The sequence below is a fragment of the Hipposideros armiger genome, unplaced genomic scaffold (assembly GCF_001890085.2).
Source record: "Hipposideros armiger isolate ML-2016 unplaced genomic scaffold, ASM189008v1 scaffold_798, whole genome shotgun sequence".
Classification (NCBI taxonomy): Eukaryota; Metazoa; Chordata; class Mammalia; order Chiroptera; family Hipposideridae; genus Hipposideros; species Hipposideros armiger.
Genome location: NW_017732148.1, coordinates 515,053 through 587,141, shown reverse-complemented (window position 1 = coordinate 587,141; position 72,089 = coordinate 515,053). Strand labels below are relative to the sequence as shown.

General features: G+C 41.7%; 1 protein-coding gene across 2 annotated transcripts; it reads right to left on the bottom strand.

Annotated features, from left to right (window-relative positions):
- Positions 1-13,493: 13,493 nt before the first annotated feature.
- BEND4 (BEN domain containing 4) lies at positions 13,494-53,531 on the bottom strand. Of its 2 annotated transcripts, XM_019628489.1 has the most exons (6): positions 52,827-53,531; positions 44,575-45,141; positions 35,111-35,202; positions 29,477-29,717; positions 25,677-25,862; positions 13,494-13,552 (listed from the first exon to the last, which is right to left on the bottom strand). In XM_019628489.1, the coding sequence occupies exons 1-6, from the start codon at positions 53,311-53,313 to the stop codon at positions 13,512-13,514; spliced, it is 1,614 nt and encodes a 537-aa protein (XP_019484034.1). In that variant the 5' UTR covers positions 53,314-53,531; the 3' UTR covers positions 13,494-13,511. The 2 variants fall into 2 exon arrangements, with proteins under 2 accessions (XP_019484034.1, XP_019484035.1); XM_019628490.1 differs by lacking the exon at positions 13,494-13,552 and having other exon boundaries at positions 25,770-25,862; positions 29,548-29,717.
- Between the last annotated feature and the right edge of the window lie 18,558 nt (positions 53,532-72,089).

Genomic DNA, 72,089 nt, shown 5'->3' with positions numbered 1-72,089 from the left:
CAGGCCTTTTATTCAGTGACCCATATTTTATTTCAATTATACTTCAGATATTGAAAAGCAAAATAATCAACAAAACAATAAGAACACAACCTGCCTTGTAAATATGATTTACATTGACTAGGTGAGGATGCTCTGAAAGTAAGGGGGAGAGAAAGGATTACTGAGTACAGCTGACCCTTGAACAACATGGGTTTGAACTGCATGGGTCCAATTACATGCAGGCTTTTTCAATAAATACATACAGTACTGTAAATATGGTTTCTCTTCCTTATGATTCTCTTTTTTTATTACATTTATTGGGTTGGCATTGGTTAATAACAATATATATGTTTCAAGTGTACATTTATATAATATGCTATTTGTATATTGCATTGTACGTTCACCACCCAAAGTCTCCTTCCATCACCATGTATTTGACCCCCTTACCCTCTGCATCCTTTCCCCACCCCTTTTCCTCTCTGGGAACCACCATATTGTTATCTGTGTCTACAAATTTGTTTGTTTGCTTGTTGCTTTATGTTTTCTATCCCTCACATGAGTGAACTCATATGGTTATTGTCCTTTTCCATCTATTTTCACTTGGCTTGATACTCTCATATCCATCTATGTTGTTGCAAATGGCAGTATTTCACCCTTTCTTATTTCTCAATATTATTCTATTGTATATATGTACCACATCTGCTTTATTAAATCATCCATTGAAGGACATGAGTTGTTTCCATGTCTTGGCTACTGTGAATAATGCTGCAGTGAACATACGGATACATGTATCTTTACGAATACATGTTTTCAAAATTTTCAGGTAGATACCCAGAAGAGGGATTACTGGGTCATGTGAAATTCTATTCTTAATTGTTTGAGGAACCTCCATACTGTTTTCTACAGTGGCTGTACCAATTTACATTCCCACAAGCTGTGTAGTCTGGTTTTTTGTTTTAAATTCCACATATGAGATCATACAGTATTTGTGTTTCTCTGTCTGACTTACTTTTCTTAACATAATGACTTCAAGGTCCATGCATGTTGTCACAAATGGTAAGATTTCCTTCTTTGTTATGGCTGAGTAATACTCCTTTATAAACAGAGGGCGCCAAAAAAATGTATGCACATTTTAAGAAAGGGAAAAACTATTAAAATTGTAATACTCAATATATACCAATAACAAAAATGAATACACGTTGGACTTCTGCAATTACAAGAGGTGCTCAAAGTGGTTACCATCAGCGTCCAGACACTTCTGATTACGGTGAACTACTGCTTGAGCAACACTGACCAAAGTGTTCACTTGTATACCCTTTTTTGGCACCCCCGGTGTGCGTGTGTGTGTGTGTGTATATATATATACACTCACAAACATACATACATATCACATTTTCTTTATTCATCCATCGATGGACACTTAGGTTGTTTCCATGTCTTGGCTATTGAAGATAATACTTCAGTGAACATGAGGTTGCACATATCTTTTCAAGTGAGTGTTTTTGTTTTCTTTGGATAAATACCCAGGAGTGGAATTGCTGGATCATATGATAGTTCTATTTTTAATTTTTTGAGGAACCTCCATACAGTTTTTCATGCACCAGATTACATTCCCACTAACATTGCACAAGGGTTCTCTTTTCTCCACATCCTTGTCAACACTTGTTATTTCTTGTCTTTTTGTTAATAGCCATTCTAACAGGTATGAGGTGATATCTTGTGGTTTTGATTTTTATTTCCCTGTTGATTATTGATGTTGAGTTCCTATTCTTGTACCTATTGTCCATCTGTATGTCTTCTTTGGAAAAATGTCTATTTAGATCCTATGCCCATTTTTTTTTTTAACCCAAGCAATCTGTCTTTTTTTAAAACTGAGATTTAAACTATTGGGTTGTCGGAAAAGTCATGACATATTTTTTCTGTTTTTCATTGCAAAAATGCATCATGACTTTTCTGACAGCCCAATAATATAATGTTAACATACAACATTATATCAGTTTCAGGTGGAAAACATAATGATTCAATATTTGCAGAATTATCACCATAATAAGTCTAGTTAACATCCATCATCATAGTTACAATTTTTTTTGGGGGGGTCTTGTGATGAGGACTTTTAAGATTTATTCTTAGCATCTTTCAAATATGCAATACGGTATTATTAACTATAGTCACGATGCTATACATTACATCTCCATGACTTATTTTTTAATTAGATTGTTTTTGTTGTTTAGTTGCATAGGTTCTTTGTATATTTTGAATATTAACCCTTTATCAATATATGAGATGCAAATATTTTCTCCCATTCAGTAGTTTGCCTTTTCATTTTGTTAATGATTTTCTTTGCTGTGCAGAAGGTTTTTAGTTTGATGTAGTCCCACATGTTCATTTTTTCTTTTGTTGCTCTTGCTTTTGGCATCAAATACAAAAAATCATCACCAAGACCCATGTAAAGAGCTTACCTCCTATATTTTCTTTGGGGACTTTTATGGTTTAGTTACTTAATTTCTTTTTAAAGATTTTTATTGGGGAATTGGGGGGATGGGAACAGCACTGGGGAATTGGGGGAAAGGGAACAGACAAGTTGCTGTACTTTTGTTCTTCAGTCTAGTTGTGGAGGACGTTGCTTCACTGGCCCAAGTTGGCACCATCATTGCCATCATTGCGCTCTTCCCGGGCGAGGCAGATCAGTCACCAGCTTCTGGACAGCCGCTCACTGCGGCTGCTGGCCGCTCATGCTGGCTGCTGGCTACACACGGTAGCCTATGGCAACCCAATGCCACAGGGGCTGCAGCCTATGCCGTCGCTGGTGACTCACAGCAGCCCAGCTTCAGGTTGAGCTGTTGTTCAGCATCTTAGCTGTGGAAGGCAGTGTCACTGGCTCTCATATGTGGGATCCGAACCGGGGCCCTCTGGCATCCCAAGCCAGTTCTTAACCATCGCGCCACTCGGCTGGCCCTAGTTACTTAATTTTTGATACTTATCTTTAGTCCAACACAATTTGGCTAAAGTCCTCTTGAAGATTAATATTCCTAAAACTTAACTGTAGAATAAACTTTCTCCTTATAAAGATGGTCACCACTGACTATTCTATCAGAAAAGAATTTCTTTGTCCTCATTAGTTGTTGCATTGGTATTGTAAATTATATTGTCTCTTCATATGATCAGCTAGAACGTGTTTCTCAAATTTTAACCTGCATACAAATCACGTGGGAATCTTGCTTAAATACAGATTTCCTGATTCAGTAGGTCTGAAGTGGGGCTGAGATTCTGCATTCCTAAGAAGCGCATAGGTAATTCTGCAGGTGCTACCCATGAACCACACTTTGACTATCAAGGATAAGATTATCTTCAGATGTTTGACTATGCAATCTAGTGGCACAGGAATATCTCAGCTTTTACAAGAGATGTATTTCTAAAGATATATAGGTAGTTATTGGGGTTGTAAAATTGAAACGTTTTTTAAGAAAGATCACCATGAATTCTCTTATAAAAAATAATTTTTACCTAACTAATTTTGGGGGGTAAATTTGGAATTGTATCCAAAGTATGACCATAAAATAATGTCAATAGTATTTTAAATAAACATTAAACATCAACTAAGTGTTCCTTTAAAAATAATCCCTTGTGAGTCTATCATCTTATTCTGACAATGCTGCCATCTTCAGGTTATGTTTGGAACACCTGCTTGGGAGTTAAAGAGTATTTGTATGTGATCAATTTGTAAAAATAGGTTTGGTGAAATGATGGCTATCTTCGTCTTCTGAGGATAAATTTGATTTTTTGGAAGCAGTCAAAACTAGTTGGATCCAAGATTGATGAACGGTGGACAGGTAAACTGGGTTATTATTATTTTGGGTTAAAAATAAGGAACACTATTACAAAATCAATTTTGTGTTTGTAGCTCTATAGGAGCAGCCCTAGCCATGCTATGAACACTGTTAAAATAAGTTCTCACCCTTTAAATATAATTACTGCGTTAATTTGAAGAATAATGCCTGAAGATATAAATTCTGGTTTCTTGGTTAAAGAAATAGTCTCATTATTTTATCATCTTGACTCCTTTTAAGCATTCTTTTTTTTTTTTAAGATTTTTATTGGGGAATTGGGGGGATGGGAACAGTGCTGGGGAATTGGGGGAAGGGGAACAGACAAATTACTGTCGTTTTGTTCTTCAGTCTAGTTGTGGAGGACGTTGCTTCACTGGCCCAAGTTGGCACCATCATTATGCTCTTCCTGGGTGAGGCAGATCAGTCGCTGACTTCTGGACGGCCGCTCACTGTGGCTGCTGGCCACTCATGCTGGCTGCTGGCTACATACGGTAGCCCATGGCAACCTACTGCCACAGGGGCTGCAGCCTATGCCACCGCCGCCGCCGCTGCTGGCGACTCACGGCAACCCAGCTCCAGGTTGAGCTGTTGTTCAGCATCTTAGCTGTGGAGGGCAGTGTCACTGGCCCTCATATGTGGGATCCGAANTGTTGTTCAGCATCTTAGCTGTGGAGGGCAGTGTCACTGGCCCTCATATGTGGGATCCGAACCGGGGCTCTCTGGTGTCCCAAGCCAGTTCTTAACCATCGTGCAGCTCGGCCGGCCCATAAGCATTCTTACCTAACAAAAAAGGACGATACTTGAGGTTTTATAGCTAGTGCTTTGGAGGCATACTTGGGTTCAAATTCTGACTCTGCTACTTACTATAAGTATGGCCTTAGGCAAGTTGCTTTACTCACCTTTTCAGTTTTCTTATCTATTAAGTGGAGACATCAGAAGTATGCAACCTCAAATGGATTAAATAAAACATCAAATGTAAAATACTATACTGTTTCATTCCTAGTAAGAGCCTCATTAACTTTAGTTGATATTATTACTATCATTTTTGAAGGTATTTCAAATAGAAGTGGCCTTGACTTATTGCCCCAGCTTACTGCCTCCAGCACAGATAAGAATCACCCAAACAGAGCCTGGAGATGAAACTGAAGTTCAAGGAAGATAGAATTTATTGAGTATATTATAAGAGAGGAGGGAGGTACAGAAGAGAAAGCTCTGCGTATCTTTAAAGAGATTCCCTTGAGTCTTTGGTTAAGTGCTGATCTGTGCATCCATGTGGTGAAATTCCTCAAAACTGGGGAAACAATCATTGGAAATCAGTAGACCTAACAATTCCCAGAGCTCACAGGAAGCTGAGCATAGTTTGTTTTTCCATCAGTCAGAAGGGAGAAACCCTATAATACACAGGACATTTGGTAGAGTCCTTGGAAGGGTCACACATTAGTGAGGTTAAATTAGCCTTCAAGTAAAGCCTTCTTTGGGTCTACCCTAACAAAGCTTAGATGCAAGCCTCAAAAGAATCAAGCTGATCTGCAAGGAACTACATGTTAGAACAAAATCCAACACTTTATAAAAGAATACAACAAAATCCAGCAGTCAACAACATAAAATTCACAATATTTAGCAATAATTCCCAGCAGGAAAAGGCCCACAACTAGGAGGAAAAGCGATCAATAAATAGATACAGACCCAGAAAGGGCAGGGATGAAGAAATTAGTAGACAAGGACATAAAGACAGCTAAATAAACATAGATTTGCTCAATAATGTAAATGAAAACATTCGTCCACAATGTTTCAGATCACAGGGTGATCTGACCCTAAATTTCTAACTGGGCAGGTCATGGTTGGTAGTCATGCCCGAGGCATATAACTTCTTTAGTAAAAGGCTTATCTTTGCCTTAACCTAGCCCTGTCCATTCTTTCTGTGCATCTATTGGGTCTTCGGAAAAGGCATGATGCATGTTTGCAACAGATGGCACTAGTTCAATTTTGGAAGTACTAGAGTTATTTGCATCTATGTTATTGCTATGTCATTTGACAGCTGACAGTTCTAGCTTCATTCTAAAAAAAAAAATGAGCGATTTGGTTGAGTTTTGGAGATTTTACAAGTTGAAGATGGAAGACCAAACTGTGCATTTTTGCCATATTTTACTGTTTGGTTTCCATAAAGGGAAGAATGTGCGTCAAGCTTGTGAAAAGTTGCATAAAGTTTATGGTGACAATGCTCAACAAGAACATCAGTGCCAACGATGGTTCACAAAATTTCGTGCTGGTGATTTTGATCTCAACGATGCTCCTCGGTCAGGGAGGTCCACCAAGGTTGATGATGACAAAATAAAGGCACTGATCAAATCAAACCCACGTTACACAACATGAGAGATTGCAGAAACACTGAACATCCATCATTCAAGTGTTCATGACCACCTGAAGAAGCTGGGATACATAAGCAAGCTCGATATTTGGGTTCCGCATGAACTCAAAGAATTTCATTTGATGGCACGTATAAACATCTGCAATATGCTCATTAAACGTGAGGAAAAGGATTCTTTTTTGAAGTGACTGATAACTGGTGATGAGAAGTGGATTGTTTACAACAATGTGGTGCGCAAACGGTCTTGGTCCCGACGTGATGATTCGCCTCAAACAACATTCAAATCTAACATTCATCAGAGGAAGGTTATGCTCTCAGTGTGGTAGGATTTTAAAGGTGTCGTGTTTTTCGAGCTGCTACCAAGGAACCAAACAATCAATTTGAATGTGTACTGTCAGCAATTGGACAGTTAGAACAAATCCATCATCCAGAAACGTCCAGAGCTTGTTAATCGTAAAGGAGTTGTGTTCCATCACAACAGCGCGAGACCACACACAAGTTTGATCACCCATCAAACATTATCAGAGCTTGGATGGGATGTGTTGCCACACCCACCATACTCACCTGACCTTGCGCTGTCAGACTTCCACTTGTTTCACTCTCTTCAAAACTCCTTGCGTGGTATAACGTTCAATTTAGATGAGGTTGTAAATCAGCACCTTGTTCAGTTTTTTGCAAATAAAGACAGGTCTTTGTATGAACAAGGAATTATGAAGCTCACTGAAAGATGGCAAAAGTTTATCAAGCAAAATGGGCAATATATCATTGATTGATCTTTGTTCTTTATATAAATAAATGACCTTTGGAAAACATAGACAAAATACGTCATGACTTTTCCAAAGACCCAACAGGTTAACACACCTTTGAAATGCCTCTTTTCAGATCCCTCCTTCTAAAGCATGACCACCCTCAAGCGAGCACATAATCTTAAGTAGCCTGTATTCTGATCCCTGCCTTGCTTTCTCCCACCCTCATGTAATCTTTATGCTCCCTCCTTAATTTCAAATGCATTAAAGAAACTGCAAAAGTGTTATTCTCCAGAGCATTTGAGATCCTGCTCCCCAGCATACTGTATGTCATCAGTTTGGCTCAAATAAAGTCTTATAAAAATTCTCTACAGGTTTGGACATTTCTTACATTGACAACATGAACATAATGAGAACAGTGTAAATGAATATATATACACACATACATACATACATGTATGTATGTATGTATGTGTGTGTATATATGCACACACACACCTATATATTTATAACAAACAGAACTTCAAGAAATAAGTAATACTTTGTTCGAAAAGAAAAATACACTAAATGGGGTTAATAGCAGATAAGGCTTTGCAAAAAACAAGGTTAGTGAACTTGAGGCAATATGAACTATCCAAAATAAAGCACAGACAAAACAAAAAGAGCCCATGTGACCTGTGGAACAACATCAAGCCATCTAATATATGTGTGTATTTGTTTGCTATGGCAACTATAACAAAGTTGTTACACTTTGGCTTGAAACAACACAAATTTATTACCTTACAGTTCTGTAGGTTGTAAGTTCAACTAGGGTCTCCCAGTTGTGACAGGACTGCATTTCTTTCTTGAGGCTCTGGAGAGCCTCATTGCTTAGCTGTGGCCTCCTTCATCCATCTTCAAAACCAGCAACAGTGAGTCAAGTGCTCACATTGCATTACTCTTTCTCTCATGCTTCCCTCTTTCACTTCTTTTAAAGGGGGGGGGGTTTGTTTATTTATTTATTTTTTTATGTCTCATTTAAGGCATGTTTCTTTTCTTTTTGTTAATTAAAGTTTATTGGGCTGACAATGGTTAGTAAAGTTACAAAAGTTTCAGGTGTACCATTCTGTAATACATCATCTATATATCACATTGTGTGTTCACCACGCAGAGTCAGTTCTCCTTCCATCATCATATATTTGATCCTGTTTACCCTCATCTACCACCCACACAATGGAATACTCTTCCGCCCTCTTTCACTTTTAAGGAACCTTGTGGTTACACTGGCCCACCCAGAGGATCCAGGTTAAGCTCCCTGTTTTAAGGTCCTCTTTGCCATGTAACCTAACATGTTCACAGATTCTGGAGCTTAGGATGTAGACATCTTTGAGGAGCTAATATTCTGATTTCCACAATATAACTGGAGTGATGGAAGGAGAGAAGAAGGGAGGACAGAAAATATATTTGAAGAAAGGACAGAAAAAAATTTCCAAATATGATGAAAAATAGAAACCTACAGATCCAAGGAGTTCAATACGCCCCAAGCAGAATAGATATAAAGAAAACCACACCAAGGCAATTCACAGTCAAATTGAAAATAACAGTGATAAAGAATCTTAAAAGCAGTCAGAGGAAAAATGTCATATGGTTACAGAGATACTTAGATGGGTAATATGGGAAACTTAACATCAGAAGCGATGCAAGAAAATGAACTGACGTTTTAAAAATGCTAAAAGAGAAAAATTCTCAACCTAGGATTTTATACTCAGTGAAAATATCTTACAAAAATGAAGGTAAAATAAAGACTTTTCAAACATACAGAACGGGAAGAATTACTCACTAGGAGGCCTCTACTACAACAGATGTTAAAGCGAGTCCTTCAGGCAAAAGGAAAATTAAAGCAGATGGAAATTTGGATCTACACAAAGGAGTGAAAAACACTGAAGGAAGTGATTAAATATAAAAATGTTTTCTTATTTTCAAAATTACTTAAATGGATAGTTGACTGTTTAAAGCAAAAATAACATATTATGTGGTATATATCAAGTGTAGAACTGAAATGTACAATAACAATAGCACAAATACTAGTCGAGAAGAAATAGCATACTGTTATGAAGTTCTTATATCTGCAGTGGTATGATGTTACTTGGAGGTAGATTGAGATAAGTTGAAGATATATACTCTAACCTGTAAAGCAACCACTAAAAAAAGAAAGAAAACAAGAAAAGAGTTACAGTTAAGAAGCCTACAAAAGACATAAAATGGATTCATAAAAATACAAAATCCAAAACAGGGCCAAAAAAGAGGAAAAAGGAAATAAGGGATGGGACATATAGAACCAATAGCAATATGGCAGATTTAAAATAAATTATATCAGTCAGCGTCGATGTAAAATGGTCTAAACACTTCAGTTAAAAGGCAGAGATTGTCAGATTAGGTAAAGCAAAACTCAACTCTATGATTCCTATAAGAAAGCCACTGTAATTATAAAAATTCATATAGGCTAAGCATAGTAGGATGGAATGAGCTGTATACCACACCAATAGCTGGAATAGATATATTAATAGACAAAGTAGATTTCAGAATAAAAAATATTACCAGGAATAAAGAAGGCTTTTCATAATGATAAAGGGGCTAATTCTTCAAGCGGTCAAAACAATCCTAAGTATGTATGTATCTAAAAACAGAGCTGGGGCCGGCCGAGTGGCTCAGTTGGTTAAGAGCTCACTCAAGAGTTTGAGCTCTGAGCAACAGCGGTTCGAGTCCCGGCCCGAGCTGAGCTGCTGCTGAGCTGCCAACAGGTGGCAGGATGGCTCAGCTAAAAAAAAAAATAATAAAAAATTAAATAAATAAATAAATAAATAAAAACAGAGCTTTAAAATATATGAAGTGAAACTGATAGAACTGAAAGGACAAATAGATAAATCCACACAATAGCCTTCTCTCAATAATCAGCCAAAGTAGACTGAAAAATCAGTAAGTATATAGAATATGTGAAGAACATAGCAACTAACTTGAACTATTTGACATGTATAGTACATTCTACCCCCCCCCCCCCCCGGGCAAAATGTACATTCTTTTGAAGGGCACTCAGAATATTTACCAATAAAGATGCTTGGCCATAAAACATGTGTCAATAAAGTTAAAAGGATTTAAATCATACAAAGTATGTTCTTTGACCAAAATGGAGTTAAATTTAAAAAGCCCATGAAATGTTGAATTAATATATATGACAGCAATAGCACAAAAGACAGGAAGGGAGAAATGGAAGTGCATCGTTGTAACATTCTTACACAAATGAAGTGGACATGACTTTCTTTCAAGGCAGGCAAACTGTGATAAGTTAAAGATGGATATTTTAAATCATAGAGCAACCATTAAAACACACACACGAAGAGGCATAGCTAAAAAGCCAACAGTGCAGATACGATGGATTCAATAAATACTCAACTAATCCAAAACAAGGCAGTGAACAAGGAACAAAGAAAACATGAGACAAAAAATAGCAAGATGTTAGCTTTCATTCTTATATTAACTTGAAGAGGTAAATATCACTTTACAGATAAGGAAACTGAGACTCCGAGAGCTTTAAATAACTTGCCCATCATGACACACTCAGTATGTACTGGGGCTTTCCAAGGTCTATGCACTGTATTTAATGCCAAGATATTGTAGTATTGTGTGAATGTATTCATTCTAGCTACTTGTATGTGTAGAATAATTTGGAGAACTAAACCTGTGTCTTCGCTAGTGCATATGATTGGCATTTAAATTTTTGCATGTCTGTATAACTAAAATATAGTTTCACTTTTCAAATTACAGTGAAGTTACCCAATAATTTCTTGAGTGTTTTTCCAACTATCTTCACTCATCCCCAGAGGTCAGATTATAATTGAGGGAGTGGGATGAGATGGTGTGAGCAACCAGAAACACTGCTGCATGGCATTGTCTCACTGACCCCAATGGGGACAACCGAAGTCATCAACCACAAATCTCTTCAAGTCTTTAAGTTTTTTTGCTGTGTCCATCACCCGTGTATCCCCATACACACATATGAGCACAGTACACTTACATGTTCAAAAATATTTTGAGTTCACCACCCAGAGTCAGTTCTCCTTCCATCACCATAACACGATGTGATATATAGATGATGTATTACTGAATTGTACTCCTGAAACCTATGTAACTTGACTAACAATTGTCACCCCAATACACTTTAATTAAAAAAAAATATTTTGAAGCTCCATGCAATTTGCTAGGCTCGTGTTAGGTAAAAGATATAAAAAGGTGAAAGAGTTAATTATGTCCCCTGACATCACAGAGGTAAAAGTTTCATGAGGCATACAAACTTTATACAAAGAATTATATATATAATTATAATATTGTCCTAAGTGCTGTGAAAGCAATAGAATACCATGGTAGATAGTAGGGTGACCTATTTGGAGCAGTTTAAGGCAAAATAGGAACTCCTCTGCCGCTCCCTGGGAATTATTGTTATGGTACTGTTGCTTGTTTCCCTTTTAAGTTTCCAGAATATTCCTTTTGGCTATTCATTGTTATCCACCAATTCAATGGGAATAGTCATTTTCTTCCTTTACCAACATATTGAAGACTTTGAAACTATCACAAAACCACCAAGCTAAAAGTTGATAATAAGTAATATAGTTTAGTAACAAAACAATTCTTTCACCTTTAGCATATTTGGACCCAAGTGATTTATTTTTCACAAGATATTTCTAGTGTAGTCTCTTGAGTAGGAAGGACTGTCGCCTTCGATTACTTGGGAAGTTATTATCCTTTCCACTCTACTAAATCTTTTTAAGAATAAAGATTTAACTAGGAATTTTTCGTTATAGCACAGGCTTTAACCATAGGACTTCAGAAGAAAACTCTCCACAGGCCATTTAAAAATGGGTGTGAGCGATCTGAAAAAAGCTGTTAAGATAAGCTGGAACCTATGGAATATCCGGGGCCCACTGAGATCCTACTGCATTCATCATAAACTGTGTCCTGGCTCAACAAGAGCAGCTCTTACAGAGCCCACTGGTGGGAGCCCAGTGACAGCAGGGCAGCTGGTGTGAAAGGTGCCCCAGTGTCATTCTGAAAAGATCACAATATTCGTCCTCCATATTCCGTCTTTTTTCTGGTGATAGGGAACTGGAGACCCAAGGGCAGGGCCCAGGACTGACCACTTGCATAGTGCCTAGCACATTAAACACTCAATAAACGCTTAAGAAAGAAAAAAAAAAAAGGAAAAAGAAATATAAAATAAAATGGGTGTTTGGCTTTAGAGAGCTCAAAAGGGAGAGGGAACTAAAGTTGGTTTTTGTTAGTTGTTGGGTAAGAACCAGAACAGGAAGAGACAAGAAACAATGATTTTTAAAGGTACTTTACAAAAGCACGATCATTATCTGGTTACTTGTTAGTAAAAGTAGCTTCATTTTAGGAACAAATTTAAGTGGCCAGATTTTAAATATTCTCCCCAAGTATTTCAAGGCTAGGCACTTAGTACCTAGGCAACAGGAACATCTGCTCGCTGAACAGACATCACTGCACAGAGTAAAGGCACTCAAACAATTCCATTTGCTTTTCTGATTAGAGCAAAGCGGAGGGAGGGGAGGGCAGGAACACGCAGGGTATGATGTGGGTGGCTGAGTGGGGTGTGTGCTTGCCTGCAATATAAATGGCTGGCTTGTCTGGCTAACAAAATGGAAAGGATTGTTTCTAGACTGGAATAATTGTCGTTAAAAATGTTTCCTTATAAACATTTTTATTAGTATACCATAAAGATTTTAGTATGAAAGAGCCCACCAGATTAAGACTTGGCATAATTTTGAGAAGTATATGCATTAGTATTTAGGAGAGCAAAGCTGCTTTGTTTCAATGATTGTAGCACAAGCTTTTTTAATCGTGAACTTTTCATTTTTTGGAACGGGCTCATCCATTTGTCTTTCCAATGCCTTCTTTCTGGACTAATAATTTGAGCAATTCATTTTAACATTTTAGCGCAGTATGTTTTACTCCAAAACTTTTCCATGTAGCCAACAAGTGCTATAAAAAGAAACAAAACTATTGGGTTGTTGGAAAAGTCATGATGCATTTTTGCAATGAAAAACATAGAAAAAATACGTCATGACTTTTCCGACAACCCAATATAAGAGAAGCTGTCAGAGAAAAAGTGATTCTGAGCAGAGGAGAAGATTCTAGATTAGGAGTTCTTAACATGGGAACCCTGGATAAGCTTTAGGGAATTCAAGAACCCCTTGAAATGTTCTGGAAAATCCTGAGTGTATGTTCACCTAGGGGGTGAATCCATAGTTCTCATAAAACTCTCAGAGTAGACTTGACCCAAAAGAGTTAGAATCACTCCTGTAATATGAGTCAATATAGACTCGGTTATGCTGCAGTTAACCCTGAGACCTCAGTAACTTAAAACCACAGTTACTTCTTACTTCTTATTATTTCCCCTTCCAAAGCTTGTCAGGCAACAGATATTTGTTCAGAGCTTGCTGTGCTCAAGGCTCCTGACTAGGACCTCAGAAAGGGAGGGATCAGGTGCCTGCACATCTCATGTACTTACCTCTGGGCAAGTTCCTACGTTTTCCTTATCCATCAGGTTCTTATCCTCACATAGACAAATTGGGGACAGAATCCTGGTGGAGAAGCGACAGCAAGGTTGAGAAGGTAGATTCCAGATGCATAAGTTGGACCAAATAGTTAGAAATGTTTTTGTTGGTGTTGGGGGATGGGGCAGTAGGTGGCAGAGAGGGGTGAAGGAGATGTCTTATTTTTGAGGTTAGCTTTTGAACACTACAATTTATGTTCTGGGAAGCACTCTAATATACTTATTATCTGTACTTCACCTACTTCCAGGTAGAAATAGATAGCTTATAATAATAAAGCACTGTTACAATAAACTTTCAAGAATGAATGCAAAGACAAGAACAGGAAAAGATGGTTGATCATCTGGTATAAGACTAAGCATACCAGAAAAGATGAACCAAGGGAAGCTGTAATTGAGATAGAACTTAACATTGAACTTCCTGGCAGCCAAGGAAAAAGGGGAGACACCAATAAGAAATTTGGACAAGTGGTTATAAAAACCTTATGGTTCTAGGGTACAGTATTATTTTGATATCCATTTAGGCACTGCTAGTAAATGGCTGCATGAACTTGAGCAAGTTACTAGAATTTTCTGGGCCTTACTTTTCTGTAAGTGATGGTAATTGCCTGCTGAATTAGATCTTTCAATTCCTTCTATCTATAACTTCTCAATTATTAATGATACTTCAAAGTAATGGCTTCCTTTATACTTTTCACTAGGATTATACACTTCTTCATTATTTGAATGTTTGTAGTTAACTGTAGATTCATGAGATTTCCCCCATTAAAAACCCTCACAGAGAAAGGTGACAGCATTCCCCAATCAACCAATTTTTATGCTATCTTGTATTTCATACATCACATGCCTTGTTTTGGCTTTGACATTTTTCTGCAGTCACAGAAAAAATAGTCTATCCAAAAATATACCAGAAACTGAAAGGGTAATTATTTAGTTCAGCATGTTAATAGAAAACACAAAACAATCAAACACAATTACTATGTTTTTTCAATTGAATTGAAAATGCTTGTGTTGCCAGGAAGGAGAAAGGATTGTCGTCACTGGCACAAAAAAAAAAGAGACAGACTAGAAGACATTTTCATACCCCTGTTCCTCATATCTCGACAGAATCTATGGAAAGTGAAGAGCATCTATTTTACTTTTTTTATTATTATTTTTTATTTAAGTTTTTAATTGGGGAATTGGGGGGATGGGAACAGCGCTGGAGCATTGGGGAAGGGGAACAGACAAGTTGCTGTCGTTTTTGGTCTTCAGTCTAGTTGTGGAGACCGTTGCTTCACTGGCCCAAGTTGGCACCATCACTGCGCTCTTCCCCGGGCGAGGCAGATCAGTTGCTGGCTTCTGGACGGCCGCTCACCGTGGCTGCTGGCCGCTCACGCTGGCTGCTGGCTACACACGGTAGCCCATGGCAACCCACTGCAGCAGGGGCTGCAGCCTACGCCATCGCCGGCGACTCAGGCGACTCACAGCAGCCCAGCTCCAGGTTGAGCTGTTGTTCAGCATCTTAGCTGTGGAGGGCAGTGTCACTGGCCCTCATATGTGGGATCCGAACCGGGGCCCTCTGGCGTCCCAAGCCAGTTCTTAACCATCGCGCCACTCGGCCGGCCCAAGAGCGTCTATTTTAAATCTTACTTATTGCTGGAAAGTGGACCCTAGGTTTTAAAAAATGTCTTCATTTATCATTACATTCCCTTTGCCTCTATTCAACCATGCAGCCTACTGTTCATTATACTTCATTTTCATTAGTGATATTCTTAGTCTTGTGCCTTGATGAAATTTGATTTTTTTAATAGTAAAGATGATACAAAAGTCAGAACTAATCTGGTCCATAACATTTTTGTGAAATGAGAATGTTTATCTTAAAGCTGTATTTCAAAACCACGATTTAACACAATTTATTAAAATTTGACAATTCATAAGTACAAGGACCAAGATACTCTATTTTAGATGTATTTTATATTCATTCATTCACTCACTCCTAGAAGCAAGAATGTTTCTTAAAATCAGGACCCATGAATACAGAGGACTGTTGGCAGAGGCACTAAGACTATGTCTGTGTGGAGCTTTAGGGCTGAAATCAGAACCAAGACTCACCTGGGACCCAGGAATTGCACCAGTATTCATCTGTGCATTTTTTCAGGATTTTGAGCAGCTGTCTTCTCAGGCCAAATTGAGAAATAAACTGTAGTTTGCTTAGCCAGTGCTGGGTAGACTTAAAAGGTAGTAACTGTTTTATCAGCCTCACTGTTGCAACTTTCCCGTCAGCCTTGAAAGTCTTATAGATATTACCTTCAAAGGTACGTTTTACTGGAGTGGAGAAAACTTGGGCTTTTGGCCTGGAGTTGGACAACCTGGATTCACCACTTCCCCATTACTAGTTCTGTGACCTTGGGCATGTCTCTAAGCATCAGTTTGCTCTTCTGTAGAGTGGGGATAATTAGTTTATCTCATTGGCTCATTAAGAAGATTCAATGCAATAATAGTGAAACACTTAACCTACTGACTTAAGCGTTAACTATTCAAGTTATTAAGAATTAAGAGGTCATTTATGTAAAGAAATCCACTCTCAGGATTTCAAAGAGGTGGACCCAGAGACCTTTGAACAATCTGACTCATGTCCATTATCAATTGTGCCTACTGTCTTCTCTTTATCCCTTCTTCACCTTGCTCACGTCCTAGGGGGCTGACCTGAGTGGACATCAATGGGGTCTCCTGTCCTCTGGCTTCTGGTTGCTTTGGGCTAGAGGGGAGCCTCAGGAGGAGCTAGGAGGGAGGAGGCAAGTCAGAGTAGATTCCCCTGGCTCCCTCCCTGCAGGCAGCTCTAACTCCAGTGCTACTCACACTCACTCACCTCACCCCTGCAGGCTAACGGCAGGTACTAGGTCTGAATACTACACGGGACCCCTTGTAGTTTCAGACCACCCTCCCCGTACCTTTGTTCCAAGTGTTTTTATTAAACTCCTTTCAAATCAGCCGTGCCATCTGTTGTTTCCTGACAGAGTGGCCGAAACACCAGGTATGTTTTCACTGACTGTGTGTATGGGAGGTCTGAACCACAGATTTCAGAGGGGGGAAAAAGGAAAAGAAAAACGCATGATTCAACCAGGATTTGGGAGTACACAAAATCAGACAAAAATAATTCTTTCCCTGAACTGGCATGCACTTTGGCTGAGATGGCCACATTGAATTGCCTTGGTATGATAGCAACAGACTCAGTGGGACTTATTTTCTCATTTTATGCCTCATTCAGCTTTTTGAATACAACTTTATTTGGGGGAACAAGTTGCTTAGTGGAAGTTGGGATTTTCTCATAATTTATAATAGGTGTTTATTATTTTTCTCCAAATAGGTACCAAGCCATTGGCTGTATTATTTTGGTTCTTGGGACATGGTACTTGATACAGTGCTAAGCACATTAGGCTCAGTAAATATATTGCATGACGGTATAATTAAATTCATAGGGATTAGATCATAATACATTTGGTACCTTGATTATATAAACTGTGTACTGAGTAGCATTCTCTAAAATTTACCAATTTTGACTTCCAGATTTTTCATATAAATGGAAACATGAAATATACGGTCTTTTTTTGTCTGGCTTCTTTCATTTAGCATGTTTCAAGGTTCATCCATGTAGTATGTATCAGTATTTCATTCTTTTTTATGGCTGAATAATATTCCGTTGTGTGGATAAACATTTTGTTTATCTATTCATCAACTAATGGACATCTGGATTATTTCCACTTTTTGGCTATTATAATGTTGCTATTAACATTTGTCCATGTTTTTGTGTAGACATGTTTTCAATTTTCTTGGGTCTAAACTTATGAGTGGAACTGCTGGGTCAAATGATAACTATATGTAGCGTTGTAAGGAACTGCCAAATTGTTTTTCAAAGTGACTGCACTATTTTACATTCCTACTAGCAATGTATGAAGGTTTCAATCTCTCCAGGTTCTAGCCAACATTTGTTAGTATGGCGTTTTCATTTTAGCCATCATAGTGAAGTAGTGTCTTATTGTGGTTTGATTTGCATTTCCCTAGTGATGTTGAGCATCTTGTCATGCACTTATTAGCTATTTTCCTAGCTTACTTGGAGAATGTATATTCAGATCCCTTTCCCACTTTTAATTGGGCTATTTGTTTCTATTGTCAAGTTTAAGAGTTCTCTATATTCTGCCTTCAAATCTCTTATCAGATATATGATTTGCAAGTACTTTCTCCCATTCTGTGGGGTTTTTTGTTCTTCATGGTGTTCTTTGAAGCGCAGTTTTTCATTTTGATGAAGTCTAATTTATCTGTTTTCTTCTGTTGCTTGTACCTTTGGGTGTCATAGTGAAGAAATCATTGCCTAATGAAAGATCATGAAGATGTACTGTTTTTTTTCTAGTTTTATAATTTTAGCTCTATCATTTAGAGACTATTTTGGGTTATTTTTTGCATATGACGTGAGGTAAGGGACCAACTTCATTCTTTTGGATGTAGTTATCCTGTTGTCCCAGGACTATTCTTTCTCCATTGAGTTGTTTTGGTACCTTTGTTAAAAATCAATTGACCACCAATGTAAGGATTTATTTTTCTTGGCCATCTGAGTTCCTTGCCATTTCCATATGAATTTAAGGATCAACTCGCCCAGTTTCTGCAGCGACGTCAGCTGAGATTTGGATAGGAACTGCAATAAACCTTTACATCATGTTGGGGAGTATTACCACCTTGAAAATATTAATTTTTACACTCCATTATCATGGGAGGTCCTGCCATTATTTTTAGATCTTTCATAATTACTTCCAATGATGTGTTGTAGTTTTCACAGTGTACAAAGTCTGGCACTTATTTTGTTAAATTTATTCCTGAGTACTTTATTCCTTCTGATGTTAATTGCAAATGAAATTGTTTTAACTTGATTGTTTACAGCTAGTGTACAGAAATACAATTGATTTTTGTATACTGATCTTGTATCCTGCAACCTTGCAGAATTTGTTCCTAATACTTTTTTGACCTGTAGCTTTACCTTGTGTCCTGCTACAAAATATTAAAAGACCCAAGTCACTTAATAATCCCCTCTTACTGTTTTAGAATAATAAAATAACTTTAATGTTGACAGCCCAATTTGAACCCAGATTATTTGTACTAAATTTTTGGTCTTTCATCCAAAACTACCAGTTAAAACATTGCATCTCCAGTGCAAAAATAAAGCATCTTTATATTTTCCCTAAGATAAAACAATGTGTTTTATCTTAGTTTTTACTTAGTCTGACTTATGAAATAATACTTATTTCACTGTTCAACAGGGGTTATGTCAGACTTATATTTTATGCAACTGGAAGTGAGAAGCTACAACCACGCCCTCGTATTCAGCCATAGCCCATTTGCTTTTGTACTCAGATCACTGCTCAAAATCCAAAATCAATATTTGTTTATTGTTAAAGGTCATGAGTAGCAGCTGTAGGGTTTCCCCTCTCCGTGTTACAATGCTAGCGAGTAGGAAGCATGTGTGTTTACAAAAGTGTGAATGTACAAAATACTGGATGGAAATCTTGGATTACATGTCACTCCAAGATTAGCACTGGTTGTCCCTTTCATTCACTAGATCAAATGAATTTTTTGGATGATTTTAGGTCAGTTCCCCAGCATAACTATCTTTCATTTGGGTATTAAGCATATAACATTTTCTTGGCAGTCAAAAATCCAAGTAGAAAAGCCTTAGTTATCAGGGAGAAAAATGTAAAAAAACCCCCAAACAAACCAACCTAGAAAAGAGCCTTCAAAGAATTGGAGAAAGATGCAAAACGCAAGTTAAAACACTTAACAGAGACTTGACATTTATTGTGCAATTTTTATCTCCAACAGAACATGTGGCATTCTAGAGGTATATGAGGTAATAAAATCAATACTCCAATTAGAACACCTGAAATAATTGACTCTAGTAACAAATGTTTCTTATAATTAAAAATATTGAATGTTTAAAAAACTCTTATAACATTTTAAGTTCCTAAAAGAAATGTGCCTAACACTTAAAAAACAACTTACTCTTCTATATAAATTGTTCACAAAAAAATCTTGCTATTCTATATTACACTATGCATTTATAGTTGTATTAACATATCCCTAATGGGCATTAACTCTACACAGTACAATCAAATAGAAAGTATTCATAGAGAATCAACAAGACTCCAACAATAAAAATATTAGGATCAATGGATTTGTCACAGTTTCTCCACAAGTGTTCATTATAGAAAATAGAGTAAAGGCAAGTTGGCCCCAGTGTTAGGCTGCTACATGAAGTTCCAGAGAAGAGAGACATAAAGGCAATGCTTAAATTGGGCAGGGTCAGGCTGGACCAGTGACCTGGAAAGTTTCAGGACCCATCTCTTGGTCTGGCATGCCCTGTTCCCAAGAAACACAAGCTAGGCCCTCATGGCCTTGGCATGCTCTTGAACTTAAACACAGCCAGAGATGTTAAAGCCACCACAGGAAAGAATCAACAGGTTACTGTATTTTCCTACAAAATCTTCACAACAGTTCTCACAGTGACATCATAAAGTAAAAGCCTCTCTTCCAAACTTCATCAATTCTAAGGCTACAAATACAACGGATGTGAAAAGTGAATAGAATACTGGCTAACTGATGCCCAGTGCCACTTCTAATATCTAGGAGTTCCAAAAAAATATCACTTCACTCAGTTCAAATTTTTGCTTTTATATTCCTGCATTTTTGTACTGGGAGCCTATGGAATAAATCTGAATACGTGATTTTAATGTACTCACTGCTTTTAAATTTTTTCTCCTCTTCATCATAGGATCTTACATAAGTCAAGCCTTATGCAGAAACCTTGGCAGTTCCCAGGATACATGGTTTATATGCTTCTACTTAAGCGTTAACATACTTCTAAAGGTGGTTTTTAGTAACACAAATATCAACTTTCTCTCAAAGGCATAAAGAAAAGAAATCCATCCCAACGTGTTGATGGGCTTTGAGAAGTTTGCTTTGACTACTGGGGGAAACTCAACTAGCCATTCTGCCTGCTAAGCCACACTGATCCTTTCATTAGCTGAGTACCTAGGGCAGTGTTCTTATCTACAAAATGGGGATAATAACAGTTAACAGCCTCAGAGGGTGGTTGTAAAGTGCTTAGCAAAGTACCTGGCACATAAGAACTCAATGAATATTAGCTATAGTTACTCTTTCTGTTGCTGTTAGTGGTTTTGGATGGGCCTAAACCTCAGCATGGCTAAGACCCATGTGGCCACTTGTATTGGAGCAATTATTCTGAGAATGAAGTGGTTTTTGAACGAGTCTCATTAGCAGATGTACTTTCATTGCCACCTGGGGAATTGTGATTCAGTGAAAACCTAGCCAGCTATGGATGGTCATGAGGAAAATTAATCTGGTCACTGTTACCACAAAATTTGGTAATTTAGTGCTTTCAATAGCCAGGCTGACTAAGCTGCTCATAGATGAGCCAAGTCCAGTGCTCTCAATGTTTTTTGCAATTGAATATACTGTGGAGGGTAAAGTGGTCTCTAATGTGTAAATGTATCAGTTACAGTTTTGAGTTTTACATGTTAGGAGGCCAATATTGATGGGTTATTATTTTTGCATTCCATGTTGTCTGATATCAATTCTTCACTGTCCTCTAAAAAGCAACACAGAAGAACCAATGCCAGTGGCTGGCAATGTAAGTAACTTTGCAGAGGGCCATCAGCTGGGTGACATTTTCCTGTATCATTCCAAAGGAAGTGGTTATTTTTATCTAGTATGTACACCAGTGAAAGAAGCCATCACTATGTTTACAAAAATATATCATGAGACATACTGCTGTTTAGACACATTTATGTTACCATTCTGACTCAAGCGTTCTATTTGACATGTTTTGCCAAGCAGTTTTGGTCTAAGTGTCGCCACACACATCAGCAAGACTTGCACCATATGTGCAAAATCATTTTCTATTAAATTTCTAAAAATTTGTATGTAAGAGCTGTCAAAAATTACACAGATCTGTACTATGAAATAGCATAGCACTGAATGAGAAAAGTTAACACATTTAAATATTTTCAAAAGAGTTATCTAAGAATGAAATTTTTAAAAATAACTGAAAGCTAAGAAAAAACTAAGGAGGTGGTCAGTGGGCATTAGGTTTAGGTTCTAGGCACATAATGAATGAGACTCCAAATGAGAGCAATGTCATGTTTGGTTTTCTGAAAACAGCACATGTTAAATCTTCTATGACACTCCATCCATCTTCTGACAGCAACAGAAGGGAGGAAAAGCCATTGAAGGTGGCAGGAAAAATGTAGAAATCATGGTCCTATAGATTCCCAAGTCTGGATTATTGTCTAGACTTGGGGAAAACATCTGATATTACAGGAATAATCACTGACTGAAGCCATTCTCTGACACACGGAGTAGTTGGATCAAATAACATAGTGTAATAATTTTTATCTCCCTATAATCCTAATGAAGGAGTCTCTTAGGTCAATGTGCTTATGACTAATGAAGGGCTAAGGAAGATCCAGGATATAAAATCAACCCCTTGCTCTATAGCTGTGAATTGGCTATGTGTGTCTCAATTCCCTTACCTAAGCGATGGTAGCAATTTTCTGCAGATGCTCTAATATCCTCTATATTCCTAGTGAAGCCTTATGAAACACAAATGGTGACAATAACCTAAAGGCTATGGTGAAAATGAGGATCAAGAGAGTAATGCCTGGGTTCAGAGCTGGATGAAATACTTTCAAGTAAAAAGGGATGGTACAAACTTGAATGTTTAATTTTTCTCCAAAGCACTTGACACTGAGGTTAACCATAAGATTCTGAGTGTGACTTTAGTAACTACTTGCAGGACACAGCTCCCCTCCCCAGGTCCCTGGGCTGCGTCCTCCAGTGCAGATCACTGAAGGGTTATCCTGAGCCCAGGGGGACTATGGTTGAAGCTTCAGTTCACTCTGAAAGCAGGTATGATCTCTGAAACGGGATTTTACTTTGGGAAAAACTCAGGATCAGATAGCATCACTCACTGCTGGTAGGTATGGATTCTTCTGGTAGCTGGGATTACTGTCCACACCCAGTCACTGACAACATCAAGTTCAATCTTTGGTGTCAGGCCAGTCCTGCCACCTCCTCCATTCACCAACGAAGTGGAGCCCAGCTGCATCCTCAGCTGTTTTAATTGAATCTATTTTACACCAATGCTCAAACGACTAAAGGAAGATTCTAAAAGCTGACATGAGTCTAAGTTTCTTGTCATGACAGCAATTTGTCCAATTCCAGAAAAAGATGGAGAAAGTTAAATCAAGAAAATAAGCCACATCTTCAGGTCTCCAAAGAGATCAACTGAAAGGCTGACAGAGCAGTGACAACCTCCAATCTTAGTTGTGAGCTTTTAACCTTGCTACATGGAGGCCGCACTAGTCTTATCAAAAACATCAGTGAACAATCTTTGTAAGCCCTGATTTAAAAAATAGGGTGACCATGCAGGCAACCACCACGAACCAGGTATATCCCAGCCTTAAAGGTGAAGCTCATATGGCGGCATGGGACATGAACCACGGAAAGGAGACAGCAGGTCCTGTGTCATAGCCCAGGTGGACTGTTAGCGCCACGTCAGGCTGTGGGCTGGGCTAAAGGAACATGGCTACACAGTGAAGAGTGTAATGGAACATTGGACCGGGGGCGGGAGGTCCTATGTCCTAGATCCAGGTGAGGCATGACACTGGCTGTGTGATGCTAAGTCACTCATCTTTATGGGCCAACGTGAAGTTCCAGCGTTTTGCAATTTGTGAAATACTGGAGAACAGGGGATAGAGAAATAATTCACCTGGAAAGTGGCGGGAGGGGAAAGTGAGAGACTAGGTGTGCCTTTGGAGCAACGTGAGTGTGCAACCACGTGGTCTGGGAGGCAGAGCCTACCTCAGCAGTCTTCTACAGGGGATGGGAAGAGCAGTGGTGTGAGCACTTCATTCAGTAAGCACACCCACGTGGAAGGCTACGCAGAGTAAGTGTGGAAATGCCGTCCTCATCAGCCTCAGTGAAGCCCGGATGAACACAGGTCTCTCTGATGCTTAGATGTGAAGATGTGTGATAGTCTCAAACTTACATAAAAATGATTTGAATTGAAAGTTTTTTTCTTTTTAAAGCAGTGGTCAAATATTGCTGCTATTGAAAAAAAAGGACATGTAGTCAGCAGTAAGGATAACTGAAGTCCAGTGCAAAAAAAAGATTATAATAGATGAAGTTATGGTATTTTTCTTCTGGCTAAGATTCATGTCACTAAGAATCTTGTAAGATATAGACTTCCTAGACCTCTAAACTCTTCAAGAAATATCTTTTCTCTTCCTTGGCTAGCCAAAGATATTAGTTGCATGGTTCCCATATGCAACATCATATGCTCGTAAGAAATATCCCATAAACAAAATTTGCCCTTATCAATTCTTTTAACTCCAAATTTTAGTGAGCTTGCCCAAAACAGGATTGAAATATTAGTTCTCCCCACACCATTTAACAGATCTGACAAATGACCATGTCTACAAACATTAAATTTTTCAATGGTTTAAACTAATAATCATTACAAAAACAAAACAAGGACCTATTTCTAGGGGCGTACATATAGTTGGTGCTAACTAATTACTGAACGTAAAGGATAATTAAAAATGGCAGATAAAACCCTCCCTATAAATGGATGCTCATAAACTTTAAATGAATATCCAACCCATTTTCAAAATCCTTCGTCATGTCTACAGATGACATTATAGCCTTCACTAAATGCTTTCCATTGAGCCCTTTGCTTCCAAAGAATGTGGTAATCTGGATTGGTCTTATGAATGAAGCTTCTCCTGACATTCAAACCTGAAGCCCTCAAAAGTGGATTCTAGCATCTCTATAGCGTTTGTTGATAAGAAGTGTTTCCAAAGACAACTACTCATTTCACATATGGAACTCACATTAAAGCAGGAAGTGGACAGGAGCGGCCCAGGGTTAACTTAGCCAGTTTGCAGTTCAGGGGAGTGTAGGGGGAAGGAGGCACACAACTGCTGGGATGAAACATTTTCATCAGTGACAACGAGAAACATACGGTTTATGCAAATTCTAAAGATCAAATCAGCACAGGAAGACCCTCAAATTTCAGAGAAATACAGACAAGCCCATTGCATAGTTGTCAAAATGGCTTGAAGCTGTGTTTACACACTTCCAGAACATCTGGTCAATTCAGTGAATCCCATCAGTCACATCACTTGTTTGTGGTCTTCAGTGCACCAAAAAACTAATTGAAATTCTCATTGTTCAGCCCATCACTTTGGCACTGTGTCAACAAAGCCTGATTGAAAGTTGTGGGAATTGTGGATCTAAGAACCTACAAAACCAAGCATCTGAAAATGGTTTTGGATCTTTGGATGTTTCTTGACTGACATAATGAAAACTATTAGTTTGTAAACTCCAGAGATCACACAGTGCCTTCCTGGTCAACACAGTAGGATTTTTTTTTTGGTAAAAAATAACTGAGAAAAACAGCTGACTTCCAATTAATTACTGTCTAGAGGTGGCCTCTATTCTCTAGTTTCTATTAAATAATAGGCTCTGTCAGTGTATACACAGCATACTTGTATGATGTCACCTATCCTATGTCTTTGCTGAGAAGTATGAATGCAAGTCTTTGGAAAACATAAAGACAACTTATTGGAATTCACAAAATGATTGTTTCTTGTCCCTTTAAATAACTCCGTGTCTCTACCTTTGCCAGGGGCAGGGACACTAACCCAATCTTCTGTGGAAACCAGCTCTGCTCAGGAAGCAGATTAGCTAACTTGACAATTCTAGACAGGTGACCAGGAGCTCACCTCTTCTTTTTTTTCACCCTCACCGTCTAACTAGTAATCATTTAAAATCAATCGTAGCTTTTTCTTTTTATAATATTCTGAAGATCTGTTGTAGGTGCCACAGATGTCCCAAACAACCCTAAAATGGATTTCTATTTGGGAACTGTGGCAGTAGGTCAAGAGAGTTAAGGTTGACGATGTGTCAAGTCTGACAGAATGACATGCTTTGGACTCTAAAGTGATGGTAATAGGACATTCACAATTGGAACTCTTGAGAGGACGGGCTGCTACAGTGGAAAGATTCTGTCCACTAATCCCCAGACCCATCCTGGGAATTCTTACTGAAGACTTCGTCCTGGGAAGCCTGGTGATCGATCCCTTCGTAAAACGAGCCACCATTGTGCAGGAAAGTTCCCACTGCTCGCCCCTGCCGGGCATGACCCACGGCATCGCTGAATACTTTGTTGATTTGTTCCTCTGAGGGCATCCACCAGTCGGGGTTGGAGGTACAGTGCATCCTAATGAATTCTGTGGGAATACACACAACAATAAAAAAAAAAAAAGGAGAGAAGAAAACAGCTGGTTTTTGCAGAAGATGGTAGGAGAGGCTGCTTAAACTTTAACAGAAGCTCTATAAGAAAAGCTTTATGGGAAATCCAATGCAATGCCATGATGACATCACTCATTAGATCCAACTTATTCCATATACGTTTTCTACTCATGTGCAAAAGTAAAAGTCACATAATTGAGAGGAACATTTGCTACTGAAATGAAAGGTAGACTTGATTTGTAAGACATGGTAGGTGCCATGCTTGGTAACAGCTACAGAGTACATTTCAAAACCCCTGTTGTTACCGCCTCACATTTTTAGAATGTTAACTATCTCCAGAAGCATAGCAAATCTCATTAGCATGGTATTCTTCAACCAGCTCCTGGTTTGTAGATTAAGTGCAATGAAATAAAATTTCAACGAGTAAGAAATGGCCTAAATTTTAGTTCAGAAGACACTTCCGCATTCTTAAAATGTTATACTATATAGGCTATACTTGTATCTCTAATTGTGGTGTCTATACATGCACTGACAAATATTTTTAAAATGAGATTTCCTCTACATATTTAATTTCACCAGAAAGCAATTAGCATGGCTGGAAGCATGAATACACAAAAAGTAGCTAAGACTCCAATGAAACAAACTGGGCCTCTTTTGGACTGAGCCCAAATGAACCCTTCCTCTGTTTTCTTAGAGGGTTAGGGCATATACATAATTCCTATGTAGCTATTTTAATATGAACAGTTGTAAAATTAAGTGAGCATTTTGGGAAAAGTTCTAAGTCAAACTGTGTTTTTTTGCACAGCTGACTGCGAGTTCAGGGTGACTGCTATTTACACACCATTTCCTCTCTAGCAGTGCTCCCTCTACGAGACAACAGTAGTTCTGATGACAGGACTGGATTGGTCTGAGACTTCTCTGTAGAATTCCAGCTCTATCTACCCTTATGAGAAGCTAATGCTTTTAAGTTCCTGGACCAGAAAAATGTAATGAACTGAACTGTCCCCATCTCAGTAGAATCTAGCTTAGCAGAGAAGTAGGGCATGGCTGTGTTTGTTGGCATCTCCTTCAACTTTGTGCCTGAGGTGAGAGCCTCACTCGCCTCACCTCAGTCCCCGCCCTAGTGGCCTTCCTTGCCCCCAAAGAACTGTGTTTATTCACCTCCTCACCCTGCAAAATTGCCAGGAACCAGATGGCTTATTCTGGAGTGCGGGCCTGGCAAACACGAAAGGGTAATTCTCAAACCTAGGTCATGGTCATAATGCTGGGCAGAGAGAAAAGAGATATTCTGGGACCTCAGAGGCTCTTATATTTGGTTCACTTTCTATTATTTTCCCTGTGTTTGCAGCATTCACAGTTGTTTCCAGCCAGACTGTCCGCTACAGAAGCCAGGGGTTCTGTTTTCTATTCCTCTTCTCTCCTCCTCCAGTTCCTACAGTATTCAGTAAGTATTCAGTGACTATTTTAGTAGTTCCCCTATCTGTTCAGATCCCCAGCTCTCATATGAACACAAGGAAAGGAAAGGCTCAAAGTATCAGCGAGAGGAAATCAAGGCTAACAGATGAGGCTGCTGCAACCCTGTCACTCTGAGAATGTAAGGCTCTGTGAAACCTCCCACCCCTGCCCCCTCAGCAGCGTCCACTGCAGTGACAGGACGTTCCTTCACACCGTGGAAGACTGTTAAAAGCTCAAAGCAGAGCTCATTCTGTTGCACAGATATGAAGCATTTCACAGGCCTTCTTCCCTCTAGAATCAAACCACCTTGGGATTTGATTTCCTTCCCAGAAGCCCCCTGCTTTCCACCATTAGTGTCCAATGGTCTGAAGCTTCCCTGGCCGCTGTAATCTCGCTCACAATGAGGACATCTACTCCAGGAGTGGCCAGGCCTAAACCTTTGGGGAGGTAATCCCATGTAGGCCCCAGGAAGGCCCCAGGAGGTCAACCTTTGGGACAGACATGTGTATGCTCCAACCAGCTGCCCCGGACACAGACCATCACCATTTCCTGCCTATGTAGTCTCCACCTAAGGGCTAGGTGAGCCCACGGGAGGCGTGAGGTGGAGAAGGCAGATTTGGTGACAGCCTGGGCTTCATCAGCAGCAGGGGGTCTGGCAGCATTCTCGGGGCAGCCGCACTGCTGCTCTGGGGTGTATGTTAATCCCTCAGTTTCACTGACTTGCTACTTAACATGTAAAATGTTTAGGAAGAATTTCTGGGAAGGGATACTACTGAGGCCCCTCACTGTGATTCCCTTAGAAGCCTGAGGGCAACTTTCAGAGCCCACACTGGGAGTCCTCTCAGGGGAGCCCCCAAGCTCACCACAGCCTCTTGTTACTCTTGGTGAGTAGCTTTGTTAGCTCTGAGGACATGGGAAAGTAAGGAACACTATGGCTAGGTGACTCACACAGACCCTGGAAATTTCCATCACACCCAGTCACTCTGAGTAAGTGAAAATTTTCAGACTGGCCAACAGGGGGGTGCTCTGGGGCACCTGGGACTAGTTAACACTGGTGTTTTCCTCCAGGTGGCTTTCTGACATTAGGGTCACCTGGGGTGGTTGTGAGGTGCAGCAATGCATGCCTTCCCACCCCTGCCCCAGGCCTGCTGAATCAAAGCTCAGGGGGGAGGGGCCTGGGGAGTCTTGGCTGCTAAGAAATACTGTGTGTCTTTGTTAGCCCAGGGGGGAGTGTAGGAGTGAGGGTCCTGTCTGATAACCAAGGCCTATCAGTGATCATGTTTCTAACTGTAACTGCCTCGCCAGGAAATACTCTCATCCCTGTCCAGGGCGAACATTATTAGGTCTTTCCAACCAATAAAATGTCTACTGAACTATATAGGTTAACAGTTGAGCTTTTTGATATGTATTTGTCAGGTGCGAGCGGTTTTGGTTGGCATGGTAATGTCTACTTATCTATGTCTGTCTGTTTGCACCTGCTGAATCGGCTGCACACCTCGAGTCTTCCCTCCCCCCACTCTGCCTGGTCTACCAAATGTGGATTAAGGCAAAATAATCAGCTGTCATACTAATGAAACGGTATGATCTAAGTATTTTTAATATAAAAGCTGTTTAAAAAAAATAGAAGGAAGTTTGACTGGGCAAGGAAAACTTTAGGCACTAAGGAAAATTCACTCTAAATAAATGTTAAGAGTTGGGGGCAAGTCTTCTTCAGAAGGCAGCTAGGTGGGGTGGGCCACAGGCTGCAAATGGAAATGGTCGATATCATTTTACGAATTTAAAGCAAAACCATGACATCGTCCCTTCCTCTGTGCATTTCCCAACGCTCCAGTTTTACTGGAGGTGGCCTTCTCCGGCAGCAAAGACAATCTGGATTTGAAGCGTGAAACATGAGGTGCTATGCAAGGCTTATGTGTGTGCCATTCAGTGAGAACGCCAAGGCTAAAGCAAAGGGAGGTTTCTTTAAAGAACTTCTGGCCCAAACAGATGGGCCACACGAAGCCTGGAAGGTCTCAGAGGACAAAACCCCCAAATACAGTAAAGGCTGAACACTTGCACGGGGCGGGGGAGGCGGGGCCACAGCCAATGCGGTGAAATGAGATCACAGATGGTGACACTGAGCGGAAGGATGCAGTACCTCGGAGGCATGTTACTTTAACTGGATCCAGAGGGCGTCTTTCAGGACCTGTCTCTCCTGACTGCACTGACCTTTTCCTTTTCCCAAGGCCGCATGAGTACTTAAGCTCATCGGTTGTGAAAACAAATCTGATGAGGTATCGAAGGAGCCGTCGCCCGTCTTTCTTTGAAGAGTTTACAGCCTCGTCCCACTGTTTGCTCGTTATGTAGACAGGATAGTTGTTCAACAGCTGCTTGCTTCCCTGGAAAAGCGAAATATTTCCTCATTACCTACTTAACCAGCCAGTCGCCGAGGCAATCTCCATTTCAAAGGCAAACATACTTTTTAACCAAGGGGCTATGCTGACAATAAACCAGGTAGTGAAGAGCACAAGCAATTGCTCGTGCTCAGAATGGGCACTTTTCAAATTACATTTGCATTTTCTGTAATAAGAGCCAATGAGGTATAATGAACACCTTTGAAAGAGGAGCTATTTATAACTTGCACTTTAACAGGTAGGTTAAAATGTGTCAAGACCCAATGACAGGGAACAATATTTAAATATAACCCGTAACTTTCTTTTTCAATCTATTAAAATATGCAGAAATGACTTTGAAGAGTGTGATCAACTAGGTCTCTGCACCCTTTGGTTGGCAGTTCAGTACTTTGAGAAATGATGCTGGTGGTCTGTTTTCATAAGGTATAATTTGTGTGTATGCACCAAACACCTGATATCCATTGATCACATCACAGTGGAAGCAACATTAAAAAGTAAATTTAAAAAAAAAAAGAGAATTGTGGAAACTGAAGAAAAAAAATTAATAATAATAATGCAAAACAGGTTTCCTCAAATTACAGCTTCTTCAAATGTCACTATGTCAACTGAAAAATTTTCTTACTTTTCACCTTCATAATTTATGTCTGCTATAAAATTCCCAGGTTAAATAGCTGCAGTGGGACTAATTATGGGAATTTCTGTAACATTTGTAAGTCATGTTTAGTCAATTGCACCTATACAACCATTACTTTAGTTCTGGTTGTCCATAAAATTCTACAGTCTAGGACAAATTAATTAGCCCATGATCTCAGTTTTAATGTACTTCTTCCCCAGTAATTAAGGTGTACAAAATAAAGGAAAACACATTCAGTTTTTACAAGTCTGCAAATTTACTACAGGTTATAAATTTGGGTCTGATAGGGTTTTATTTCAAAAAGTGTTCTTTCTGTTCAGTTAAACGCTGAGAAGGGTAAATGGTACAGGAAGGAGGCAGCCAGATTTGGCTATGAATCTGTCACCAAATTATACCCGGGAAGCTCATCACCACATCATTCATCCTTCTTGGAATTAGCGGCAGTGTGACTCAGTTTCCTTTTTAAGGGGGGCCATTGGGGCACATGGTTTGTGATTAAATTTAGAGTCAGCTTGGTTCAGAGTCTTATTTGTTGTATTTCTTGAGCAAGTTGTTACTTCAACTTGTTGGACTCAAATTCTCTGTTTGTAAATGGAAAGAACTAAATTATCATGGGTTTAAGATACGAGTATTTGGGACCATAAACCAACTCTGGCTCTGTGTACCATAGATGATCAAATGATAAGCAGGAGGCCAGAGGTCCCAAAGGGTCCCTCAACCCAGGCAACGGCAGGACGTCAGAGATGGAGGGATGACTCGAGTCTGTGGCCGTGCAGATGGAGAAGCGAGCATGAGATGCAGAATCAAGGGGGTCAGGCAACCAATTCAGCGAGTCAGGGTCTGGGATACGGAGGAGTCAAGTAAGTGATTCCCAGGTGAAATGGTGGTGTCCTTCACAAAGATAAGGGACAGGGCGTTTGGCTGGGAGGAGGAGGAGGCAGAGGTCAAGGGATAGAATTCCGGTGATTGCCATGCACAGGGAGGGAAGGGGTTACAGGGGTTCTCACTAGTTGATTCCTTAGCTCTCAGGGCGGCCGGTGGGACCTGGGGCAAGGTGGGATCCTGGGCTGGTTGCCTCAGACCATGAACTGTGTCAAAGTATTTCTGTGGGAGAAACGTATTAATTCCAGTTTGTAGGCCTGTGGTGAGGAGTCCACCAATCTCCCCACCTAAAGATGAACCCACGAGGACTGGGATTATCATCTGCCTTATTCAATGTCCTACTCCCAGGGCTGAAAACAGTGCCTAACACATAGTAGGTTCATTAAACATCTGTCAAATGACTGATGCAATAAACACTATGTGGCTGGCACTAAGCAGACACTCAACAATGGTGCTACAACAAAGAGTTCTGTGTTTTTTTTTTCCAAACCGCTGTGGCACTGGGACGTTTGAAGAGCTTCTCATGAACATAAATTGGCAAATTTAAAGAACTTTAAGGCGAGCATTAAAGACAAGGGGCCATTAAAAAGGGCTACTGAAGACAGAGGACTTCCACCATCCTTGATTTAAAATCATCCTCTCAGTTATGGTCCCTGTACATACACTTGTTAGCCTTAGAAAAGGAGGCTGTGCAGCTAGTTTTTAAATCTGATATGTATTTAGCGCTGTACAAGTTTTCAATCCTTTTCCAAGTTCTCACAAGTCAAAAGGCAGAGCTGTGAACCCTGTCCTTGGATTCAGAGTTCACCCCTCAAACCAGAGTTGAGTCTATTTCACGATGGGAGATACTTGAGATGAGGGAGCTCACAGTCCAAGGAAGGAGCTTTCTCAACCCCTTGAAAAAAGCTACTCAGACAAAAGAGCTCTATAGCGCTTCAAAAATGCAGCTCTTGTAAAATCTGGAAATCCCATTTGGAGGTGTTTTTTTTTTTTAAAAAAATAAAGTAATTTACAGCCCAAAACAACTCAGAATGTTCTCTGCTGCGGACGAGATTTACCATCTATTGTTAATAGAAATAAGATGTGATAAATAATACTGATGAGAAAATGCTCATATGCCTGATATGACAATAAAAATAATACAGTAATGATGATGATGATGGATTAAGTGTTAACAGTCCTATCCAGAGAAAATGTATTTCCCCTAGTTTTATGTTTTTATAGAATTCTGATCTTCAACTAGCCACCAACAGGTTACAAATCTCTGACCTATTGTTGAGTCAACTTTGAAAAAACTAAGATGAACAGTGCCCATTTGATGGCTTCACATACTCATAACCAAATGGAAGATACAGGTGTACATTGGCTTTTAAGTAAGTCTGAATTCATCTTATGAACAATACGCTCTGTGAGCAGAGAGTGGGTATGGTAATCAGGGACAGCTTCTTGGAGGAAGCAGGCTTTTCAGATATGCTTTTTGCATAACAGAAAAGTCAAGTTAAGAAACTGTAGACCCTATTCTAAGGAGCAACGGGGTTTAGTCATGTGATATTTATTTGGGATCAGTATTTTAGAAAAATAACTTCAGTGTGGACAGTGGAGTAGACAGAGCCTGCTGCAACAGTCCAGGTGAAACGTGAGAGTGAACTCGAGAGAAGAGAAACTGTTCAGCAGGCCTGTAAAATAAGTGGATGTCAGGAATGAGAAAGGATTCAGCGATGCCTCAGAAATTTCTGCCTGGGCATCCTGCTGCCTTTCTTGCAGAGAAAAGAGGAGTACAAATGGGTATTCAGAGCAGGTGTCGTGAGTTCAGGGCGCATGGACACTCCACTGTTGGTCAGGCAGTTGGACACACTGGTTTAGTATTGAGTCCTGGGGACTGGTGGTCTAGATCTAGTTTTGGGGCTTGTTAACCTACATGACATTCAGAAAGAATGTAACTAACCAGAAAAAGGAAGCAGAGATCAAGAGAAGGTGGTGAAGGATAAAACTGTGGAGAACAGTAGATGGTAAACTTCTTAAAGCATACGAAGAAAAGGGTAGGGAACCAGCAGAGTCCTGATACTAAGGGCAAGAGAAACATCACAGAGCAGGAAGGTGAGGGCTGGAAAAACGGTGCCTGGGCTGATAGCTGGGCTGGCAGTCCTCCTGCAGAGCATTCTGACCAGTAGTGGAGACGGAGCCCGATTACAGCGGGTAGAAGAGAAGATGGAAACTAAGAGGGTGGAGGTAATAGATACAGACCAGTCTTTCAAGTATTTAATCACTTTTAAAAAATGGGGTCACCATTCAGCAAGTGCCTTCAGTGAGTGATAGGCGTTGGAGATGCTAATGAGGACGAGACCTGGGCCTAAGCTTCAAGAAGCCAGATATGCTGTGGTGCAGAAGGAAAAGTGCTGACAGAGGATGCTTTGGGTGATAGAAGGAGAAAGAAAAGATAATAATTAAGAGAGGGAGGGAGAGAGAATCAAAGGGAGGCTTCTTTTCAGGATAGGAAGACTTGAGCGCACGTGGCACTTGGGGTGACCCAATAACAGGAGAGAAATCAGTGCACAAGGTGAAAACTAACTGATGGCCAGAGTCCTGGAAGGGGAAGGGCAGCGTGAGGTGAAAGGATAGCTGTGGACTAGCTAGCGCTGGCAGGGGGCGGGCACTGCTGCCCACGGAGCTGAAGGCTATGCACAAAGGCTGAAATAAGTGTGGCGGAACTCCGCAGTGGAATTCAACACGGTATCTCTAACTTTCTTGCTGAATTCAAGAGAGGGAGGGTGGTGGGACGAGGGATAGGCTGGGGCTGGAGGAAAGGGGCAGATGCTGAAATCCCTCCTTTAAATTACAGGGAAAGGGAGCAGCTTCCAGAAAGTCTCAGGCCACCCCGAAGGTGAGAGAGTTTCAATCTGCAATAGACTGCCTCCACCTTTTTCATCCTTTGTCTCTTATGTGCAGGGAACTGGAAAGTCGTGTGGTCTTGTATTTATTCAGCAGAGAGGCATGGGGTCAGGTGGGAACAAGTGTGCAGCTGGATCTACCAAATGGTAAGCACGGGGGTGGACCTTTAAGATGATTTCAATTAGACACAGGGAATGCCAACAGATATATGACCACAAGATGGCTGAGGGTCAATATCCTACCATTATTAGCATAAATCGCCTTTTCAAATGAAGAAAATTTAACTATTTAAATAGAGCACTATCTATTGTTATCAATCCTAGACATTTATAACCCCAGTAAGGTACAGTGCAGTTGCTTCTTCCACTGGATTTAGGTTCTAAAATCCCTAAGATGAAAATCACATGTACTCAAAACTGACCCTTGAAAATCCTGTAAAACCTACCATGTTTTAACAGATATACCATTACCATCAAAACAGACAACTTCTACATGTTGGAAGAGACGGGTAGAAGGTTTCTTGCATTGAGGTGCAGAGGGAAAAAATGCTCGTGTTCAGGGGCCCTAATGCATGGAAAACACCGAGCTAAACCCTTGAGACTCTCACCCAGCACGGGAGATGCCCCAGGGAAAGGCATTCTGGAACACTGGCTCTGCCAAAAGGAAGGACAAGTTGTGTCTCCCATTTCAAGGGCCTCTGTGCCAAAAGAAGGATGCAAAAATTGCCCACACATATTATTACTGCTATTGCTCTTTTATTCCCCTCAGAGTACACAGTTGAATCTTTGTGAGTTACGCACCATTTTTTGGCACAGTCTATATACTCACAGGTAATAGACCCACAAGCCTCAGAGAGTCAAAAATGTTATTTTGCTAGCCAATCTGTTCTGGTATACATGAGTAAGCTACTAAGATGCTTCATCTTAAGGAAATTCCAAATGGAATATTTAGCTTTTTATAAGTGGAGACCTACCTCGGTAGGCTGGTCAGCTGGCTGTGGGATCATGAGTTGGTTGTGATGCTGTAGCACCGTCTTCAAGTAATCTAAAACAGTCTGGCAGGGCACTGGGTGGAAGAAATTGCAAAGATTATACATTTGTTATCCTGCCACAAGAAAATAAAAAAACTTTAAAGTTTAAAAAGATTTTTGGTGTAATTTCTAAAAAAAAAAAAGACTTATTTACTAGAGGAAATACAATCTTCTTGCATTTGACATCCACAATTACTTCTGTTTGCAAATACAGAACAGATGCTATGGTTTGGGGAGAACTTTTAGGCTCATCACAATTCACTGAAAACGTTCAAGTCAAACTTACTCTAGGATGAATTTGGGTCAATAATAGTGATCAATGAACCACCCACAGAAGAGACATGTCTTGTCTTCTCTGACTCAAGTTCTAACATTAGTAACCAATGATGCTTTTTAAAATTAAAGTACTGAAAACTAATGTTTGGCTAGTTTTTAATCAATAATATAATACTCATTTTTAATGACAGATTTATGTCTACTTCTTCAGGAAGCAAGAATGCCATGAAATTTAGTCCTGCTTCTCAAAAGGAATATAGTTGACCACTTCGTTCTTACTGTAAGTGTCCCGTTCTCTCTCCTTTCAAGAAACTCAATGTATTTGGTCCAGTTCAGATTTAGTTATTATGCATTTCATTAATTGTGGCATTATTTTTTGAGGCTTAGTCTTATAGAATCATGAATAATTACAACAAAACTGAACAATGACTCAACATAGAGCCTGACATTTTTTGTACCATTGCATAAATAATTCCTACATCTTAAGATTTATATTAGAGCTCTTTCTGGCGTATTAACTAATTATTTTTAAAGGTCTTGGTAGCTTAATTAATAACCTAATTTATACAAATTAATGCCACTATCTGTCTTAGCTGTGAGTTTTCTTAAGATATTTCTGTCAATTAAAGAAAACAATACATATTTAACCAAAGCCCCAGTTTTAAAGTATCACCACTTTTCTTACCACTTTTTTCAAAGATAGCTAACAGAAACTATTATCTTTATCCACTGCTAACAGCTTTGGGTTTTTTAAGCAATATCACATTGTGACAACAAATAAAAAACTCCATCAACATCTTTTTGAAGAATCTGAATGACACGAAGTAGGATTAGGTTAGGGAACTTTTCTTCTTGCCAAAGACGTATCTTCTTAAATAACCATCCTTATAGACCTGTGTCTTACAGTCCTGTCACAGGCCATTCTTGACTGATTATTTAAATATATTCTTCAAACTGAAGAAACATTTGCTCCACAGCCACAAAAGGAAACAAAAAGAAGACATACCTGTATCATTTTGAAGTAGGCCTTTTGTTAAACCAAAGTTTAAAAATATTTATTAAACCAAAATTTAATAAAACCTGTCACGCATCCCTAATTGCACCAGCCTATTCAAAGTCTAACCCACTTGACTGATTCCACAGTGAGTGAGAATGAATCTTCTGGCAGTGGGCACCAGTTACAGGGGAAAAGCAGACGACTTGAGAAACTAATGGAGACAGGAAGACAGGCTTGTATCTGAGCTCTGGTTTTCACTAACTGCGTGGCGTCTGGGGCCCCATTTAACTTCCGTGTCTAAGTCCCCTGTACACAGAGCAGGAGGGTCCCAATAGCAGGACTCTGTTCTCACAGTTTGTGGTTAGAACCAAACACAACTCTACAGATGTCACTGCTTTGCCAAGTGACATGTGCAAGGTATTACTCTGGATTGAGTTAGGAAGCTTTAGTAAAATTTGTCAATACTCATTGACTGATTAGGATTCGAATGAAACTTCTTTTGATCCCTTACACCTATTTTAGTTAGTATGATGTTTATGAAAAAAATGTTTAAATGAAGCACAAAAATGCTCACAAAAGTCAGCATTCAGTATGACTTCAACCATGTTAAAAATAATTACATGCAGAGGGAAGAGTGCAAAGGAATAAGCCGAAGTGTTCATAACAATTAATCATGATTATATTTTAGTAGCAGAATTAAGGTAATTATTACCTTTATCATCCTTGTAAAAACCAGTTTTAAAAGCTGCTGCAGTGGGCATGTATTATATAATAATTTAAAGGTTGTCTGCCGAATGTCTACAAGCTGCAGTGTCCCCTTCCTCTGCTGTGGAATGGCTCAGAGCCCAGCTGCCATTCTCTACACCCCCAACACTGAGGCACCAGCGCACAGCCACCGGCAAGGCCAGGGGATGCAAACATGTGGGAAGAAAATGGCATTTCAGGTGCATTTACTCGCTGTAGGGGGCGCTATTTAAAGCAAATGGGTCCTACAGGTTGATATCTGGGCCGAAGGCTGAAGGCCGGGAAGACTGAGGACAAGGTTTACATTTAGCCAATTGTTTAAAAACTGAAAGAGCCACTGCCCTGGGCCCTCTGAGTAACCACCTCCCTCCGGCCCTCCCGTCCCTGGCAAACTCCCAGCCCTGATCCTTACAAGGCACAGGCCTCCAGGACCCTCTCCAGCCCAGGGCCAGAGTGTGCCCCTGGTGTTAAAGATTTGGAACATCACTCCTGACTGGGGGCTCTTTGGAGAGATGCCTAGATTTACACAAGGAAGCTGTGGAATCAAGTGAAATATTTTCTGTGTGTGGGGGGGCAGATCAGCCAGTCTGGAAAGTGGAGATAGCTGTATCTCCTAAAGTGAGGATGAAAGGGGAAGGAAATGCATTATCCTGACCCACAGCTGCACAGTGCTGCCTGCCTGGGAGAAGCCCAGGGCACTAAAAAGGGAATCGTGGACAAACTCCTGTCCTTCTGCCCTTCTGTTCTGCTAACCTATAGTTCTGTGGACACACTGAAATTTCCCAGTGAGGACATGGGGCCCTCACAGGTGAGGAGGGAGGCGCCAGTGCCTCAGGTGCGGTTTTGTGCAGTCCAGGCTAGACCTCGCTCCTTCGGCCTCCAAGGAAACAGAGTGAGGCCAGGGCTTACGGCAGCAAAAAGATCAACGGGATTCTCAAGGAGCTGATTACGCCCCAGAGGCCTTTACATCTGATTGTCTCCTCATGCAAAGTTCAAGCAAGTCACGCTTGCTGATGGAGAAGCTACCACCTCAGACCCACTGGGCAGGTTTCATTTATTCACGTATACATTCTGCCAAACAAAGTCAGATGTATCTAGTAGGTTTAATGAGAAAATAAAAGAGGGGCCCCCAACAGTAGTAACTTCTTATTAAAGGGAAGGGAGGATAAAAAGGTACCCAAATGTCCTTAGCACCTATCCTGATACTTATCCTTTTTTCCTTCTCTATGTAGTAACATTTTAAAATGCGTATCAGACAACCCTGGAAAGAGTACAAAACACCTGGGAGGAAAAAAAAGCAAAGTAGGAAGATCTTTTGTATCAACAAAGTGAAAATTGAGAGGAATGGGTTGCAAATATCCCATCAAGGTTATCTAAGCTATCTACAAGAATGTGCTGCTCTCAAAAACAAAGATGCCCCCTGGCCTGGATGGCTTGTTTTCATCATGGTCAGGGTAAGTTAGTGAAATCCACACAGACAGGGGCTTCAAGGCATTCTCAGATAATACTGGTATATAACAGCGCACTGACAGAAAGGCTGTGGGGGATTGGTCCTAGGGTCATTCTTGGGTACTACCGTTTTTTTTCTTAATGTACTGATGGCTCTGGCACTTATGAACAGTGTGATCCTTAACCTCTCTTAGCCTCTGTTAGCTCATCTGTAAAACAGGGATATTACCTACTGTATACAGTTTTTGTGTGGATTAACTGAAATAATACATGTAAAGCAGAAGACACCCAGTAAATATTGCCTAATGTAAGCTATTGTTATTTTAGGACTAGGAGCCTCGTGAATTCCTTGGAGAGGCCACTTAATTGACTCAGTGCTGACTTGGCTGTTGAATGGTCTGAATGATTGTTAAGGAGGGTTCTTCCAAGAGGACTGTTGCAGTTGTTTTTGCCCATATTAAGAGGGCCTAATTTTCATTGCTGATCGCTGCTTTAAAATCTTGACCAGAGTTTCTCTTCTCACTCCTCAAGCATTATTTAATTTACCTTGCTATGTAATTGTTTTTAAAGCTCAACCATTTATCTCAAAATACAACACATACAATTTTATAGGGAGACTGAAATTATTTACTGTCCTCAGGCAACCATGCTGTGTGCTGATATCATCTTTAAGTGTCCTATTCACATTGTCTCTGTAAAGTAGAAGCTCCTGAGCTGTAAATGTCTAGAAATACTCAATGGTGGGCTTTAAGTATCACTCAGCCTGCAGATGAATGGTCATGCTTTTGATAAAGACAAGGTTCTGTCTCTGCTTAATTAACTGACGTGTAAATGCTACATGCCTGACACTAGGCCAGGAATTGGGGCCACAAAGGTGATTTTGACTTAGTCTCTGCCCTCCAGGGCCCTACCTGGCCTGCCTCTTCTTGTATCAGGCTATCAGGAGAGACAGACACACAAAAAGGAAAACCTTCCCCGGATACTGACTTTAAGAGAAATATGTTCGATGTAATATGGAAAGTGGTTACTTTGCCTGGGAACTGGCAGAAAGGTTCCAGAGAGAGTATCGCCTGAACTGGGTCCTGAAGAATGAGTAGGAGTTTCTCAAGTGGAGAAAAGAATGTGCCCTTAGATCGAAAGGAGTAGCAGGAAGGAGTAAGGGAAGACCAGAGGCCTCCAAGTGTATGGCAGCTCAGGAATCACAAATTGTCCAGTGGGGTTGGAACACTTGGTGTATGGTGGCAACTAAGGGTCAGGTCTACAAAAACAGACAGGAAAAGATCCATAGCATGAAAGGCTGAGGGTGCTGAGACTTACTTCATAGACCATGGAAAGCCTTTAAAGGCTTTTTTGGCAGGGGTGACCAGGGGCTTTTCAGTGGGGAGAGCCATGCGTCTGGGAGAGGAGTGGTTACTGCAGTAGCTCATGTTGTGAGATAAGCCCAGGTGAAAGCAGTGGGCTGAGAGGAAGAATCCAAACTGGTGGATATGTAGAGGTAGAATTCACAGGAGAAGACTGATTGGAAGTTAAGGGAAAGAGATGCTTTATGTATGAATCTGAGATTCTTAATCTAGGTAACTAACTGAATGTGACCTCTTTACAAGGTAAGAACACCACTTATAATCTAAGAAAACCACTTAAGATTCTTGTATTACTAGGCATAGGACAGTCTCCCTCTCTGTTTCTTTCTTTTTTTTTCTCCTTTCTAGCTGAGCCATCTTGCCACCTGTTGGCAGCTCAGCGACTGCTCAGCTTGGGCCAGGACTTGAACCGCTGTTGCTCAGAGCTTGTACTCTTGAGCGAGCTCCTAACCAACTGAGCCACTCATCTGGCCCTCTCTCTCTGTTTCTTAAAATCCCCATTTATTGAGTATCTACTGGAAGACCTAGTAGGCACTCAGTTGCTACTTAATTCCAACATTCCCCTAGTATTATTAACCTCAGTTTACAGAAAGGGGAAACTGAGGCTCAGAATGGTTAAGTGATTTCCCAAAAATCACAGCTAGCAAACGGGCAGAAATCCAAACCCAGGTTTGACTCCAAATCCGTTCTCTTCACCTCACGCTGTTCTCTCCCTCAATCTCGTCGTCAGCTATTGCAAGAGTTGCGATGATTTTTACCAGGTTCTACGTAAAAGAACTCAGTTCTTTATTCCTCTCTGTTCCTGTCATTTGCTCTAAGTTTTTACTCAGAATATATTTACATCTCTTCACTGTCCTTACACACCCCACATGAAGTATGACCAGTATGTTTCTCAGGACCAGAAGCTGACCTGAGTATTTTTCCACAGGCACTTCTGGGCATGTGTGAGTTTGGAGGTGGTGAGAGCACTGGAGGGTACTAGGCAAATCTATACCGTGTTTACTCCAAGGGCCTTTGTTCTGGCAAAATCACTACTATCCCAAAACTGACATTATTGATTTATCTCTTTAAAAAATCTTATTTAGAAAATGACAACTGTGGACTAATAGGTTCAGAACTGCATTATCCAAGGTTAGTTCTCTACTTTGTAGCCTCTTGAGTTCGTATAGTCAATCTTCATTATTCACAGATTCCGCAAATTTGGCAACTCTCTAAAATTTATTTGTAACTATCAAATCAAGATTCGTGGGGCTCTTGTCATCCTTTGCAGATCACTGAAAAATTTGAGCCGCTTGATGCACACATTCCCAGCTGAAGGCGAACAATGTAATGCTCTGCCTTATTGCAGCTCTCATATTATAAACAAGTGTCCTTTTCATGGTCTATTTAGTGCCACATTTTGCACATTTTTGTGCTTATCGTTGGTGATTTCACTGTTTAAAATGTACTCCAAATGTAGAGTTGAGTGCCCTTCAGAGCTCTCAAGTGCAGAGTTGCTCAACAGATGACTCTGGAGAGGTAGAGAAGTGACTGAGGTACAAAGTCTCAGCTCTGACCTGCGGCAGGTGCCCCCATCTCCTTAGTTAACCTTGTTTCCCCTGCTAACGGCTGGATGCCACTGTCTCCTTCGTATGTATCCATCCTGCTTGGCTGTAAGAAAAGCGACCCCACAACATAAAGGTAGAATGTACCAAAAGAAAGTTCCAGCTCCTTCCATAGAAACGTACTGGCCTCCAGTACAACACAGGCCTACTGGGGCCACTGGCAAGAGGTGACACTACTCAGGGAAAATTGATCCCAAATTCTATTGGAGAGTTACTGCTTGCAAAATATTTAACAGATTTTCCTCCTCAAAATGCATAGCTAATAGAGTGAAAAGTGGATTCCTGGGATAACCTAGAGTCTGATTTGCTGTTTAGCCAAAGATGGAGGTTGGGAGGTGAGGACAGGAGGGCAGTGATGTCTCTTTTTGAATCAAGTTTTCATTTCTAGGTGACACTTTCAACTTGATGCTTAGTTCTAAGGTGTCCCTAGGTAGTGAGCACGTGTTAAGAAGTCCCAAATAAACTGTTATTTCCTGCATTTTACACTGATTCTTTTTCTATTCATAATTGACAAACTGATTTTCATCTATATAATTGGGTTTCAGTATGGACAATTAAAGCAATAATAGGTTCTTCATGTAAAATGGCTACCGGTTCAAGTTCATGGAGATTATCAACGGGACAGAAATGTTTACATTAATAGTCCCGTATTTCCCCATGTATAAGACGGACCCCTTTTCAAAAAATTTGGGGTCTAAAAACTGGGTGCGTCTTATACAGTGGTTATAGATTTTTTTTAGTTGCATTTCCTGCAAGTGATGAGTTAGATGAATTTTATGATGAATAAAACTTGAGTTCAATAACTTTATGTAATACATTTTTTTCCAATTTCAGGCCCAAAAATTAAGGTGCGTCTTATACATGAGAGCGTCTTATACATGAGGAAATACAGTAATTAGCCTAATATCAACCTGTGTCATTCAATATCTGACCATCAAGAGGGCTCAAGAGATGGCAGCATTTTCATCTTTCTGGGAAGTAGAGAAGGACAGTGATTAGTGGCAGGCCAGTGATGAGTTCTCCCTAACACCGACACTTCACCTGGTTCAGACTCAGGAAGTTGGACTGAACCCCAAATTGCTTAGGACTTACCAAGGACAGATGGTTTACCAAATATTTAGGATTAGGAATTCAGCAATACTCCTTTACACTTGTCACCTGTCCTTGCTCTCTAATAAAACTACCCACAGTTCTGAACAACTGATGTAAATATCTGCAGTTGGTTGAAAATAGTGTCCAGGACATTATTTTCTCTCCCAATGAGAAGAGGAATAGGCAATAAATAGAAAATACCCCTTGGGTAAAAACCCATAGTTAATCGACAATAATTTATGCAACTGTGAAAGTTGTAAAATCCCACAGGGTGTTAGCTGCACCCACATCTCTCTGACTTGGAGAGACCAGTAGCACTCTGGTTCCATTGCATTTTCCCGGGTTCTACCCAGTCTCTCTCCTGCAGTTAGTGCTGGTCTGGCTTGGGAAGACACAGCGGCACCGCATCTAACCCCAGGGCTCAAACGCAAAAGAAGAGAATGGATGTACTTTTTACCTGTTGTTTCTCTCCCACAACACAACTGCACTAAATCTAATTCCAAAATATTGTGAAGCAAACCTTAGGTCTATTTGGGGAATTCTTTTCTTTTATTTTTTTTATAGTGATAAAGGAGTTGTGGATGATTTTACTTTATTTTTTAATACTTTTGGACTTTGCAAGAAAAGTCTATATGGAGGGGGGCAGAAAACCAGGGTAAATTTTTTTTTTTGGGGGGAGGAATTCTTTTAAATCAAAGGATGAAAGGAAAATAAATTTCTGACCTGGCAATTCTTAACACCTGTTTTTGCTTTCTATGTGTACTAGTAATAAACAAGTGGGTACCTTTCTTCAACATTTCCTTCCTTTTACATCAGCTGCCAAACTAGATGGTGCAAAAACACTGAGTTAGGAAAAGAACGTAAATTCTATTTATATTTATGTATCAGCCTTAAAAAGTTTAAATTTACTATGTATGGTTTGTTTTGAACATTAATATATTTGTATAGTGAAACATGTATGTAATTAACCAATAAATGTATACACTGGTGGATGCATGCTCAAAGTTTTTTATCAATGGGCTGCATGATTAAAAAGGTTTGAAGATATTGTTCTAGCTAATGATCTTAATATCTTTTGTAAGCCATAGCCATGTAGTAATGAATTCAAAGACAAGCAAAATCAGTACCTTTCCAAAGGGTGAAAAAATGGCTTTGCAACCCAGAGAATATCTTGCCATAATGATGACATTTTCTGTTCTGCAAATCTAGTCTCTAAAAGTCAGGAAGTGACTCTTATTTAGCCAGGGGCACAAATAGTTTGGGATCAGCCTAATTACTGGTCTGGTTTTGATCTATTCCTCTCAGTGTACAGTTGCTTATTAACTTTAAGGGGGCATTTGCATACTAAAAATAGACTACACCTGTTGAAACTTAACAAGAAAAGTGAGAAATTAATGGAATAGAAGAGACCATTTGTTCAGTACTAGTAGAGTCCCGTCTCTGGAGGTATTATTTTATTTTAATTTCTATCACTGATTAATAAAACACATATATCAAAGTCTTTAAGAGTACAAAAGCCATTTTAAATGAACAGGGCCATTTTTTGAGGGAAACTCAGGATCGCAGTACTTGGCCTATTTCAATCTCACTGTACCACATACAGGAATCGTTTTCCTATCAATAGAAACATCTTTTAACAGGACTATTAAATAGGTCTTCAGGCCTATACCCAAGACTGGCTTAAACATAGCCAGGATAAGGCTAGCGGCTCATCTTGAGATTTGTTTGGTACTAGCAAGCTAAGGGCTCCCTGGGCATGCCTGTTTTCCCAACTTTTCCACATGGCTGGCCAAAACCAAAAAACATACATGCAGGCACACATACATACAGATGACACAACAGAAAGGAACTGCATTTTGCGTGTAAATAACATTGGCAGCGTACCTGGGATGTTCTCCAATTTCCTTCTGAGCTCTTCATTTTCTTGTTGCAGTGAAATAACCTCCTGCTCCAGCTCTTGGCATCTAGGACAGTAGCCTTCCTCTTCCTCCTCCTCTTCCTCCTCCGGCAGTGTAGAAGAGGAGGGGTGACCATGGGATTCGGACGTTGCTGGGGAGGTCCAGCCACCTAGGGTATGCACGGGGGAGGTTGACAGAGGATCCATGTCGGCCAGGTGGCCATACCCACTGACCGATGAGGTGTTTGGAGTCGGAAAGCTTCCCGAGAGCAGGTAATTTTGTAGGGAGTCAGTGAAAACTCTCAAAAAGGCAGAAGTCTGTTGTTTCCTTTGCATATATTGCATCTCTATGTCCACATTGTCTGAGGTCTGACTGTGGACCCCCTTCCCAACGTGACACTGCTCCTGTCTTTCGGTATAGCTCGAGCCTTCCTGCTTCACGTAAGAAATCATGGACTGAGAATGGTTGGAGTCCAGAAGTTTTCCTCCGCAATTTAAGAGGCTAAGAACTCGACTGCACTGCTGGGCAAAGGCATCCAAGATCATGCGACTCTCTGCAACACACAAGAAGACACATCAGAGACCAACAGCCAAAGAGAAGGGGTAAGTAAGGGCCTCAATGTTAACATTCAAAAATGTTAAAAATATGTATTTCTACTCTCACAAATCAAGGTGACATGGTGAATCCACTTTTAATAGAATGCATAGCTTCTTGTTGTTCTGCGACGGGTGGGGTGCCTGATGAGTTACCCCCAGCCCCTGACTCTGGGAAATGGCTGGACTGCGACTTTGGACACCATGTAGAGATTTCCCTCTTTGTGGCATTAACTGGCCTGCACAGGTCTGAACTCACACCTTTGGCTTCATTAATACCTTTACTCTAATGAATCGAGCCAGCCACTGCAGACTCAATTCCTCATTGACAGGAGGGCTTAGAACAATCATTACTTCTATTTCTGGAGTGCCCTTGTGCCCTTGCTATTAATCAGCTGATACAATCCCTGCCAAGAGTATGTTGCTCCCAGATGCAAACTAGAAAAGAAAGATAAGTCTTTTTGAAGAGCTCACTAGACATCTAAGGTAAAACAAAGAGTGGGCCTACAAGGCAGATGATGACGAGTCTAAAAGGAAGACTGTATGTGTCGTCCAGTACCTGTGTTCACTATTCTTTTAATTTACCTGCCATGTTGGATTTCTTGTCAAGGCCAATGTTTAGGCTGATCTGTATCAGTATTACTTGAAAAGCAGTAGTGCCTCTTCTGAAAGCCTCTTTCATTAGATTGCTAAAATCCCCTAAAACGGCATATACTAGAGTGCCAGTTACTGCACATACATGAATTCTAAAGCATACTAACTGTTAATCAGTGAAAAGCAAACAGAAAGCAATCAATTCACTGCAAAACAAAGCAAAAAAAAAACCCACCCCAAATTGTGAAAACGTGATTTAATGTTGTCAGTCTGAGAGTCTTGAAAATTCACCCTAAATGTAAATGTCACAAGGTAGACTCTCTTCTTTCCTGACCACCACCCAGAATGGGCTATTTATAAGTCCAGAGATTATACTCTGTAGGACTTAAGCGTGCTCGGAGGATGCCGCTCATTTCCGCCCCACTGGGAGAATAATGGCAGCAAACAAAATATTGTAGATTTTTGATGCCAATAACTATTGTTTATGGTAGAAATGTAACTAGCTCCTTGCTGTCTCTGAAAATGTTATTTTTTTCCTGAAAACAAAGCAATCAACCACAACTTTTAAAATGAAAAATGGTGAGCTCCTCAAGGGCTTCTATGGAAACAGTGAACCAGAATAGCTGTGATTAGAAATCGGTTTCTCCAGAAAATCCAGGATGTAGAACCGATGAAACCACACTTCGGAAAACTCCACGCAGGACTATGTGCTCCATTTTGTTCTTTTTTTCTTAATATTCTTTCCTGAAGTAACTAAGGTATTGGAGGGGGGTGTCCAAGTCTCCTTTTTCAACTATTTAATAGGTATACATAAAGCCCGGAGTGCAGTGCCCGGCATATAGGAAGCAACCTTCATATCTCCCAAATCTATAAAATGCTATCATTCCTAAATCCCCTTGAAACAAACAAAAAAAACTCATCAGAACACAGAGGCCAGTGCTCTTTGGTTCAGAAAAGGAACACCGACAGTACAATCCATGAGGCCAGTGGGTCTGAATGCACTGGGATTTCAGGGCCAGCGCTGTCAGTACCTCAAGGAATATTTACTGACTACATGCAGGGACTCTTGTCAACAGAGGATCTTAGTTTATAGCATTTTGAGGTCCACTTGGCTGGGGTAGAGGTGGCAAGACCACTCTAGGCAGGCTGCGAGTCCACAGGATTCCTTGGCATAGCACTTCCTCACTCTTGGGAGCAGTACTGCCCTAGACAGAGGCAGGAGGGCCCCTGCCTAGACCCTCCCCCTCCAGCCCTCCCCCTCCCCATGATCCAGGAATTCAAACTGCTTTGAGGGGGCCTGTGCAGGTCTCTTCCCTGAGCCATCCTCCCAAAGACAGATCATGGTGCCAAGAGCTTGGGAAGTCTGAACTGGGGTCTCCATATATGTATGTATGAGGTCTCTCCTAGAGGAAGACGAAGCTGGGGGCAGGAAGAAAAGGCCATGGGCTGGCTGAAAACTGACTGGGTAGATGGATAGAAAGCATTCTAACAGTTTGTCAGTTGATTCATGCCTTTGTCTACATTAGTATTCTTGTCCTGAATCCCACAAATATTAGGCAAAGGCCTGTTATTTTACAGTTACTCTGAGAGCTGAAGAAGGAGCCAGGTGCCAGGTATAGTTTCAGGCTAGAATTGATTGATGGGCTAAGAACTTGGCTGAAGAACTGCTAACATAAAGTCTGTTTACTACCTTGGAGAAAAAGGGATGTGGATATGGGAAGTATCCTTTACACACTGGACTTGATGATGCCTCTGCCCCCTGTCAGGTGGAATGAAGAACCAAACTCAGGATTTAAATCTTAAAAACTTAATGGGGAAAAAGCCTCAAATACTGGGGTATCATTTCTTTACAATGACCAAAACCAAATAAACAAGACAGTAAACAGTTGAGTCATATAAGTGGAGAGGTTTAAGATGTTGCAATCTCATTTCTTTACTTCAGGGTTTTTCTTCTTTATTAGTAAAATCAAAGGATGATATTGATTGGGAGTTTTCAATTCTAGCACACTAGCAGTTTTCATTCATTTTAATCCTATAATCCCATTCTAGACCTGAAGTTGTATTTACTGTTTGCATTTTAATCAGCATAGTCCCAATTGATTTCCAGCCTAAACACCGTTAACATAACCTTGATGAAAGGAACAAAATATGAAAGGGAAGGCTAAAACAGAATTGTCTAGAAAACACTGCTCAATATATTTGTTCAGTGTCCTAACGAACACACAGTAGTTTTAATCATGTTGATAAATCACATTAGGGTATAGATTTTAAGGGAAAAAAATCTGACTTAGGGACAAGTATGATTTGTTTTCTTAATTGAAGGATACACTGGTAAGATGCTGAGAAAAAATCATTATGTAATACCCTACATTATGAAGATAATGTATTAAAGTGCACTCAGAATATTAAGAGAATAGCTAAATTATAAAGCAGTTCTTGACTACAGTTTTTAAAAAATGCTTTATTCTCAGAACGGATATATGCAAAAACAGCAACTATAACCCTTAAAATTGAATTTCTCCCCTTTTCAGTATCTTAAAATATTTGAATGGTATTTTAACATCAATACACGGAACAGTGTGATGAAAAATATTACTACTACACTTGGTAGAAAAAAATAAATCTTTCCACTTAATACATATTGCAGCCAGCAGTACTTTAGCTTTCCAGACAGAATATAATTAGAAATGCAAGTACTGTGTGATGCCCATTATTGCTAAGAGATGGAGAAAAGTTCTGTTTTCATATGAACACAATTGAATGGCCACTGATCCATGATTCTTAATTGAGCAAAGTGTGCATATGTATTTTGAATTTTTTTAACTGTTTTTTCACCCCTGGTCACAAATTGTTCCACTCAGATGATGGTAAGGAAGAACAAAATCAACAATTTATAAAGGGGCTTTAAAACTACTTACTTTATCCCTAACTTCACTAAAATTAAATACCACGAAATGTTAATAAATTATAATCACAAAGTACTCTAAAATGACTTCTAATTTATTTTGTTTCATTGTGCAGTCTGTGGGGGATAATATCATGTTTCAATTTGTGCCTAGTCTGATTCCAAAATCTGAATCCATGAGTTTTCTTTTTTAATTAAAAAAATTCATTTCTAGAAATTCTTCTAAATTTAAGTGGTTTAATCCATCCTAAATCTGATAAGTGAGCAATAAGAGGGATGGGAACTCAGCAATCAAACACAGGCTCCCTACTTTAACGTCCTTCTTTGTAAGTAAAGCCTTGAATGGAATTTGCCCATCACAGCATATCCCCAAGAGTATTCTGTTTCTATGAAGGCGATCACAGTAGTCGAGATTAGTGGTAACCTTTTGATTTTAGCCCAGTGAAGGGTGAAATATATTAATATTAAAAATGCAGAGCAGAAAAATTTTTTGTGACCTACTATCATGTATCCATATATTATATCTACCCAAAGGATTTCCAGCTAGTTCAAAATAGATAATTTCCTTACAACATTAATATAACTTCTTTTAATGAAAGGACTTCATGATATAGAAAATATATAGAAGTTAGAAAATGAAAGCCTCTTTGGAAGCATCACCCTTGTCTTAAATCGATGAACTATGTATCTTTTTTAAAAAATGCCATCCCATTTTTTTTCATAATGGCAAACATCAACACAGCAAAACAGGATGCAATTTTTCTAAATAAATAAATCAATGATGTGTCAAAAATTAACAGATGAGTTAATATACTTGGTGCTATCAAAACCAGATGGTGCTTCCTAATACTCATCCTGCTCAGTCAATCCCTGAATATTTTCTGGACCATCGGTATATAAAATAGGATGCTGCTATTTGTGATGGCAAACAAAAGCAATCATGCCTGCCAAGCACATACTATAACAGGCAGCATTTCAGCTCTGCTAGACAGAAAGTAATTAGAATGCTTTTAATGTCCAAAAGAATGATGCTGATAGGCTGCCACAGATGTGTAGATTTATGAATATTTATATGGTGGTTTATAGCTGACACTTTTATCAGTTGAAGAAGATAAAATATCTGCCTGACTCAAAAGCTTGACAGTCAGGTTAATAAAATCTCATTAAAGAGAATGACCTATGCAATTATATAGGATTTATTGTAATTCATTTTTGATTGTACTCTGCTTAAAGATGCAATTTCCCATTTCCTGATGCCAAATTTAGGCTGCATATCAAGATCTACGTGGGTTTTAACTCTAAGCCTCCCACAGAGGAAAAATATGCTTTTAAAACCATGGTATATTACCTCTTTTAAGGAAAATTATACTCTTGATGAGATTTTGTAAGAATGTTGAAAAAAAAATCTATTTTTAATCACATATTTCTCTTCTCAATGGTTTATGGCCCTTAATGGAAAATAAAATTCACTTCAACCCTTTCATCTTTTCACTGCATTTACTCTGGACACTCGGTTATCTCTCTTCTTCTATCCTTGACTCATTTAATTACATCGATGTTCTGACCATTTTCAGTTTACTAGGTGGCCTGAGACATTGCAATAACACTTTTGGGAGGATGTAACAAGCAAATCACCACCCCCCACCCTCACCCAGTATGCTCAAGTGGCTATCCTTCCATGCACACATGCTCATTGGTTCAAAGTGGAACCACTAGTTCCTCAAAGAGCCAATCAGCTCTTCAGGTGACTGTCCCTCTGATGGCCACTCACATCACTGTGTCTGTTAAGAGATGGCTTTGTCCATCAGTGATTAAATATTATGACCACAATTCATGATGTCTAGTACTATGAGCTTTCTTTTGCCCCAGGCCATTTTCCTCACTGCATGGAACACACCTACCATTTAATTCACATCTTTCCAACAAGCACGTGGCATCCTGCCCTTGGTGCTATCAAGTTTATCTCTCTATGAGCTCTCTGAAAAAAGAACCTTGACAATAAAGGAAATAAGAAATACAGGCAGTTTGGGGGGGCATCAACAAGCCCATTTTCACTCCTTTAGATTCAGTGATGTGATTGCCACTTGGGGACAGAGACAAAATAAACTAAACAGGACATTTTAAAAAAACACTGAAAAGAGAACTTTTAGAACAAGGTGAGAAGGGGAAAAAGAAAAATCCAAACTACTTATAATGAACAGCAGGAAACTTCCAGAGTAGGAAGGACAGCAAGTGACTGGTCCAGAGAACAGAAGGAAAAAGCAAGGTTAAAACTATGGATAAAAATGGAAATGAGAGGGGGGCAGATTTATAGTGTATAAAGGGAAGTAAAAAGACTGAAAGTCAGCAAAGGCTGAAAGGAGAAAGCAAGACTGACCTGGGCAGAAGAGGGGGCCAAACTCCAATGAACATGGTGGAACTAAGGTTATGCAGAGGAGTAAGCAAAAAACAGAAATTGGGAAAAGGACCCACATTTCTGAAACAGCAAGATTAAAATACAGAAAGATAAAGCAGAGCTGGGAATAAAAATGAGCATGAACAAGTAGTATAGGAGAAAAAGAACACCACAAATCCAGAAAGAACACAAACCTCTTAAGAGGAGAAAACAGAAGGAAATAAAGAGGAAAATAGAAGTAGGCGAGTAACCTAAGAATGAATATAAAAACACAATAGAGTATTGGGCCAAGAGCGACTGAAAAATAAAACACACCCATAAACAATAAGGACACTCACATAAGCATCCCACTCAAAGCCGTCACACATCTCTCCAAATCTGTGAGGGATGTGACAGAACAAGTCTTCACTATAACCTGTAATTAGATTTTCTTTCTCAAAACCAATCCTTCATGTGTCAAAATATTGACAAACAACAGAACATTAGCATAGGCATCTATAACTCTTTTAGAGACAATGCTCATATTTTCATTAGAAATAAAGTCTTGAATTCACTGTTATGCAGAATTGGTAGTGGTGGTGGTGGGAGGGGGCTTCAAAGTGCCATAAAAGGCCTGAGCAGGAACTTGAAGTTCTGAAGAGCAGGATGAACGAGGATACGCGTCCTCGGGGAGCAGAGCACCCTTGAGCTCAGGCCCCCGGGTCTGGCCTTTCCACCAGCCCAGTTCCCTCCTTGCAGTCGGGCAAGAGAGCTGGCCTTTGCCCTGGGGACCGCCTGCAGGCTCCTGGTAAGGAGAAGAATCTCGTACCCTGGAAGGATGCGCCCCACGAGGCATTTCCGCAGGCCCCGGCCCAGACGCTCGGGGGCGCTGGACCCCGCCATGCAGCAGTGTCCCATCCGGCAAGGGGGGATTGTGGGCGGAGGGCCTGGAGCGCCCGGGTTCTTGGGGCTGGGGGGAGGGGTCTGCCGCAGGGGCGAGCGCCAGTTCCACCGCGTGGCCGGTGCAGGGGAGCCAGGAGTCTCACACCCACAGGCTGGGACTCTGGGGTGGGTGGGGAAAGGAGCAGGGAGAGAGGAGCAGGGAGACGGGAACAGAGAAGGCGCGCGCACGAGAGCCAGCCGAGCAGACCGCGACAAAGAGTGCATCAGAGGTGGAGAAAAACACGAACAGTAGGCAGAGGAGGAGAGAAGGAAAAACACACGAAGAGAGAGTTAAAGGGAAGAAGTGGAAGCAAAAAAGTGAAACAGCAGAGGATGAGGGGAGGACGTCCTCGAGAGCCGCAAGAGCAGCTCCGGCTCCTCCAGGAGCGGACGCGGCTCTCACCCTCGGGTGTGCGGCCCCAATCCTGGCCCGAGCGCGGCCTCGGCGCCAGGGCTGCCTCCCGGGTCCCCGCCCGAACGACCCCCGCCGCCGACTACCCGTCTCTGCGCTTCGTGGGCGCCAAACCGAATCCAGGTGGCGGGGCCACCTGTTAGGAGGCGCGCGCGCCGTCGGAAGCCCGAGAGGCGGAGGCAGCGCCACGGAATCCTCCAGAAGTTGCCGCCCGCGCGAAGAGGCCTCCGGGGTGTGCTCCAACGCCCCGACTCGCCCTCAGCCAGGTGTGCGCCCCCCTCCCCCTCCTCTCACGCCCCTCCTGCCAGGCCTGTTGCGCGCGCGGGACAGTGTCCGCGGTCCCCAGCTTCCCCTTTCCCGGTCTCCACCCCGCCCTCCGGCCGGAGCGGGAAGGAAAGTTGCGCCCAAGAGTTGGTACCTGCGCTGAGCTCCAGGCTGGTGCCGTCACTGCCCGCGCTGCTGCCGCCCGCGGCGGCGGCCGCCGGGCCCGAGCCGTACCTGACGACGGCGGCGAAAGACGAGGACGAGGAGGCGGCGGGGGCCGCGGGCGGCGGCGCGGGAGTCCTCAGGTGGCCCTGGGACGCGGCGGACGGAGACGACGATGAGGCGGTGGCGGCCGCCCGGCCGGGCCCGGGGGGGTAGGTGCTCTGCGCCTGGAACTGCTGCTGCTGCTGCGGCGGCGGCGGCGGCGGCTCGCTGCTGCTGATGGAGACCGCAGCGTGCGGCGCGAAGGGCGGCGGGGGCGGCCGGACGTGCGGCAGCTCCACCAGGGTGGGTCTCTCGTAGCGCTTGGCCAGCGCCGGTCTCTTGCCCGGGAACGTCTTGAGGACGCTGTAGGGGCTGCGCTGTTTGTAGATTTTGGGGACGCTGGGCCCCTCCTCCGCCGGCTGCATTTCCTCCTCCATGCTGCGCCTCGGGGCCGGTCCCCGGCCGCGCGTCCCCTCCCCGCTGGGCGCCGGGCTCTGAGGGTGCCTCCGCCGCCCGCCCGCCGGCTCTGCCCGTGTGCGCGCGAGTGGGAGGGTGTGTGTCTGAGCCGTGGCCGCCGTCGCCGTCACTGCCGCCTGTCGCTAAGCCTGGCATCGCTGAGCCCCCGCGCGGGGGGCTGCCGCCCGAGAGCTGATTGACAGGCCGCCTCGCCAATGCCTGGAGGGAGAAGGGAAGTAAAGAGCAAGTGTTTAGGGTAATATCTGCTAATGATAATAGGGGCGGGGGCGGGGCCTGGCGCTGCTGCCGCCCGCGGGGTGGGGCCCACCGGGTGTGCGCCCTCGACGGGGAGAGGGAAAGAGGAAAGGGGCAAGAAGGATCGGGAAGGCGACCTGGTGAGAGGGCGAGGTTCCTTCCAGGGCGAGACTTCGGAGCCCCAGGTGGGGAGTCGAGGCTTCTGCTACTGGCGGCGTCCAGCTTTTGAGACGAGCTCCTGGCGCCCCCTACTTGACCCCAAACTCGCGACCTTGCACAGCGTAGCTGGTGGTAGTCAGGGCGGACGGGGCGGGGTGGCTAGGGTGCGTGCGTGCGTGCGTGCCTTGGGCAGGTATTACAGCCAGTTCTGAGGATTGGGAATTGCTCCCCCAACCGTCGAAAAGAACATGTTGAAGGTCTTGACTCAGGTCGCAGCGCGTTTGAACGTCCGGGGCTCTGCCCACTCCCAGCACGTGGCCTTTGAGCTCAACCTGATCACAAGAGCTCACCAGGGGAGTTGGACTCTCACAATATTGCGTTAGTTCCCTATAGGAGCTCTAAGAGTGCATAACAATCATTTCCCCCCATTCTACAGATGAGAAAACCGAGGCTTCTGGAGGAAATAACTCGGGAGTGTGTGGCAGAGTTGCACAGATGTGTCTGGGTCATTTGAATTCAAATCCTGACTTCTCATAGCAGATAGACTCTGTGCTATTGAGGGAGAAATATGACCCGATACTTACCTTTGGGATGGTAATTAGACACTTTAAGCAATGTTATTTTATATATACACACACACACACACACACACACACACTTGTAGGACCAAGGTGGTCGGAGAGGTCTCTCTCTCTCTCTCTGCATGGCCCAACCAGTTTCTGCATCTGGGGCCACCAGGCCAGGGTTTCTGGAGGACACACAATTTCACTAGTTTGAATGAGGGAAGCACCTCTGTGGTTTGGAGAAGGATTCCTTTGGGGGTAGATAGGTCTTCAAATCTAGAGAAGTGTCCTGGCCTCTCCCAGCCACTTTTTATAGCAAATTACCCCTCCTCTAAGCCAGCTGCGGTACCAATGCATCCCCTCCCATATGTGGTTTCCAGCCTTCTATCTTCATTCTCTAGGTTAGAATTCTGGGTTTATCTCTTCCTTGATGTATGACCCTCATCTCGCCACTCTGAAGTTACATTCCTTTTCAGAGCTTTCCTTTTAGTCTTGGGAAAGTGACCCATTTTCTTTTCCTGGGAGTTCAGGTCTTTAGCTTTTCATTTCCCACATCTCCCTTCCTTTGGAAGCCTCCTCTCTTTTTCCTGGTTCAGCTTCTGTGTTCCTCTACTCTAGATAGTCTCCCTCTCTCCTGCAACCTCCTCAGATTGTGCTGTGGTTCCTCCCCAACCTCCATTTATTAGAGATGAAATAAATAATGCCATAAATAAAAGTATTTGGGAGTCCAGGAACTGTCAGGGCTGATTAGGGCATAGAGGACATTTTCTTTCTCATTATGCAAAAGCATTTCATGGGGAAATAAAAGAGGTTTCATTGTAACTCATGCATGTCATATTTCAAGGAATTCAAGATATTAATCATATTTAACATTATTTGCAACGTTTCTCTCTGGCTTCTGAAAACTGCTAAATGAGGACACGTGGATCACTGGGAAAAAGGGAGACAAGCATGAGAGGGACAGTTAAGAAATAATGAAATGCTGGTGAAAGACAGGGAGAGAGAATGAGATGCCAGGGAGATGTTTCTTAGGCACATAAGTGAGAAATGGGGAAGCTCCTTTTGAGATGTGAGACAGCTGAAATTGAATGATATATTGGAGGAAATAAATGATAACAAACCTCCCCACACTTTTCTTTCTATAAAGCAGTACTGAATTTTGCATTGAAATGTGTCCCTCCCACTTAACTCCCAGATAATTTGCCAACAAGTCCCCGCTTTTGAAAAGAAATTTGGGTAGTGGCAGTGTGTGTGTGTGTGTGTGTGTGTGTGTGTGTGTGTGTGGCGGGGGAGGGGGGAGCGGGGAGCGGGTAGAGGAGAGAAATTCTTGAGTCTTTCTACTAAAGAAGTAATTTCCTATACCTGGAAGCTTTCTCTTTTGCTTATGTATTTTTAATTTGTATCATCCTCACCACTTAAAATACCTTAAGAGACTGGGAACAATACTTCTGTTGTTATATTTTACCAACAGAAAGGATTGGCCATCCTGTACGTCAGAAAGTGTTCACTTCTGTAAAACCAAATGCTAAAATTAGTGGTTTAACTTTAAAAAAAAAAAAGAGGGAGGCGGGGGAGAGAGGGCTCCAAGAGGGAAAATATTATAAATTTAAAAATGATCAGCTTTCAGGTCCTCATGCTAGCAGTCACCTATTTCTGGGTCCACAGAAAAATGAAGAGCTTAATAACCACTCTTTAAAAAATAAAATGGGCATTTATTCCAAGTGTGGAGTTGAACTCAATTTAAAAATTGTAACTGACCCACTCATTTTTTGCCTGAGATTGTACTTAGGCGAGTATTGTACATAAATGTATGTACTGAAGTGTTTATAAAATCACTGGTAGCACTTTGTAAGCATCTTTCTGTAAGTTATAGTCTATCAGATGGTGGCTTTGCTGTTATCTTCTCTTTAGGGTCTCATAGGGGCTGATAGGATGGTAATTACACTCATGCTTTAAATCTCTTTAGATATTTACTCTTTATCTCAAAAAAATAGATAGTGAACTTTTAAAAGTCAAGTGGCTATTTATGGACAGGGTGATTTTTTGATTGGCAGCATGTCAATTTCTTGAACCATCCAGAATATAGCTTTTAAAAAATGTCAGCCATGGGAAATGCTTTTTATTGTACCAATTTCGATGATATTTAATGAGCTTATGATTGACTGTTTGATCTCCCAATGTTTTGTGCTACTTTTAATTCATTTTGGATAATAGAAAAAAAAGTAATTGGAATAAAATTTTGTGACAAGATAATGACCTTCCACTTTGAAATTAAATGTCTGATTAGCTTCAACATTTTAATGCTGAGATGATATTGCAGTAGGCACAGGGGTGTGCATATTATCATTTGGTGGAAAATGACTGAGGAATAATACTCCTTTGCGTTTCTCATTGCATAGCAGAAAGGGTGTGGTGGCCATAGAATCATAGACTGATAGTGCTAGAAGGGACCTTAATGGTGTTTTATTCTTGTGACTGCCCCTATGCCTACAGCTTTTCTATGACCCTGTCAGGTGGTTGCCACAGTGTTGGGGAACCTCACTACTTCCAGAAGCTTCATTTACCCAGGTCTTTATTCAACAAATATTTATTCAGTGCCTACTATATGTTAGGTACCTTTCTCAGCACTGGGGGATATGATATAATGGAACCAGATTCCAAATTCCTACTGTTATGGAATTGGGGTGGGCAGATAATATAGTAACTAACTGAACAATATTAATATAATATTTAGTAAATATGTATATATAATTTATAAGAAATATGTATTATACTTATAATAATACTTAAAGTATATATTACAGAAGACTATTATTATCATTATTATTATTATTACCTTAGATAGAAATAACTGATGAAAAAAATAGGGTGGGGATGTTACTTTTGATAGAGTAGTTTGAGAAGACCCCACTGAGGTGGAACAATTGAGCTGAGAGTTTACTCAAAAGAGCCCCGCATGAGAAGAACAGTCCAGGCTGAGAAACAGCAGGTGCAGGAGCCGTAAGTGCCAACGCGCTTGATGTTCTCAGGTTGCTGAAAGAAGGGCAAGTGGTTGGATTGCCCTGGCATGGGGTAGAGTGAGGAGGGGAGGCCCTAGAGGCAGGCTGGGCCCAGGCCGTGCAGGGGATTTATTCTAAATGCAATGGGAAGCTTGGAGGTGGTAACGCTGAGGAGTGACACGACTAGCTTTATGTTCTTAAAAGGTAATTTTCAGAAAAGGTAAAATCTTGACTCATACAGACATGAAAATGAACAGATGTTAAAGATTTTATTTAACTTGCTCCATGCTCTCATGGAAGTCAAACAAACACAAATTAATATGGAATAAAGGAATGTTTAGTTGAATGCATAAATGTTTTTTTCATGTGTAATCAGTTTTTGTTTTTTTTAATGGGGGATATGGGTGAGCAAGGGAAGGGAACCTCTACCAGACAGGACAGTTGGAATGTCTGTCAGTTATCTAAACTTTCAAAGTTGTAAAAATCGTTCAAAGACAACAAAAGAGTAGAACCGGATAACTTGGGAGGGTGTGCTGTATGTAGACAGTGCATATTTTTTATAAGTAAATAAACAATTTATTTTCTACAAGGCTTTCTTTAAAAAAACCTTTTCTTTTGAAATAATTAGATTCACAGGAAGTTGCTAAGATACTATAGAGAGGTCCCCAGTACCCTTGATCCGTTTCCTCCAGTGGGTACATGTTTTGTACCTATAATTATGTAAATGGAATCATGCAGTATGTGATCTTTTGAGATTTTCCACTTAGTTTAAAGCCCTTAAGATCCATCTGAGTTGTTGTGTGTATCAATAGTTTGTTCCTTTTTTCTTGCTGAGTAGTATTTCATGGTGTGGCTATCCCACAGTTTGCTCAACCAATCACCTATTGTAGGACATTTTGGCTGTTTTCAGTTTGGGACTCTAAAACAGTCATGTACAGGTATTTGTGTGGATGTAAGTTTTATTTCTCTGGGAGTAAATGTCAGGAGTGTATTGCTGGATTGTTCTACAGTGCTTTAAAAGATTCATTCTGCTTTGTGGACAGTGGACTGCAGAGGATCAGGTTGGTAGCAGAGAGACAATTTATTTCCCAAACAGTGACTGAGTGACCCTTTTAAAATATAATCATGTGTCTCCACTGCCTTCCATTGTCTTCCTCCTCAGTAGAGTAAAATCCAGAGTCCATACATTTGCCTCCTCATGGCCCCTCATGATCTCTAACCATCCCCCTTGCATTTTGGACCTTGTTCCTTCTACTCTCTCTGTCCCTCACCCCACTCCAGCCTCACTGATCTTGAACAGGCCCCCAATGTCCTGCTTCAGAATTCTTACTCTCAATAGTTCTTCTGCTTAAAATATTCTTTCCTCAGACATCTGTGTCACTCCCTACCTTATCCCCTTCCGGTCTTAGCTCTAGTATCTCTTTCTCAGTGAGACCTTCACTTGATTACTGTATGTAATACAATTGCAGCCCAGTTCCCTTCACCCTCCAGCATGCCCTCAAATCACGTCTTTTCATTCAACCTCTTTTAGTTATAATATTCAAGGAAAAAAATTGACTCCAGGCGATATTACTGTCTTTGTGTGTGTGGAGTCTGCATGTTCTCCCTATGTCGGCGTGGGTTTTCTCCAGGTACTCCATTTCCCCCCCACCTGCCAGAGATGTGCATGTGTCTACATTGTTGCGTCTACATTGTCCCAGGATGAGTGAGTGTGGTGGGTGTGGGTGTGGGTGTGGGTGTGCTTGCACCCTGGTCCTGCCTGGGGAGAGGCTCCAACTACCCACAACCCTGAACTGGAATAAGCACATTGGAAAATAATGGGTTTTCTTGTTTTTACTAATCTTAAATGTATGGATAGCCTACATTTATTTCAATGTTTAATATTAGAAATGTTTTGAGAGTAGGCCGAGTGGCACGTTGGTTAAGAGTTGGCTTGGAACACCAGCTCTGAGCAGCAGGGCCCCGGTTCGGGTCCCACGTGAGGGCCAGTAACACTGCCCTCTACAGCTAAGATGGTGAACAACAGCTCAACTCGGAGCTGGGCTGCTGTGAGTTGCCAGCAACGGTGTAGGCTGCAGCCCCTGTGGCAGTGGGCTGCTGTGAGCTACTGTGAGCGGATGGCAGCCGGCGTGAGCTGCCAAGAGCTGCTGTGAGCCACTGTGAGCCGCTGTGAGCGGCCGTCCAGTGGCTGGTGAGCAACTGCCTCACTCGGGAAAAGTGCGATGATAATACCAACATGGACCAGTGAGGCAACATCCTCCACAACTATACTGAAGAACAAAAGGACAGCAACTTGTCTGCTCCCCTTCCCCGATTCCCCAATGCTATTCCCCTCCCTTAATTCTCCAATAAAAATTTTTTTAAAAAAAGAAATGGTTTGAGTCTTTATTTAGAAGTTTGGTGATGGTTTTGGGCCAAGGAAAATTCTGTAAGAACTTAACTCTTACTTATATCAAATAGTCTGTGGTAACATTGGTTTTTTTGTTTTGTTTTGGTTTGGTTTTTTAAAATTTTATTGGGGAATTGGGGGAGGGGAACAGTGCTGGGGAATTGGGGGAAGGGGAACAGACAAGTTGCTTTCCTTTTGTTCTTCAGTCTAGTTGTGGAGGACGTCGCTTCACTGGCCCATGTTGGTATCATCATTGTGCTCTTCCTGGGTGAGGCAGATCGGTCGCGGCCTCTGGACGGCTGCTCACGGCAGCTCTTGGCAGCTCACATCAGCTGCTGGCCGCTCATGCTGGCTGCCGGCCACACATGGTAGCTTATGGCAGCCCACTGCAGCAGGGGCTGCAGCCTACGCCGTTGCCAGCAACTCTCGGCAGCCCAGCTCCGAGTTGAGCTGTTGTTCACCATTTTAGCTGTAGAGGTCAATGTCACTGGCCCTCATGTGGGATCCGAACTGGGGCCCTGCTGCTCAGAACTGGCATCCCAAGCCAGCTCTTAACCAATGCGCCACTTGGCTGGCCCAACATTGGTTTCTGTATATGCCATTTCGCTTAAAGCAGCAGTTGCCATGAACCTATCCATGACATTAGTATAAAGACTTACTGTACTCCCCATTTTCTTTCCTGTCTGGCACCTATCACTATCTGTCATGCTAGATAGTATACTCGTTTATTGATTTCCCTGACTAGAATGCAAACTCCTTGAGGGCTGGGGGTTTTGTCTGTTCTGTTTTCTACTGAGTCCTCAACATCTAGAATAGCACATAGCGCAGAGTAGAGTCTCAATAAACGTTTGTTAAATGCATGAATGATTGTAGGAAGCTCTGGCAATGACCCTTTAACTTACTATAGACAGTGGTTCACATGAGAGTTTGGACTTCTTGGACAGTATAGTAGTAATAACAATGGAAGAAAGCAGACATAGATAGAATATATTCAAGAGGTGGTCCATTTCATTTTATACAGCTCTGAAAAGTGGGAAGTTTTTCCTTGCATTGAACCCACATTTGCTTCTTTCCTTCTTCCAACTGTTGGCCCTTGGGGCTATTCAGAGAAAGTTTAATCCCCTCCCCAACCCCTCTTTATTATTATTTTATTTATTTTAGTTTTTTTTTTCATTTCTCAGAAATCCCTCATGAGGCCAGTAGAGAAACAGAAAGAGGGGAAGAAGTTGGTGTTGAAATGAGGTTTGTCTCGGTTTGTGAGGTTTTGTTTGTTTGTTTATTTGTTGGTTTGTTTTTTCTATCTTGTCTCCTTTGCTGTTACTCCTTTTTTTTTTTTTTAAAGGTTTTTATTGGGGAATTGGGGGATGGGAACAAACAAGTTGCTGTCCTTTTGTTCCTCAGTCTAGTTGTAGAGGACTCGCTTCACTGGCCCAAGTTGGCACCATCATTGCGCTCTTCCCAGGCGAGGCAGATCAGTCGCTGGCTTCTGGACGGCCACTCACCATGGCTGCTGGCCGCTCACGCTGGCTGCTGGCTACACACAGTAGCCCATGGCACCCTGCTGCAGCAGGGGCTGCAGCCTGTGCGGTCGCCGGCGACTCACTGCAGCCCAGCCCCAGGTCGAGCTGTTGTTCAGCATCTTAGCTGTAGAGGGCAGTGTCACTGGCGGCCCTCATATGAGAGATCTGAACTGGGGCCCTCTGGCATCCCTAGCCAGCTCTTAACCAGCGCACCACTCGGCCGGCCCTGACATACAATATTATACAACATCAGCTTCAGGTGTACAGTGCAGTGATCAAGCCTCTACCCCCTCCATGATGCTGTCTCCCTAACAAGACATGTGACCATCTGACACCCTACAAAATATTTACAACATTATTAATTATATTCCTCGAACTGTCTTCCATGTCCCTGTGGCAGTATTGTAGTTACATATTTATGCTGTCTAACCCCTTCCCCTTCTCCCTCATCCCCACCTCTCAACTAGCAGCCATCAGTTGTTCCTCTATATCTCATGAGACCACTTCTGTTTACTTTGCTCGTTCATTCAGTTTTTTAGATTCCACATATAAGTGAAATCATATGTTATTTGTCTTTCTCCAACTGACTTATTTCACTTAACATAATAGTCTCTAAGTCCATCCATACCGTCCCAAATGGTACGATTTCATTCTTCTTTATAGCAGAGTAATACTCCATTGTATAAATGTATCACAGTTTCTTAATCCAGTCATCTATCGGTGGGCATTTTGGTTGTTTCCAAGTCTTGGCTATTGTGAATAGCGCTGCAATAAACATAGGGGTACATATATTTTTTTGAATCAGTGTCTTGGGTTTCCCTGGATAGATACCCAAGAGTGGAATTGCTGGGTCATACAGTAGTTCCATTTCCAGTTTTTTGAGATACCTCCATACTGATTTCCATAGTGGCTGCACCAATCTGCAGTCCACCAACAGTGCACCAGGGTTCCCTTTTCTCCACAGCCTTGCCAGCACTTGTTGTTTGTTGATTTATTGATAATAGCCATTCTGACCGGATCCAGTCATTCTTAATTTTTCTATATGGGTATTAAATTGCAACAGGAAATGATTAGTTTATGTTGATTAGTGTTTAAGCCAACGTTTTGTTCCATGGTACCACAGGAGGACCAACTTCCATGGAGAAGGTTCTGAATTGATTCAGTGAAATACAATCTTAAATATTGGCAACTTGAGGTTTTGTAACATCGCACATTATATGCTTTTTAAAATTTTTTTTTATTTTCAAGAATTAATCCATGCCATATGTGCTTAACCAAGAAAGCAATTGGATTTGTCTGTTGTCCTGGTTGCCCGTAGTATTTCATGGTTTGCTTGTACATATAATAAATATAATATAATATAATATAATATATAAATTATGTAATACATATTATTATTGTTATTATTTTAGATAGAAATAAGTGGTGAAAAAAATAGGGTGGGGATGTTACTTTTGATAGAGTAGTTTGAGAAGACCTCACTGAGGTGGAACAATTGAGCTGAGAGTTTACTCAAAAGAGCCCCGCATGAGAAGAACAGTCCAGGCTGAGAGACAGCAGGTGCAGCAGCCGTAAGTGCCAATGCGCTTGATGTTCTCAGGTTGCTGAAAGAAGGGCAAGTGGTACAAAGCTTCTGTAAAATCAACAGAAATTCTAAAAAACCAATAGAAATATATATTTACTGCAAAAATTGTGATAATTTTTTAACTGACTTCTATATAATGTCCAAGCAGTGGGGCTTTTTGAATCTGTTTTCTAGGCTAGGAAAGAGGAAAGTTTCATTGTTTTCCTCTCTTCTTTTGTCTTCAAAACGCAGCTGGTAATAAAATTCATATGTTTCATGAAGATTAACAATGACCCTTTAACTTACTGTTTTCAGGTTAGTCAAACTTCTGAGTCCTCCTCTCCACCCGCCCCCACCACTACAGACAGCATCAAAGGTGGAATGATTACAGAATCATAGACTTTTCTTTTCTGTACGGGACTATTTTAAAAGTTTCCTAGGGCTGTCGTAATAAAGTATGCCCCAAACTGGATGGCTTAACCCACAGAAATTTACTGTCTCACAGTTCTGGAGGCTGGAAGTCTGAGATCCACGTGGCAGCGAGATTGGTTCCTTCTGAGGGCTCTGAGGAAGAACCTGTTTCATGACCCTCCCCTGGCTCCTGGTGGTTGCTTCCCTGGCAATCTCTGGTGTTCTTGCCTCATAGAAGAATCACCCCAATCTCTGTCTTCATCTTCCCATGGTGTTCTCCCTGTGTGCCTGTCTTTATGTCCAGATTCCTGTTTGTGATACTTTCTTATCACAGCCCTAGCAAACTAGTACGTGTGCCATGTAGGACCATGCATGTAGATTATATGATAATCTCTATTAACCAAAGTGAGTTATGTCAGAAAGCTCAAGTATTTGATTTCTTTAAAACAAGCCTACTAGATATGATATTGGGGGGAAATGGGGCGGCGGATTGGGGGAGGGGGGTTGTCACTTCGAGGGGTAAAAAGTATAACTATTGCACTGTGTTGTACAGCTGAAACTAATTCTAAAAAATGTATTTCATAATAAAAAATAATTTAATAAAAACAAAACAAAACAAAAAAACAAGCCTACTAGAATTGTATGATTTGATATATATAGACAGAAGACTTAAATGCACACAACAATTAGGCACACTTGGGCACAAACAGTGGTTTTCCACGAGGCCATAGACCTTGGGGCCAACATATAATAAGTAACGTTAAGAACAGGGACTTTTGGGACGGCCGAGTAGCACACTAGTTAAGAGTTGGCTTGGGAGCGCGAGCTCTGAGCATCAGGGCCCTGGTTCGGATCCCACATGTGGGCCAGTGACGCTGCGCCCTCTACATACAGCTAAGATGGTGAACAACAGCTCGACCTGGAGATGGGCTGCTGTGAGTGGCCTGTGACGGCATGGGCTGCAGGGGGCTGCAGTGGGCTCCCACAAGCTAACGTGAGTGGCTGGCAGCCAGCGTGAGCTGCCGTGAGCGGCTGTCCAATGGCCGGCGATCAATCTGCCTCACCCAGGAAGAGCGCAATGATAATACCAACATGGGCCAGTGAAGCGACGTCCTCCACAACTAGACTGAAGAACAAAAAGGACAGCAAGTTGTCTGTTTCCCTTCTCCAAGTCCCCAGTGCTGTTCCCATCCCCCAATTCCCCAACAAAATCTTAAAAAAAAAAAAAAAAAGAACAGGGACCTTTAATCATGCCCATCACACCACTAGAGATGTCCAGTATGCTCTAATGAGTTCAAACACATCCCCGGAATTGCTGACGGAGAGTTAAACAGGGCTAACACCTCCATGCCTTTTCCAGCCTCACCCCCAAAAGCTTGTTCAGAGAACAAGTTATTCTAGTTGAATCAAACATAAAAATTATTTTAAAAATTATATATTTTAATCAGCTAATCTTAACCTTAGCTGACTTAACCTTGGCTGGGAGAATTTTGAAAAATGCTGATACCCAGGCCCTTCCCTAGATAAATTAAAACAATATCTGGGGTGAGACCTTGGCATTGGTGATTTTAAAATCTCTTCAGGTGATTTGAACATACAGCCATCTTGAGAACCACTGCTTAAAGCAATGGCAGTGTGACTGGAGTAAATGCCTCATGGTATCAAGGTAACCACGTAGAAGCAGTCCACACTGGGATGCCTGAGCATTTTGCTGTGCATGAGCAAACAGGTATCTCCCTGTCTCCCCAAAGACAGACTAAGTTACTGCAGTTAGAAAGCAATCATATTGACCTGAAGTCCAGGCTAAGTGGGGAGTGCAAAAGAAAGAAATGGATTGAGTGTAGAAGATGATGGAGACTAGCAAGACGACAGGTTTGTTGGGTTTAAAAGAAACTTGGTCCTTTGTAAGAGAGGGAAATACCTTCAGTTCAGGCAAGCACCTTCTGTGAAAGGTCAAGGCAGTGATTTAAACTTTAAGTCTTTTATATTAAGACTCTTGGTTGCAAGAGACAGAAATTCAACTGAAACCAGATTAAGCACAAAGGGAAATTTATTGGCTTATTCAATTCAGAAGGATGCTAAGGTATCTCACAGGAAAGAAGAAAAGACTGCAGAAATTAGAGAAAAAAAGGGCTCACTGATTCCAGGATTTTCTCTCTCCATCTCTTATTTCCTCATGTTGCAGGAAAGATGGCCTCCAACAGACACAACGTGTCATCTTTCCAGCTTAAAATCCACAGCAAAATGACAGTTGTTCACATGCCATGCCTGAGCCTGTCTTTATTGCTTGGAAAAGAGGTTTGTGTTAGGGTCACTGGGCCACCCACGGAAACCACACATAAGGGAGTGGTTCTCTAAGTAAGGGATGCTGGATAGACAAAAATGGCTGTTCTCTACTGTATCTTTGAGAATGAACTAATAGCTCCTCTTTCAACCTTTAATAAAAGCCATTTCTGTGGGATACAAATGTTCCCTAAATCAAGGGAAAAGTCTTTGGAATTGTAACAGAAAAATGAAATGGCAAAGGAAGACACTCTTGAATGTCAAAAGCGAGAGTCAGAAGCTTTTATGCTTTGCTATCTCTCTTTTCTAGTTGGTGAAATTTAAGAGGATCGATCTGGACTTGTTTGTTCACATACAGGTACACCTGTGCAAACAATGTGCTCTCAACACACTCTGCTCTGGAAAGCAAGTACTGTATTTTCTGTAATATGCATGACAACAGCTGTTACTTAGGTTACTTTCTCTTTAATGAAAGAGCCTAGTGGTTTTGTTTTGTTTTCTCCAAGCGGGACTATAGGCTTCAAAAGAAAGGTCATCCATGAATTCAGAAGGTAAGAAGAGACCCATCGGTGTGAACCCTGCTTTGGGGAGCCCCCATCTTGAACCTGTGGGGGCATGTGGTTTCAGTCTGTTGAAACTATCATAGGTGTTTTGGATTTCCAAGAACACAGATATGGTTTCAAGTATAGATTTGTTTTTCTATGGAGCAAAGTAGCAAGAGATCGTATTTTTTCTTCGAAATGTGTAAGCTGCTCCATGTCCCAAGTGTCTCATTTTTACCCGTAGAGGGGTAGCATGAGTATTGCTCTAAATAAAAGTCTGAGCAGGACTTTGTAGAATCACAAAGTTTTAGGCTGCGCTAACTAGCCATCATCCATGTGTCTGAGAAGCAGGAGAGTGTGGAAGTTAGGAATATGAGCTCTGGAGCCAGTTGCTTGGGTGTTAACGTTGGTTTTTCCACTTAGCAGTTGTGTGTCCTTGCACCACTTAACTCTCAGGACCATGGTTTTCCCATCTATCAAATGGGATAATAATAGTACCCGTTCGGCAGCATTGTTATGAGGATGAAAGGCATTAATATTTGGCACATAAGCAGATCTTGGCACACAGGAAACACTAGATGAAGCTTAGCTCTTATCATCTTCATCAGATAGAATCAAATGAAGTCCTTTGTGTATGTCTTAATTCCAAATGAACAACTGTCCATGAGAGGGAACTTTGTAGCTTAGGCTCCTCTGCTGGCCTCACTCTAAGCCATGTGAAGAGCACAGACCTTGGAACCAGGAGTCCTGGACCCAAAATTTAGGCTCCATTGCTTATTGGCTCCAAGATGGTGGGCAAGTTGCATGACTCTGGGAAGATTAGGCACGCCTCTGAGTCCCATTTTCCTCAATTGTGAAGCTAGGATAATCACTGAAGTCACTCTTCTGCTGGGTGGGCAGATCAGGGAGACCACATTTGCCAGCTGCCCCAGGCCGGCATCTTAGCATCAGTGGGCAGCCACTGGCTCAAATACACTTCAGTCTCTCCTTATACCCCATGGGGAATGTTTCAGTAAATGAAAGACACCCTAAAAATGCATTGTGAAAGATTTTATTGGGGAACTGGGGAAGGGGAACATTGTGTTTTTCTAGGACCCATCAGCTCCAAGTCAAGTTGTTGTCCTTCCATCTTAGTTGTGGAGGGCGCAAGCTCAGCTCCAATTCCAGTTACCACTTTCAATCTAGTTGCTGGGGGCACAGCCCATCATTTCATGCAGGAGTCAAACTGGCAACCCCGATGTTAAGAGCACGCGCTCTAACCAACTGAGCCACCCGGCCAGCCCGTGACTTGTTTTTAACAATCTCCCATTTTGTCCCTGTCTTGCTCTCAAGTTTTTGCTATTCTGGATTTCAGAAAATAATTCCGTTGCCAAAATTGGTGGAATGAGCTACTTTTAAGATTAGTCAAGTGAGGGCCGGCCGAGTGGCGCGGTGGTTAAGAACTGGCTTGGGACGCCAGAGGGCCCCGGTTCTGATCCCACATATGAGGGCCAGTGACACTGCCCTCTACAGCTAAGATGCTGAACAACAGCTCAACCTGAAGCTGGGCTGCTGTGAGTCACCAGCGATGGCGTAGGCTGCAGCCCCTGTGGCAGTGGGTTGCCATGGGCTACCGTATATAGCCAGCAGCCGCAGTGAGCGGCAGTCCAGAAGCCGGCGACTGATGTGCCTCGCCTGGGAAGAGCGCAATGATGGTGCCAACTTGGGCCAAGTGAAGCAACGTCCTCCACAACTAGACTGAAGACCAAAATGACAGCAACTTGTCTGTTCCCCTTCCCCCAATTCCCCAGCGCTGTTCCCATCCCCCAATTCCCCAATAAAAATCTTAAAAAAAAAAAAAGATTAGTCAAGTGATAAAGTACTGCTTTGCAGAGTGGTTCTAGCAATTCCTGTTCACGGAACCATTATATAAGAGTATTTTGACGAGAGGGGAGGATTTATAAAATTCACGTTATGAGAACTCTTACCATCCACACCCAGGAAAATCTCTGTCATATAAATCTCTTCCCTTCTTAAACCAGAGCATCAAGATAAATCAAGACATGGATGGTCATCAAATAATCTTACATGGAGGTATCCAAAGATAAAAACTTTACATTTATTATTATTACTCACTTCGGCAGTGAGTTCCCTTCTTGGGCCACTGGTTTAGTCCTGATGGCCTCAGGTTTTAACCTTAGCTATTTAAGTTAAGCTCAGTTCAGTAGCTCATGTTTATGGATAAATGAGCAAAACAGTAAAGATCAAAAGCAAAAAGTAAAATTACTATGGAATTTAATATGTAAGAAGCCAGAGTCGGGTAAATGTTAGTGAAGTGTGGTGTTCAGAACGAAAAGGCCTGCATTCATGATAATGTGCCTAACAAGGAAATGAGATTGACACAGCAATTCTCTGTTTTTGTGGTCCCCTGAGGTTAGAGATTATGCAGTGCATGTTTCTGTTTTTAGCTTCTTTGGTAATTCCTCTGGTGAGAGACTACACTCTGCATATTTGTCAAGGTTGCACTCCTGTTATGCGCCGGGTATTTGAGGTAATGCATTAAACGTGTTCTTACCGGAGCCTTGAGCTCCATTCCCCCCCCACACACACACACAGCTGCCCTGTGATGCCGAGGGCCCCCTTCCCGTGGCTGATTTCTTTATTTATGTTCAGTTGCCAGGGAATTCCACAGAGGAAACATAAGTCTATCTTAACAACATTGTTGCTATGAGAAATGTTGAAATGGATGGCCGGATGACAAATGTTTACATTCTTTATTTGATGTCTCATTGTAATCCTGAGGCCTTTTAACACCAATTGAAGGTAAACTAAGAACAGGAAACTGTGGAAGATCAGCATGGGCTTGAGTGACAAAATAAACTAGTTAGGCTTCTTTTATGACAAAGAAACATGGGTTTGGATCTAGTGCCTCTTTGATAATAGCTATTGTAGCTGAATCCTTGGGTTGAAGTGTCATCAACAAACCCAACCCAGGCCAGCCGATGTAGCTGGGAAGGTTACAGGGGTAACAGGTTCACCACAGCCATCAAGATATAGCAACTGGAATGGAGCACTTGGCGCTGGCGGGACTCCTTCCCTTCCCACTCACGCCTCCTCCATGCTTGTCTCAGTTTCCCTTTGCAAGTCGTCCCCATTCTCTTTTCTTGCAGATCCACCTGTCCACATGCCAAAGCACACAGCCACCCTCAGTCTTGGCGTAGTACCCTAGAAAGAGCTTCTATTACCCAGTGCTTACTTTTAAACTCCATGCAAGGACACTGATTCACTCTGCTTCGGGACCTATGCCCACCCCTTGGGCCAATCAATCTCCGATGTCAAAGGATGGATATTATGATTGGTTGACCTGGGTCTGATGCTTACCACTGTAGCCAGGGACAGAGAGTATGTTCCCAGGAGAAGAGGGATGAGATAGTTGTCACGCTGTCACTGGAGTCCAGGACACTCCATTCCTTGGCTGCCTGACATACATATCACACAATCACAAGAATGCGTTTATTTATCGTAACTGCCCCATGTTCAACCAAAACACAATCCCATACTCCCCATGAGAGAAAAACCAAATGTCACATCCAGTTAGTGCATCTAGCTCCAAGGTTAGCATTTCTGGGCAATGCCTTTTCCTCTATGTCAAGTTCAACTGTGCCTCTTTACAGTCTGGCAACCTATAACTAACCATCTCCAAAATACCCAGTATATAATAATGGAGGTAAAAAGTGATTCTGTTGTCGGAGAGTGGGCCCTTCTCTGCGCAAAGTCCAGGTCCTTGGCAACTCGAGCAAAGAATCGAAGGAGATGCCGGAGTAAAGCACTGAAAAAGTAGTTTATTCGAAGAGATAGTACATTTCAAAGAGTAGAAGTAGGCCCCAGCAGTAGAGAATGGCTCAAGGGCCCATTATTAGAAGAGAAATTACATTCCAAAGAGTTTGGAGCGGGCCATGCGCAAAGGTGAGGCTCAAAGGGCTCGAAATGGGAGAAGAGGTCAAAAGGGCAGGGCATCCAAAAGAAAGGGCGGACTTCCCAGGACTTGGAGTTTTTATCCCTTCTCTAGAATGGGCTGTTCCCCTTTGGGCATGGGACCATGTGATTGACAAGAGGTACTGCGCAGGTGTGACTGACTGATCTGATCTAGTTGGGTACCTTGCACCCATTTGTTTCAGGGGTAGAAAGTTAAAATGAAAAGAAGTTTTGGGTTGAGAGGGGAGGTCACGGGGCGGTCACATTCTGTGGGACATGCAGGAATGCGGAGACCCAGTGCCTGCCTCTAACTTCCTACCTAGTTTTCCCCTTGAGAGACGTGATCCCCATAAAATCTCTATGGGAAGTTGAGGGACAGGAAGTCTCTTCTTCTGTATCTGCTTCCTGCTGGGCAGGGGCGTAGAGCTGTCCCTGCCTATTGGGGGATTCACAAAACCCTCACCCTAGCTGATCTCAGATGAGAGAAAGGGGTCTCGAGATCCGCCTGAAAGACCGTGTTGGCTTCTTGGGTTGTGACTGGCAATCTTGTTGGGGTATCCTCTGTATCCCCAAAGTCCCTGAATGAGGAAAAATAGATTTTAATTAATAAATCTGTTAGCTCTCATGAAGCCTGTGGCCATTCAGTCTGTTACTCAGGTGTCAGTTGTCTGGGCTCAGAATGGGTTTGGCATTTAGCTTACTGGCCTGAGGGATATTAGGAAGTCACAGGCTTTCAAGTAGTTATCTGAAGCAGGGGTAGGAGACGTCTATTGTTTAGGATTCAGAAACTAATTTACAAAGCAATCAAGAAGCTGGGGGATAGGAGAATTCTAGGATTCAGGCTAGGAGCAATCTTTAGCCTGGTATTCACAGACCGATGAGAAGAGTAATCAAGGCCAGGGGCTAAGAAACTAAGAAACCAGGGAGGAGACTTAACATTTCTATACTTAATATTTCTATAGGAAAGAAAACCCAAAAGTCCCGGGTGTGGGGTTACTCTCTTGGCGGTAACAACTCCAGTTAGAAAAAAAAAAGGAAAATGGGAAGCAAAATGCAGCAATCATGGGTCCTCAGCCTTTTCCGTATCCTGCTAGACAGGAATAGCTTGAGTCCTGTTCTAGCAGTGAAACCCAACAAAAATCCAGTCACTTGAGGCACTTTTTTTTTTTAATTGGGGAATTGGGGGATGGGAACAGCGCTGGGGAATTGGGGGAAAGGGAACAGATACGTTGCTGTCCTTTTTGTTCTTCAGTTTAGTTGTGGAGGACGTTGCTTCACTGGCCCAAGTTGGTACCATCATTGCGCTCTTCCCTGGCGAGGCAGATCAGTCGCTGGCTTCTTACGGTGGCTGCTCATGGCGGCTGCTGGCCGCTCACGCTGGCTGCTGGCTACACATGGTAGCCCAGCTCCAGGTTGAGCTGTTGTTCAGCATCTTAGCTGTAGAGGGCAGTATCACTGGCCTTCATATGTGGGATCCGAACCGGGGCCCTCTGGCGTCCCGAGCCAGCTCTTAACCAATGCGCCATTTGGCCAGCCCTTTAGGCACTTTTACTGGCAAGCTTATAACTAAATAATAGGACGGGTATAGCACACTTTCTTGAAGAGATGTGGAAGACATACTCTGATCTCTGTGCCATCTTCAAACCTGGCTGTTTATGGGTTAGAGGATGTGCTGGCTATATATTTCAAAACCTCAACTGGGCTTCACTGACCAGTGATTCAGGAACTACTGTTACCATGCAAAAGGTCTGGCGGCTCGCTGTACGAAAGCCAAAACATGAGAGGCGAGGTTGGTGGAAAGGAAAGTAGGTTTATTCCGAAATGCCAGCATTAAGGGAGGACAGTGGACCCCAGTCACAGAGACTGCCTTCCCGCTGTTAATACTGCCAAAATGTTTTCTCGACACACAAGGAGGCAGAGCAAATGAAGGAGAAGTTGGCCAGGCAACTCCAGGGGGAAAGGTTGGCCTGCCTCAGGGACAGGAGTGGATCCCACACAGATGCAAAAAAAAACTTTCCCAAGTCACCAGGCCAGGCCTGCACTCAGCCAGCCCAGCCCGAAGTAAACAGAGCCATTGAAACTGGTATGCATAGTAAATGCATAGCAAACAGAATCATT

Excerpts from the sequence above, each read along its gene's own strand:
- BEND4 (XM_019628489.1), bottom strand. The coding sequence starts at position 53,313 with ATGGAGGAGGAAATGCAGCCGGCGGAGGAGGGGCCCAGCGTCCCCAAA. Across the intron at positions 45,142-52,826 it reads CAGCCTGGAGCTCAGCGCAG|AGAGTCGCATGATCTTGGAT; the intron begins GTACCAACTCTT and ends TGTGTGTTGCAG. Across the intron at positions 29,718-35,110 it reads CAGCTGACCAGCCTACCGAG|GGAAGCAAGCAGCTGTTGAA; the intron begins GTAGGTCTCCAC and ends TCGCTTTTCCAG.